Source organism: Anolis sagrei, chromosome 5 (genome assembly GCF_037176765.1).
Source record: "Anolis sagrei isolate rAnoSag1 chromosome 5, rAnoSag1.mat, whole genome shotgun sequence".
Lineage (NCBI taxonomy): Eukaryota > Metazoa > Chordata > Lepidosauria > Squamata > Dactyloidae > Anolis > Anolis sagrei.
In genome coordinates, this window is record NC_090025.1 from 167,350,043 (window position 1) to 167,422,131 (window position 72,089).

The 72,089-nt window shown below is 41.4% G+C and overlaps 2 protein-coding genes and 1 long non-coding RNA gene across 5 annotated transcripts in view; 1 reads left to right on the forward strand and 2 right to left on the reverse strand.

Moving 5' to 3' along the window:
• Positions 1-17,899: 17,899 nt before the first annotated feature.
• TOM1 (target of myb1 membrane trafficking protein) lies at positions 17,900-55,490 on the reverse strand. 3 transcript variants are annotated; one of them, XM_060776950.2, is made up of 16 exons: positions 55,355-55,490; positions 42,441-42,525; positions 38,490-38,568; positions 37,676-37,825; positions 35,709-35,843; positions 34,454-34,600; positions 33,052-33,168; positions 32,723-32,856; positions 32,585-32,618; positions 31,779-31,890; positions 31,018-31,138; positions 25,984-26,059; positions 25,159-25,221; positions 21,062-21,121; positions 19,776-19,815; positions 17,900-19,002 (listed from the first exon to the last, which is right to left on the reverse strand). In XM_060776950.2, exons 1-16 carry the CDS (start codon positions 55,404-55,406, stop codon positions 18,854-18,856), a joined length of 1,554 nt encoding a protein of 517 aa, XP_060632933.2. In that variant the 5' UTR covers positions 55,407-55,490; the 3' UTR covers positions 17,900-18,853. The 3 variants fall into 3 exon arrangements, with proteins under 3 accessions (XP_060632933.2, XP_060632932.2, XP_060632935.2); XM_060776949.2 differs by having other exon boundaries at positions 31,779-31,893; XM_060776952.2 differs by lacking the exon at positions 25,159-25,221 and having other exon boundaries at positions 31,779-31,893; positions 55,355-55,489.
• On the forward strand, positions 46,143-51,297 carry LOC137097099 (uncharacterized). The gene is made up of 3 exons (XR_010909976.1): positions 46,143-46,375; positions 48,400-48,551; positions 51,140-51,297. It is a non-coding gene; the product is annotated as an uncharacterized lncRNA (long non-coding RNA).
• A 3,545-nt stretch (positions 55,491-59,035) lies between the features above and the next one.
• The window catches only part of HMGXB4 (HMG-box containing 4), a 17,368-nt gene continuing 4,314 nt past the window's right edge, over positions 59,036-72,089 (reverse strand). Inside the window, exons 2-8 of the mRNA XM_060776948.2 lie at positions 70,967-71,982; positions 70,385-70,466; positions 68,120-68,184; positions 67,775-67,880; positions 66,873-67,042; positions 64,311-64,433; positions 59,036-62,316 (exon numbers count right to left, since the gene is read on the reverse strand). Coding sequence (XP_060632931.2) covers positions 62,272-62,316; positions 64,311-64,433; positions 66,873-67,042; positions 67,775-67,880; positions 68,120-68,184; positions 70,385-70,466; positions 70,967-71,890 — 1,515 coding nt within the window. The 5' untranslated portion in view covers positions 71,891-71,982 and the 3' untranslated portion in view covers positions 59,036-62,271. The remainder of the gene's footprint in view (positions 62,317-64,310; positions 64,434-66,872; positions 67,043-67,774; positions 67,881-68,119; positions 68,185-70,384; positions 70,467-70,966; positions 71,983-72,089) is intronic.

The window sequence follows — 72,089 nt, forward strand, 5'->3', positions numbered from 1 at the left end:
TTTTAAAAAGTTTGATATTTACGAAATTTCGTTAATATTAACGAATCAATTCGTTAAAATGGCGGACGCGGTTGCACAACGTGAGAGAGAGAGAGGAGGGGTGAGATCTCTATTCTGGTTTGACAATGCTTCTCAATAATAATAATAATAATAATAATAACAACAAACCACTTTCTGCCTTCGTGCTTGTAAGGCACAGTCAAAGCACTACTGAAAGATGGCCATCCATTCTTAATAATAATAATAATAATAATAATAATAATAATAAATATAATAAATATAATAAATATAATAGTTTTAACCTGGAGAAGGAAAGAGGGGGGAAAGAGAGAGAGAGGAGGGGTGAGATCTCTATTCTGGTTTGACAATGCTTCTTCTCAATAATAATAATAATAATAATAAAAATAATAATAACAAACCACTTTCTGCCTTCATGAATGTAAGGGACAGTCAAAGCACTACTGAAAGATGGCCATCCATTCTTAATAATAATAATAATAATAATAATAATAATAATAATAAATATAATTAATTTAATAGTTTTAACCTGGAGAAGGAAAGAGGTTAGGCAGGTCTCTGAGTGCTGCACTGCTGTGTCTCTTTGCCCAATGCACGCAGGCCAGAGTGAGGAACGAGGTGAGGTGACGACAGGAGGAGAGGAGAATTTGATCCACTTAAGCAGAGGCCAGGGACCCGGAAGTGGGGTAAATGCCGACCGCTTGCAACCAGGGAGAGGGGAGGGAAACAACTATAAAACTTGCACCAGACATACGGAAATAATAACAAAACAATTACAAAACAATTACGAAATAGCTTTAAAAATTCGTTTCGTTTTTTAGTTGCTCCTGGATGGTTTGTTATCGCTTCGTTATCAAGAAAAATAACGAATTATTAACGAATTACGAAATTAACGAACGAAACCGCCCAGCCCTAAAAAGCTAGCATAGTGATATTGTTTGCTGTATACTAATCTTGTTCTATATCAAATAATAATTATATTTTTTTACCCGCATCTCCTCACTCTTCGAGGCGGGTTACAACAAAAGTTATTAATAAGGAATAACAAACATGTTAGAAGAGGCCACAGCAGTTTCGCTTTTTGCTTCTTTTGCCTTGTCCTCTTCTGCCTCTCTGAATTGAGGACAAACTACATTTGAACTCAATTTTCAGCAGTTGAAATAAGCTGAGAACAAAAGGGGAAAGGAGGAAAAAACTGGGACATTTTAAAAGCAGCTGAAAAAATGGGCCAGCGGAGATTTATTGGGACAATTCCTTCCAAATTGGAGAGGCTGACTAAATTCTAATATGACACGCCTAATTGAAACGGAATGGAATGTAAGGATTTGGTTCCACAGACATATCCAAATTCTTTTAAAATAGAAATAACCACCTTCCAACTTGCCTACTTCAATAGCCTTAACTCTTCTACACTATAAAATCATTGTAAGGCAATTTCATATCTCTTTGGTTGAGCATCTTATTTGACCTATACTATGAAGATTTCAAGGAATTATAATGAAAATAAAAATCATAAAATTGATCAATAAATGGTTGTAATTCTCTCCACAAGTTCATAAGCTCATTCAAAATGAGTGCTCCTCATTTTTTATGTGTAACAACAACAACAACAACAACAACAACTTTATTTTTATACCCTGCCAACCATCTCCCCAAGGGGACTCGGGGCGGCTTACAAGGAGCAAACCCAAAAATTACAAATAGAAATGTGTTGCATTCTTTTGCAGTTTTCTAACTTAGTTTGAGGGTTTGCAAAGCTCACTGCATTTTTAAAAATGGTTATTTCAAGGGAAACATACCTACATCTGCATAAGAAATGGTTAGAGATAGTCTGTATACACTTTGTACTTTACTATGACAGTCATTAGAGCCACAAAAGGTTAAAGAGATTGGAGTCAGATGGCGTATTCACAGATCATGAGGCTTGTTCCCTGGTTGTGAGCCAGCTCAAACATCTGCAATCTCAGGACAAGGAACAGGAAACCATTTGATTGCAACACAGGCTCACATGTCCCACCGTGACTCAGCAAAAAGTACTCTCAGGGCTGAAACCGTTACTCAGCAGTGTGAAGAGCTAACGAAATGCTACCGTGACACAGCAGAATGCACAAAAAGCACGTTCCTTGTTTGGCTACTGCCAAGATTAGTCAGCACAATCCCAGACAATTTTTCCCCTGCACGCTGTGAGATTTTTGCTTATTTGGAATATGAAACTCAAAGGGGATTACCAAGGTATAATTGACAACAGATACATTTAGCTTTCTGTATTAGAAAGATATCACTGGTGGAAGATTCCAATTTTTAAAATAAATCCAGTCCAATTCTGTGTTGTTTGTCAAAGAATTTGTGCAATCAAACAACAGCAGGAGAAAAGGCATTTTGGAAGTTTTGCCTCAAGGTTGGGCAAAGTGTGGGATCCTTCAGATTATGAAGTTTAGGGAAAGTGTAAGACCCACCAGATATTTGTAGAACTGCAATTCTCAGCAATTCCAGTCAGTATAATCAATGGGGAGAAATGAAGGAAGGATGCATGCTGCAGTCCATCAGCATTTTGTTCATTTTTGTTATAGATGTAATCAAAATAACTGTATGGTGATGATTGTAGTACAGTGAGCCCTTAGTGTCCCCCAGGGTTTGGTTCCAGGACCACCTCCCCAAGGATATCAAAACTATGGATGCTCAAGTGCCATTATACACAATGATATTGAAAGATGGAGTCCTTTATATAAAATGGCAAAATCAAGTTTTAAAAATATTTTTGAGCCCTGGCTAGTTGAATTCATAGATGAAGAATCTGTGGATATGGAGGGATGACTGTATTTGGATTTTATTTATAACTATTTTTTCTTCTATTTCTTCATAGATTTATTCATAAAGGAGGTTGGCCATTATCTTCCTCTGAGGTGGAGGCAGTGTGATTTACCCAAGGCTATCTAGCAGGTTTCCATGATCAAGAGGGGATTTGGAGCCCAGTCTCCTGAAGCGTTAGTCCAATGTTCAAACCAATATACTTATAGCATCTAATATTTCATCAATGAAAACCAGGGCACATGTGACCAAGAAATATCAGACTGTCAAAATTATTAGTCTAGTCGTGTCTGACTCTGGAGGGTGGTGCTCATCTCAATTTCTAAGCCAAAGACCTGACATTGTTTGTAGATGTCTCCTAGATCATGTGGCAAGCATGACTGCATGGAGCACCGTTACCTTACTGCCAAAGCGGTATCTATTGATTTACTCACATTTGCATGTTTTTGAACTGCTAGGTTGGCAGAATCTGGGGTTAACATTGTGAGCTCACCCTGCTCCACAGATTCGAATAGCTGACCTTTCGGTCAGCAAGTTCAGCAGCTCAGAGATTTAGCCTGCTGTGCCACTAGGGGTTCCTGTCAAAATTATTATATTATTAAATATAAGAACAGATAAATTGGTTTCTTTTTGCCTGATCCATTGGGAAGACCAAATTCAATCCATCCTTTCCTCTCCATCCTGTTCAGAACCCACTACAAAGTACTTTTGCACTTTGGGCTCAATTTGCAGCAATTGAAGTATGCTGACTACAAAGGGGGAAATGGGCAAAGGAGAGAGAAACCTGAATATCTTAATAGCAATTGAAAAATCAAACTGAGGATTAACCACGACTGACTCTTCCAAATCCAGATGGGTTGGAAGGAATGCACACCACACTAGCTCCTTTGACACTTCTAATGATAGCAAATTATCCTGCTCAGCCTCAGATCTCTAGGGAGAAGCTTAGCAATTTTCCTTCATGTTCCTGTTCAGTTGTCCTCTTTACTCCCTGTTCTGTGCGGCAGCAAGTATCTTTCAACATTTTGCTCTGCTTAACATTCTTGTCTAGTAACATTCATGCTCCAGACTTTGGTCTGGTAATGCCCTAAAGTCACCTTCAACTTGATGTAGCCCAGATGTCCTGCACTATGATTTCCATCATCCTCTAGCCAGCATGATTAAAATTGGGTTGCAGCCCACATATTCGGAGGGCACCAATTTAGGAATGCCATAAAGCAAACTCATATTGCTAGCAATATTCACATTATCTGTCAGTGATTGTATAACCAAACTCTAATTATTACAGGCTTGCTTTGAGTTTTTCGGGCTGTATGGCCATATTCCAGCAGCATTCTCTCTTAATCCTCAGTTCTTGTGGGTTTTTTCGGGCTATATGGCCATGTTCTAGAGGCATTTCTCCTGACGTTTCGCCTGCATCTATGGCGAGCATCCTCAGAGGTGAGGTCTGCAGCATCCTCAGACCTCACCTCTGAGGATGCTTGCCATAGATGCAGGCGAAACGTCAGGAGAAATGCCTCTAGAACATGGCCATATAGCCTGAAAAAACCCACAAAAACTGAGTGATTCCGGCCATGAAAACCTTCGACAATACATTCTTTCTTAATGTTTTGCCTGCATCTGTAGCTGGCATCTTTTGAGGTTCTGTTGGCAGTGAGACAAAGGGAGTGCATATATACCTGTAGAATGCACAGGGTGGGAGAAAGAACCCTTGCCTGTTTAAAGCAAGTGTGAATGCTGGAGTTAGCAAAATTGAATTTGTATCTGAGTACAGGAGACCAGGAGGGAAGGACTGCGCCTCTTTGGTGAAGGCTTTTAGTGTTTATGGAACCCGCAGTTGGCACAGCAGGTTCAACCACTGAGCTGCTGAACTTGCTGACCAAAAGATTGGCGGTTCGAATCTGGGGAGCAGGATGAGCTTCCGCTGTTAGCCTGAGCTCCTGCCAACGTTGAAAACATGCAAACGTGAGGCTGCCGGAGTGGAAGTGAGGAAGCCGAGTGACGGACTGCCGCCGCTGAACCGCTGAGCCGCGGAGCCGCCGTTGCCGGACCACCGCCGCCGCCGGCCGCCGGGTGGGAGGGGCTGGGCGCCCCCTGGCCCCCCGCAACCGCGGCCGGGGAGAGTCATCGCTCGGCCTCTGCTGGGCTCGGCCTCTGCTGGGCTTCCGCACCGCTCGGCTTCTGCTGGGCCTCTGCTGGGCTGCTACTGGGCTCCTGGGCCGCTGGCCCGCTTTGTCATCAGGCGAACCCGCCTCCACCCTCCATCGTGGTCGAGCTTTACATCGAGCTCCCCAATCGGCAGCCGAGTCCGCCCCGTCTTTCATCTTCGGGCAAGTCCGCCCGCCGGCACAGAAGACCTCGTGCCGCCACCCTCCGCCAGGCTACCGCTGATCACCGAGAGGCCGAGTGCTGTCTGGCCTCACCTATCAGTCTACTAGACCGCCAAACCATCGCCACCACCAGCTGTAATTTGGAGAGGCCGGGTGTGGAGTCACCACCGCTGAGCCGCCGCCGCAGCCGCCGGTCCGCCGGTCCGCCGCCGCCACCACCCACCGCCGGCCGTCGGGTGTAGAGACCGGATGATCCTGGCCTCCGCAACTGCCGCCGGTGGGAAAGTCATCGTTGCTGAGCCCGCTGGGCTGTTGGGCCGCTGCTGGGCCGCTGAGCCGTTCCATCTCTGGGCGAGTCCGATTTCACCGAGCGCCAGCCGAGCTGCGTAGCCATTCCGTTAGATCTTTAAGCAGGCTTCTCCGCTGCTATTTACTGAGCAAAGTGGGACTAACCATCTGTGCTGCCCCACCCCCGAGTGATCAACTCCGGAAGCCTATCCGCTGGTTTACCAACCGTCTAGAGTCTCATTAGAGTCTCATTGGGGTCATAGCAATATTTAGTTATCTACCACCACTATATACGGGTAGTCGTATAATATCAACTAGCACTTTCCGATAGTCATCGTTGGTCATCGGTTATCATTGCAATAAGAATGATTCAGAACACCTAGGCGCCTACCATCTGCTGCTAGATCGCACCAGCACTTTCTCCCCTGCCCTGTCCCTCTGTGCCGCACTTTATATCACTAAGTAGAGCACTTTAGACCTAGCACTTTATTAATGTGCCTTTGAATGTGTATTGCTGCTAAGTAATTTACGATCATTCTCGCCCATTGACGGACTGCTCCTGAAATCCTTGCACTTTAAGAACTAGCTATACCAATACTACCATCCGTATCGCTGCTACCCATGTGGTCCCCTGCCCCCCTTTGGTTACTGTTTATGTTGCTTTGGTGTGGTGGAGGGGGCGGGAGTGGAGGTGCTCCGGAGCCTGGGACTGAGATTGTGGTAGGGAAGGGGGAGGAGGGGGAGGGGGGATGCTGGCAAGAACCAATAAACTTAACAACAAGCACAGGAGAAAGTACTCCTAGGGCTCATAACTGCGGCATGGAGGGGGGGAGGTGTTCCACTAGCCGAGGGGCCCCCATAGAGGTCGTGGTGGGAAGGAGGAGATGCGGGAGAAGGAGACCTCGAATTCGGCCTGATTCGGACCGCTTTTCCAAATTAATTATTCCCAATAGGTCTCCTAAGGTAATTTGGTGTAACCAGGTGAGCGGGCCCTCTGGCTTGAAGGTGGTGTTGTTGAACGCCAGGTCTGTCAACGGGAAAACAACTTGGATTCAGGACTTAATCCTGGAGGAGCGGGCAGATCTGGCGTGCATCACGGAGACCTGGCTGGATGAAGTGGGGGGCGTAAATCTCTCCCAGCTTTGTCCTCCAGGTTTCTCCGTGCAACACCAACCAAGAGCCGGAGGACGGGGAGGCGGGGTCGCAGTGGTCTATAGAGATACCATCCATCTAACCAGGAGCCCCATCCCGCAGACCACAAATTTTGAATGCGTCCACCTGAGGGTGGGTGACCGGGACAGAATAGGGATTCTGCTAGTGTACCGTCCACCTCGCTGCACTACAGTCTCCCTACCTGAGCTAGCGGGGGTGGTCTCGAGCCTGGCGGTGGAGTCCCAACGGCTTCTTGTGCTGGGGGACTTCAACATCCACGCCGAGGCAACCCTCACAGGTGCGGCTCAGGACTTCATGTCCGCCATGGCAACCATGGGGCTGTCCCAACAAATAACTGGCCCCACCCACTGTGCTGGACACACATTGGACTTGGTTTTCTGCCAGGGATGGGAGCAGGGTGGCGGTGTGGAGGAGTTGTCTATCTCTCCGTTGCCATGGACCGACCACTTCCTGATTAGATTTAGGCTCACTGCGCCCCCTAACCTCCGCAAGGGTGGAGGACCCATTAAGATGGTCCGCCCCAGGAGGCTAATGGATCCGAACGGATTCCTGACGGCTCTTGGGGAGTTTCCCGCCACCGCGGTAGGCGATGATGTCGAGGCCTTGGTCGCTCTCTGGAATGGGGAGATGACCAGGGCTATTGACATGATCGCTCCGGAACGTCCCCTCTCAAGTAACCGAGCTAAACCAGCCCCTTGGTTCACCGAGGAGCTGGCAGCGATGAAGCGAAAGAAGAGGGTTCTAGAGAGCGTGTGGCGATCAGACCCAAGCGAGTCAAACCGAACACGGTTTGTGTCCTTTTTGAGAGCATATGCCGCGGCAATAAAAGCCGCAAAGAAAACTTTCTTTGCGGCTACTATTGCATCTGCAAAGAACCGTCCGGCGGAGCTGTTCCGGGTTGTCAGAGGTCTTTTAACTCCCCCCTCTGGTGGGAGCCCTGACAACTCGGCAGCGCGCTGTGAAGCATTTGCTCGGGTCTTTGCAGACAAAGTCGCTTTGATCCGGTCCGGGCTGGACGCCACATTAGATGCAGTCTCTGTGGATGTGACACAAGCACCTGCTTGTCAGATTTTGTTGGATTCTTTTCAGTTTGTGAAACCCGAGGATGTGGACAAGGTACTTGGAGGAATGAGACCCACCACGTCCATCCTAGACCCCTGCCCATCCTGGCTTCTTAAGGAGGCCAGAGGGGGATTGGCTGAGTGGGTAACGGTGGTGGTTAATGCCTCCCTTCGGGAAGGCAAGATTCCAGCGAGCCTAAAACAGGCTGTTATAAAGCCGCTGTTGAAGAAACCATCACTTGACCCCACTAAATTGGACAACTTTCGGCCTGTTTCCAATCTTCCCTTCTTGGGCAAAGTCATGGAAAGCGTGGTGGCCTCACAACTCCAGGTATTCTTGAGAGACACGGATTATCTGGATCCGGCACAGTCTGGTTTCAGACCGGGACATGGTACCGAGACGGTCTTGGTCGCCTTAGTGGATGATCTGCGCCGGGAGCTAGACAGGGGGAGTGTGTCCCTGTTGGTGCTCCTGGACCTCTCAGCGGCCTTCGATACCGTCGACCATGGTATTCTTCTGGGGCGCCTTGCAGAGATGGGTCTTGGGGGCACTGCTCTGCAGTGGCTCCGGTCATTTCTGGAGGGTCGTACTCAGAAGGTGTTACTGGGGGACTCCTGTTCAACGCCGCAGCCGTTGACTTGTGGCGTTCCTCAGGGTTCCATCTTGTCCCCCTTGATGTTTAACATCTACATGAAGCCGCTGGGTGAGATCATCCGGAGTTTCGGGGTGCGGTGTCACCTGTACGCAGATGACGTCCAACTCTGTCACTCCTTCCCACCTGCTACTAAGGAGGCCGTCGAAGTCCTGAACCGGTGCCTGGCCGCTGTAATGGTCTGGATGAGGGCGAACAAACTGAAATTAAATCCAGACAAGACAGAGGTACTCCTGGTCAGTCGCAAGGCTGAACAGGGTATAGGGTTACAGCCTGTGCTGGACGGGGTCGCACTCCCCTTGAAGGCGCAGGTTCGCAGCTTGGGTGTGACCCTGGACTCATCGCTGAGCCTGGAGCCTCAGGTTTCAGCGGTGACCAGGGGAGCATTTGCACAGCTTAGGCTCGTGCGCCAGCTGCGCCCGTATCTTGGGAAGTCTGACTTGGCCACGGTGGTACACGCTTTGGTCACATCCCGCCTCGACTACTGCAACGCTCTCTACGTGGGGCTGCCCTTGAAGACGGTCCGGAAGCTTCAGCTAGTCCAGCGCGCGGCAGCCATGTTGTTAACGGGAGCTGGACGCAGAGAGCATACTACGCCCCTGCTGTCCCAGCTCCACTGGTTGCCGATCTGCTACCGGGCCCAATTTAAGGTGCTGGTGTTATCCTACAAAGCCCTAAACGGTTCCGGCCCAAAATACCTTGCAGACCGCATCTCGGCCTACGAGCCCACGAGGGCCTTGAGATCTTCCGGGGAGGCCCTTCTCTCGGTCCCACCTGCCTCACAGGCATGTCTGGCGGGGACGAGGGAGCGGGCCTTCTCGGTGGTGGCCCCCCGGCTGTGGAACACCCTCCCTGCTGAAGTTAGACAGGCGCCCTCCTTGATGGCCTTCCGTAGGGGCCTGAAAACATGGCTCTTCGAGCAGGCCTTCAATTGAGTTGTATTTGAATGACATTGGATTGAACTAGGACTACGAATTTGGCTATGACCCCAGGACTTGACGAAGCGGATTTTTAGTATAAGTATATGTTATGTTGTATTTGTCTGGTTTTGTATCGTCTTGACGCACTGTACACTGTCTTCTCTGTTGTTGTTCACCGCCCCGAGTCGCCCTCGGGCTGAGAGGGGCGGTCAATAAATGCAAGAAATAAATAAATAAATAAATATATACCTGTAGAATGCACAGGGTGGGAGAAAGAACCCTTGCCTGTTTAAAGCAAGTGTGAATGCTGGAGTTAGCAAAATTGAATTTGTATCTGAGTAGTCATGAAGATTGCAAAGTCAATCAGTGAGGGTATTTGCATAGAAATATCCTGGCCTTTTTTGCTGGAGGCATCTTCTGTTTGGCCCTTGATTGCTTGTTGTCTGGCGTTCTCAGTTCTGAGTGGCGTTCATTATTTACAGTCTTGATTCTGGTGTTTTTTAAACACTGGTAACAAGATTTTGTTCATTTTCATGGTTTCCTCCTTTATTTTTTTTTTGAAAGTATCCATATGCTTGTAGATTTCAGTGGCTTCTTTGTGTAGTCTAACACAATGGTTGTCAGAGTGGTCCAGAATGTTTGTGTTCTCAAATAATATTCTGTGCCCTGGTTGGTGTATCATGTGCTCTGTTGTAGCTGTCTTCACTGGCTTAATTAGTCTGCAGTGTCTTTCGTGTTTATAGATTTGTGTATGGGCACTGCATTTGGTGGTCCCTATGTAGGCTTATCCACAGCTGAACACTATAAGGTAGACTCCTGTAATTGTTAGAGGATCCCTCTTATCCTTTGCTGAATGTGGCATTTGTTAAATTTTCTCAGTGGGCCTGTATATTGTTTGTAGATTGTTTCTTCATCAGCTTCCCTATTCAGTCAGTGGTTCCCTTGATGTATTGTAAGAACACTTTTTCTCTAAGTAGAACTTTGTCTTTAATAATTACATTTAAATTGTTTATTGGAAATACTTTATAAATGATTTCAGAAGCTATCTTGAATGTGAGTCTGGGAGAAATGTACCATACAAATGCAATGCCAGATGACCTTGTACCAGGATGTATGGGGCCAATTCTATATGGTTCATCCAGTTGTGTGATTAATTGTGGGTGGCATCCAGAGAATGTGAAATCACCTTCATGCTGGTCAAAAGCGGTTGTACTGAACTTTCCCTAAATGTTTTCCTTTTCAAAACAACTTTGACCTCAAATAAGATGGAACTGTTTTAACTATGAACAGCAATATGTACAAGTAACAGGAAGGACACTGAAAGTCATCGTAGAGCAAACATTTCTAGCTGTCAGCACTTCAGAGATAACTTTTCCAGTTTAATTCACAGCATTTCTGAAAATCAAGAGATTAATGCCCAGTATTTGGAGCTGGAACAAAATCAGGGATTGTGTTTCAACTCTGAAGTAGTAGAAAGGTTGGTGAGCCAGAAGACTGTAGTAGTTTGAATCTTGGACTATATATCTGGAGACCAGAGTTCAAGTTGTTGCTTAGCCATGGAAATTCATTGGGCTTTGTGTGTGTGTGTGTGTGTGTGTGTGTGTGTGTGTGTTAGGAACGACTGGTGTGAGATAATTGGGTATCTGCAAGGATGTTGCCCAGGGGATGCCTGGATGTTTTACCATCCTGTGGGAGGCTTCTCACATGTCCCAGCTTGAGGAGCTGGAGCTGATAGATAGGAGCTCACCCTCCTCCCCGGATTTGAACTGCCGACTGTTTGGACACCAATCCTGCCAGCATAAGTGTTTAACTCATTGCACCACTGGACCTTCTCTCAGTCTCGGAGGAACGCAAAAACACACCTCCACAAGAAAATATTACGTTAGATTGTAAATTTGCCAAAAATCATAAACAACTGAAAGGTATACAACAACAAGAAACGATTACACCACTTTAGACTGGGAGTGGGCGGGATCTAAAACAACTAGGAATTGATTCTGGGTGCAGCTGTTTTGCTTGCCTGTTGTACATGTATTTATTTACCACACTTATACCCCGCCCTTCTCACCCCGAAGGGGACTCAGGGTGGCCTTGCAAAGGCAACAATTCGATGCCGCATATAAATATACATTGATATACATAAGTACATACAGCTACTGTGGGATCATCTACAGCAGAATCACATTCTTTCCAAGGTTAAACTTCATTGTTTACCACAAATACAATGCTGTAATACAATGCTGTAACCCAACAGTTGGTTTTCATCATTTTCCCAGTGCAAATTTCACAAGGCAATGTCCCAGCTAACTAGAAGACAAAAAATGGGGGACTGGCCTGGACTCCCATAAAAATACGTTGTAAAAAGGAACTCCTTTGTCAGAGGCATTTTAACCTGAGATATACCTGTATTATTAATTTGTAAAAATGTTTTAAATGGTAAAGGCAGTATGTTAAAGCTCCTGATGGCAAGTTTGCACTTACTTATATGTTCACAGTCAACATTGCCAAAGTCAACCATCATTAAAATCATGAGCCATCAGTTTTATATTTAAAATTGCTTAAAGTATGCATTATCTTTCAAAGAAAAAAAGTTTGATATCATACTTCTGCTTTCTGAAACTGAACAATGAAGCAGGGCAGTGCCCTTTTCTCTACTTTCAGAAACACAATAGCTTTTTGGTAACATTAGGGCAGTAGAAAGAGTAAATCTGCCCATTGTATTCAAAACATAACATAAAAAGAATAGGATAAAAATGCTAGAGAGAAGAATGCATGCTTCATGTTAAGGAACAGCTATTCAGAGTTCCCACACCTTCCCCTGATTGGCTGGAAAAGTATGCATTAACTTAAAAAGAGAAGTTAATGGCGAGGATCCAAGCCAGAGTTGCCCGGGGTTCCCTTGACATCATAGCCTACAGGAGGAGATTCCTGTGGCAGAAACAGCAACAGCTGGTGGTTGGTCAGTTCAAAGAACCAATCCATTCCAGAGATGACCCTTGGGAGGGTACAGTCCATGAGGAAATAATGATTTGGATATTCCAATTAATCACTGATTAACTTAAGTGTCTGGTTCCATGTGAGACAAAGGTGCAAGACCCAGTAGACAATCAAGGGCTTGGCTACTGGCATAGAGAATCAATGAATTCATACCTACTAAGCCCCTTCTCCCACAGGAGTGGCAGACTCTCGGCCTCAAGTTAAATGGACAAACATCTTGATCTTATTTTGTTGCTGAAGATGGTTATCTACAATGGGAAGTTGCTGCTAACTGTGAGAGAAATAAGGTTGAACACTGTGAAAGGCATCCACTGCATGGCTATCAGCCTCCTTCCAATAGACTCAAATAAAGCAAAAGCTTCATGAGAGCCACCACTCCTCTTAATGTTCCCCCAGTAACAGCAAGAGTATCCCTCTAGGCAGCTAAACCAGGAAATCCCAATTGGATGCCTCCCCACCCCCCAGGGTCTGCCTCTAGGGGCAAACCAAGAATGGGCAACTTGGAAGCCCCTGAATGGACTCAGAAATGGAATGAGCAGATCAAAAGACAACTTCACAAAACGGCACTAAAAGAAACCCTCACCTTGTGTGACTGTGGAACGGAACTGACAACTCCGCATCTGTATGCTTGTCCCCAGTGTCCTCCTCATGTACAGAAGAATTGTTTGGGGCTACAGACAATGCGGTAGCTGTTGCCTGTTTTTGGTCAAAAGATATTTAGCTGCTTGTGCTCCTTTTATTTTTATCAGTTTTATACTAATTTTGCAATGCTTTTGATATTAAATAAATAGCTAAATCTATCTACATACACATATAAAGATTATCTGACTTGGGAAATAGCTGGAGAGATCCTGGCCATCATCTCCTTTCCCAAGGGTTTATGTAAATTTGGAGCGCGGAGAGATGACTGCCCCCTAGATACATTTTGATATATTTCATTTTATACAGTTGATACCCCTAGGAAGTGACACTACATAAAAGATACAAATGATACAAAAATCATCAAATTCATACATTATTAAAGGGTTAGGTTTGATAGAGTTTGTAGGGTACAGCTGTTGCTAGGGCCATTCCAAAGCCTCTAGTGCCATAGCATTTTGCAATTCCGGGTCTGCGGAAAAGGTTTTAATAAAAAAGAAAAAAAATCATATTGTTTGCTTGAAGTCTCTTGATGTTCTATAAATCTTGGAGGGGGATGCTGTGGCTTGACAACAGTTGCATGATTGGGATACCCATAGGTGCTTCCAAGTGGAGGATCCTAGTGTTAACAGATTGTGCAGTCATTCCACTTTTTCCTTTTGGATAGATTTTTTGTATGTACAAAGAAGCTGTTGGAAAATACAAAAGGATCACACAGAGGAGACAATGATATAACTGAAACAGCCTTGGATTTTGTTGTATTTAAGGAAGCATCCTGCTCTCTTTGCATTATAGAACTCTGCTGACATCTGCTGGTTTACTTTGGCTGTACCTATACTGTAGAATTGAAACAGTTTGACTCCACTTAAATACCCATGTCTCAATGTTACAGAATCATGAAAGTTCCTAGTTTTATTGGGTTGTTGTAGATTTTTTCAGGCTATATGGCCATGTTCTAGAGGCATTCTCTCCTGACGTTTCGCCTGCATCTATGGCCAGCATCCTCAGAGGTAGTGAGGCCTGTTGTAACTAGGAAAATGGGTTTATATATCTGTGGAATGACCAGGGTAGGACAAAGAACTCTTGTCTGCTGGAGCTAGGTATGAATGTTTCAACTGACCACCTTGATTAGCATTTGATGGTCTGGAAGTGCCTGGGGCAATCTTTTGTTGAGAGGTGATTAGATGTCCCTGATTGTTTTCCCTCTGTTTTGCTGTTGTTCTAGTTTTATGTTTTTAGCCTTCTCTACCAAAGAGTGCTGATGCTTTACCAAACTATGACTCCCAGGATTATATAGCATTGCACCATGGCAGTTAAGGTGATGCCATATAGATTCCCCCTTGGTTGTGTATATACTTTCTTTTTAATAGTAAAAGGACAAAGGCCTGCCAAAACAAAAAAGTCATCACTTTGTTTAGAGCATTGTAGAAATGCAGAACAGAACTTGGAACATTACTTTAAAACTCATTTGCTCTTATTAAAATAATGGAAAAGTGAGCATACTGCATGTGTTGATAAGTTGCTTATTATTTTTCCATTACTGCCATTAGTACAAAAGTCAAATACGGAAAGAAAATCCTGCCAAAATGCATCTGAGAAATGCTTCTAGAAACAGACTTCTGGAAGTAACTAGAAACCATAATTTATGGTAAACAATATAGCTTCTTTTTGTCATTCAGATGAGCTTTAATGGATTTGCTATATTTAATTTTTAATTGGTCTAATCTTTCAAAGCTGAACTATCGATCCACTGTAATAGTCATTTCAACAAATGAATGTGGGATACCATCAAGGCTACTTCTACTATAACAGTCTACCCTTGGTATGGGCCTTTTCTCTTCCTACTTTATTTTTATGTTTTATTGTTAGTTTGTTTATCCGATTAATCAATTGCTTCCCTCAATCTCTCACACACATTTTCACTTTCACTTTCTAGCTCATAGTAGCACACAAACCAACAAAACACATACACCCACAGTTAGGATTGCAGCTCCCAGATTCTCCAGTTACTTTAAAGCCCTAAATGGTTCGGGCCCTACCTATCTCCGCGATAGCATCTCTCCTTTAAACTAGCGTGGACTCTACCAGGGAGATCCTCCTCTCACTCCCACACTGTCCCAAGTGCAGTTGATAGGGACGGGGTAGAGGGCCTTCTCAGTGGTGGCCACCCCACATTTGGAGCATCCTCCCCAGGGAGACAAGACAGGCCCCATCACTGTCTTCCTTCCGCAGAGACCTAAAGACTTGATGGTTCTAGCAGGCCTTTGATAATGATTAGCCCCAGGCCCTACCCTGGCCATCAGTTAGGTCCCTGCTCTGCACTTTACCCACTTCCCTGGTCCTCTGCCACCTCCTGGTGCTAGCCCTGGCCCAGACCTTTTATAGTTGCTCTGTAGGCCTTGGAAATGAGTAGCCCCAGGCCCCACTCTGGCCATCGGACCTAGCTTTGCACTTTACCCACTCCCCCGGCCCCATGTTACTTTCCTGCACTAGCCCTGGCCCAGCCCTTTCATAACTATCTAGACCCTCTTTGAAATTCTGGCCATTGGTAGCTTAACTTTGCACTATCGAATAGTTTTGGAACTGGTTTTTAAATGTATACGATTGTGCTAATAGTTTTATGTCTATGTTTGAAATGGTTGCTCTGTATATTCCGTGTTGGTAATTGAATGCTTTGGCTATGTGGAAATCACTCTGAGACCCTTAGAGGAGATAGAGCAGCATACAAATAAAGTTTTATTATTTTATTATAGTATTACTTTGCTTTGTGGATTCTTGGAATGATAGTCCAAAACTAACTTTCCAAAGCTGTAGATAAAGCTACCTTTTGGCAGAAAAATTATGGGAGCAAGGACTTTAACTAATCTAATTATACATAGGCAGGATAGCCAAAATAGTGCAGGATTATGAGAATAGATTGTTGGCACAATCGAAGAGCATACTTACACCTCCTTACTCTTTTTAGATCAATGGTTTTCAATGTGTGGTCCATCCAATCTTACACTCTAGCTCCCAGGATCTCTCACCATACTGCTTGGAGCTGTAGGAAACTGAAACCCAAAACATCTGGAAGGCTGTTTGAAAGGTCAGAACTTTTCCATTGATTTTAGTCAACATCTGAGGCTGTATTTCATTTTAGACCTTGGATTGGGGTTCTTACAGTTGATCATTAAGGTGATTGGCAAATGCAGACCTATGACCACTACAGCAGACAATGGTCTCCTGCTCCAGCCATTTATTGGTAGATTCCAAGATGACAAAAGTGTTCACAGGATGTGATCACAATGTTCTACCTGCTCATGCTTCTTTGGCCACTCGAGGAGGCACCTGTTCCTTGGGGATGCTTTCAGTACATTACTTGCAAGATATCATACATTGCTAGATACTTCTGAGTGCAACTTCCTCAAGCAACAACTACAAAGTTCTCATTATGGAAGTGTTGTAGTTCAGCCAGCTGCTGCTGCTGCTGCTGCTGCTGCTGATGATGATGGGGGGTTTGGGAGTGCAGGGCCTGATGCTTCAGGAGGTGCTCAGACAGAGGGGATATTGGAACGGGATGGTGATTTGGAATTAGATGTTGCTCCTCTGTGTGAAAGTGAAATGATTTTAGAAGCTGACAGGCAGAGAAGGGAGGAGGACGTGAGTTCACCCGATGAAGGGGGGGGGGGGGTTAGACAGAGAATCAAGGCTGCTCCTGCAGGGGAATAAATCCAGGTGCAAGCAGAGCCATGGGTAAGAGAGGCAGAGACAGGCTTCTCAAGGTCAACTGAATGCCTTCATGCATTGCTATCTTTAATTAGGGAAAGGAAGCTGTTTGGTTTCAGATCAAGAAATGTTACAAATGGGAGTGAGAAGCTCCTGCTTTTTTCCTGGTTATGTTTTAGTTTCAGGCCAAGTTTTGCTACCAGTGTTGAGGATTTTACCTATGGATTCAAGTTCTTGTTTTGTTCCTTATTTTTTGGATTAATGTTCAAGCTTTAACCTTTGTATTGGAGATTTATCTTTTGCTTTTTGGGACTTATTTTTTCTTCATATATTTGGATTTTTACTCTTTTGCTGTGTGTTTTATCAATAAACTGTTTATTATTTTGTTTGGCTTCCTGGTGAGTGCTTAGAGCAAGCTGAACTCCTGCTGAGGTGCAACAAGAACAACAAGAGAATAAAGGTAAGGCCTATCGAAGGTTTGTTTCACCTTCTTATAGCAATACAGGAGTTGGTTTGATTGGGTAAAATCTTCCAACAAGCAGACAGACCATCTCTATACATTCCTCTCCTCTCTTCATTCCTGAAGCCTCCTGGCAACATTCTTCCTTAGGGTTAAATTGCTTTTCATTTTTTACATATGCTAATTCAAGAGTAGCAAACATATAGCTAGCAATTAAGAATCCTACATAAATCCAGCTAGCTAAACAAAATAATTAGCTTTCTTAGTTAAGTTTCAAAAATAATTTCCCAAGTGCTGAGTTTTGCATTCCCACTAGGGCAGACAGAAAACAAGGGAGGGAAAAGAAATAAATCTATGTTCCAACATCATGAATTTTGTAATCAAAATAATTATGTAAATTTATCCATTATCTTACCCTGCACAGATGTTCCCAAGTGAGTATCTCCCTATTTCCTTGCCATGCAGCTTGGACTGGTCGGGTCTAATGCAGAGAAGGGGAATATTTTGCCCTCTAGATTTTGATAGACAGAAACCCTTAGCTAACACTACATAATTCAGGTAATTGTCCAAAGGTGAGGGATCACAGGAGTTGCATTCCAACAGTATCTATTGTATGAAAATATATTCCCACTTACCTAACCTAGTATATTGGAAGCTATAACCAATTAAATACAAATGCCGTCTGTTCTGAGCAAGGCAATCAATTTTCCCTCTATGTTTGCACTCACCCAAAAGGAAATCAGCTAAGAAGATATCCTCATCCTCTCATGAGCCTCTCATTTAGAAACCTGACCAGATTGTATTCATTTTATCAAGAGCTCAAATGTCACAGAATACACACACACTCTTTTGAATTCAAAGATGTTTTGGTTGTTGTTTTTAATATGGAATATAAAAGGCAGGTCTTCCAGTTACATGGAATAATTAATCACTTCAACCATTTCTGCACCTGCCAATCTGTAACACAGGAAATCCACAGGTATTCTCTGATAATACACAAAGAATTCAGCCCTCATGGTAAAGGAGAAATGACCAGAAAGACCTCTAAGGGCAAAGACTATGGTGAGAACAAAGAAGTCATGATCAATAAATGCTATGAATTGTTTTCAAAGAGAAGATCTTGTCTTTGGGATGTTCCAGCTCTGAAGAAAAGGAAAAAGCCGGCCTTGGAAAAATTAAGTACTGCCTAACACCCCTTTCTTTGATGCTCCAGAAGACTGGTACCTGAACTGGCTACTTGCATGGCCAACAGGCAGCATTTTCAAAGAAGTGCTTACACAACAGGAAGAGATGTAGGAGTGGCCAGATGGATGTTGCTGCCCCACTTCCAAGGGCACTCTCTTGCCACTGCAAACTATCCAGATTCTGTGGTACAGAGGACACACAGTGTTTAAAATTCAAGTGCAGCCACTTGTGAGACTGGTAAGAAATTACAAATCCCACTCCCAATTTTCAGCATGGTTTTTACAGTCTTTTCATTGGGAAAGGAAAAAATGGAGTAACGGAGAACACATTCAGTTTGCTTAAACCACACAAGAGAAACACCAAATCCATCAACTCATCTGGCAACACATTTGGCAGCTTTGCAACCCCTTCCCAGGACTCATTTCTCTCATGTCCCCCCAATGCAATAATGATTAATCTAACCCCAAAGCAGCCTAGAAAGGGAGGCAGGAAGTAAGGAAGGGTCCCTTCCCCTACCCACTCCCCTCCTGGTTCTCCCGCTCCCACCGAAGAAGGGGGAGTGTAGTGCAGCACACAGGTCCTCTTGTAACCACAGCACACCAGTCCTCAATAGGGCTCATAAAGCAAACATGGCATCTTCTTCCTTATCCTTCTTCCGGTGAGGCCCAGAACTGGTGGAAGGTGGAGGAACCCCAGTGGAGGGACTGGGAACTGTGGGTAGCCGGTCAGCCACTTTTGCTCGCTCTTCCAGGAACTTGTCAAACTCTGGAAAGAGAGAGCATGCAGAGAATTGTAAGAAAAATGAAGGAATCAAATCAGAAGAATCCTGAAGAGTACTCCCTATTTTGTGGCAGCCATATTCATGTTTCACATTAATTTTAGATACTTATGAATTCTATAGTTCAAGCCATCCAGTCCAACTTCTGCCATATAGGAATAAACAATCAAAGGACTTCTGACAGCTGACCTGAACCTCCAGATCAGGAGACTTAACCACACTCCAAGGAAGCAGCATATTCAAGTGTCAAACAGCTTTGACGGTTAAGAAGTTTTTCCTAATGTTTAGGTGAGAATCTCTTTTCTTGTCATTTGAACCCATTGCTCCATGTCTTAGTCTTGGGAGCAGCAGGAAACAGGCTTGAAACAGGATGTTTTCATACATCTACAGACATGGGCATGATAGATAGAGAACATCTTATGTCCACATGAATAATGATAATAATATAATAATAATAATAATCTTTATTTATACCCCACCACCATCTCTCCAAAGGGGACTTGGGGCGGCTTATATGAGGCCAAGCCCGATAATACAATTACAGTAAAATGCATACAAAACGGCAAAAATAACATTGCAATAAAATAAATGAAAAATAAAAATGAAATAAAACAGTGCAAAATACAAAGAAAAAACAAACACAGTGGGCGGGCCAAATGTACGACAGAAAATGATAAAATCTGGGAGAGATAACAATGAAAAGGATATATTTGTAAGGGAGGAGCATGTAGGGCTCCTCCCTTACTTGAGAGTAACTTACCTTCACTGGTGACACCCTTTGGATCCACTGCCTCATCTCCCTAAGTGGAGAGAACAAAAAAACAGTATGAGAATCATGGAATTTCAAATAAATTGTGTAGACAGAGAAATTCATTCTGATCAAGGCAGGGATCTGCAATAAGTTCACTTGTTTTAGCTTCATCACCCATATAAATAGAAATAAGGTAGAATTTCAAAGATGTAACGGGTTGGGATATGGCTAGGTGATCAGTTTAATTGGACCATGGGTGTTAATATATAGCCGATTTTCTCATAGGAAGATAACTGATCCATATAGCTCAATATGACGTACAGAGAGCAGGTACAGAGGGCAATAGTCCTGCTTGAAGTAGGCTGCACTACACTGTTTAAGGTAATAAAACTGGTCAGAAAATTACAACGGGAAGTGATTTATAGGTTTATGGCAGGTTTAGGATGAGTTGGATTTGGTGGGTAGGGGGCTTTTCAAAAAGGTACTGGAGTCAGCCATCCCAATTTAATGATGGAGCTTTGGAGGTGCTGATCCAGGAGCTTTAAGAAGGATGGTAAAACCTAGGTGGCTGCAACCTGTCCTTGGACTCATATTTCTGGGGACTGAACCAGGACATTTCACATGTAAACACTTGTGCTCTACTGTTGAGCTATGGTTCCTCCCCTGCCCCCCCCCCCCCCAACATATCTATGTACAGCCAGTCCCCCAATTACAAACATCTGACTTACAAATGACTCATAGCTAAGAACGAGAATGAGACAAGAAGTGAGATAAATCTACTTTTTGGAAGAGATATTCACTCCTGAAAGATTTTCCATGGGGAAAAAGTGTCTTAACTGAAGTGTTATCCCCAATTCTTGTTTCCACAACAAGCCAAATTTTTCAAAATCTAATTATCACAGGAACGAAAAGTGAGGTGAAATCTTCTCAATGGGCACAGACAGCAAAACAAACACCACGGGGGGGGGGGGGGGGGGGTAACAATTCCTTATGCTATCCAAAGCATATATATGTATCTCTCTCTCTCTTCCTGTTTATATATGTATGTATGTATGTATGTATGTATGTGTTTACGTATATGCATGTGTGTGTGTATATCTGGATGGATTCACATCTTAAAATACATGTGTGTGTGTGGATATATATGCTGGATGGAGTTACACCTAAAAAAATACCTGTTCTGACTTACCCACAAGAACAAACCTACAGAACATATCTTGTTTGTAACTTGGAGAATGCCTCTACATAGTAAATTCTTAACTGATATAAAGATGTGATCCAACTCCATTACTTACCACATCAGTGGAGAGCCACTGCTCAATATCCTCCATATGTGTAGCTTGGGGGACAGGAATCTGACAAAGGAGGAAAAAGGAACAAGGCAGAGAATAACAAGGAGAATCATGGACCAAAAGTACTCTTTTCTCTTTATCATCCATGGAACTGAAAGCCAGTTCAAAAGACATGTTTTTCAATCAAGAAAACTTTCAGAACCCACCCCTAATATAGCTTCCTGCTAAAGCATAATTTGGCAATGCTATTTTGGGGAAACTATTCCCACAACTCTAAAGCCAGCATATTCAGTGGTGAAGATGGCTAAGGTATTCTTGAAATTTTCATTAAAAGTAACTTTGATAAGGCATGGCAACACCAATTAAAAATAATTAATCATGCTTATTTCTATGTCTCTGGCTTGGTCTTGCTTTCCAGAGGGCTGATTTTAAATGTTTCCCACATTCCTTTAAATTTTTATGATGTCACAAGGGCAAGATATTTAGAATTGTTATCACTCAAATGCAATCAAGTGCAATTTTTTGGGTATAGCTTGTGCATCCATTGGTTTTTTTAGATTTAAATATCACAATGTGGAAAGAAGGGAAAGGATCATATAGGTCATAAGCACAGTTAAATTTTGCGCAAGGAAAAGTGCATTTTTGCAGAACATTTTTGAAAATTGCAACAAACTGCCTGCAACATGGTGTACTAAATTTCAGATAGTCAATAGTCAATTCAGATAGTCAATAATGAGATGTCCAAAGAGAGGGAGAGTGTGTACTTAAAGTTTCTGAACACTTCAGGACACAACGTCATATTCTGCAAATTTTCTTCTCTATAGAGAGGAGGCAAATGTCGTAACTGTTTACAAAGCAGAATTTACACATACTGAACCACATTCCAATGACAAAGAAAAAGTGCCTTTGTGTGTTTGCCTTGACTTCCTGACGTTAATGTTGTTTAATATTTTCTCTTCGGTAGGCACACAATTATTAGTCGAACAGGACTGCCCTGGTGCTGACATGTCAGACCTTTCAAGGCTTTTTCACCCATTTGCTCTCGCTCTTCATGTTATTTTACATGTAACTTTTACTCTGAGTGAAATTCACAAAAGGTGTAAAGGCCCAGGATTATTCTGACCTCTCCCTTTCACACTGAAATGTGTGAAATGAAAAGAAACTGCTATGTTTCCATCTTCATTTGGCAAAATATCCTATAGTCTGTGACAAACCAAGGGCTGTTAGACTGAAAGATTTGTTCTGCATAGTCTAACTTATTTAAATGGAAGCAACCACAGAAGGTTCTCCCATACTTTGGCATAATCCTAGGCACCCGAATAGCCCACCTATCTTCAGCCAGCCTCTGTCCAGATGCTCAGACAGACTTACGAAAGAGAGACTATATTTAAAACAAACAGAAGCAAATGGCCATCACATTTTTGCTATATAAATAATAAATAAAAACTTTATTTTAGGAGGGAGCAAGCTTGTTTTCTGTTTCCCTTGAGACCAGGATGCAGAACAATGGCTTCAAACTACAGGAAAAGAGATTCCACCTGAACATTAGGAAGGACTTCCTGATTATGAGAGCTGTTCAGCAGTGGAACTCTCTGATCCAGAGTGTGGTGGAGGCTCTTTCTCTGGAGGCTTTTAAGCAGAGGATGGCCATCTGTCGGAGGTGCTTTGAATGTGATTTTCCAGCTTCTTGGCAGGGGATTGGACTGGATGGCCCATGAGGTCTCTTCCAACTCTATGATTCTATGATTTATATTCTGCCTTATCTTCCTGATGCTTGTGTTATTTGAGGTAACTGACTGCTGCTGTTGGTTTGTGACTAGATGGACCTGGATTAGATCCAGGAAAACAATCTGTGTACATTGGCATAGGAAATTAAGCTATACAGGCACACACTGATGTTTTAGGCAACAACTAAGACCTACGAAATTATATTTTGGACTGAAATTGATGGGATGATGCACTATAATGCCAAAAACATGAAAAAGGGGTAGGCATAAGGTGATAAAACTCTCACCATTCTAAAACTGGTCCCTGTGCCAAATCAAGTATTTGAGTTTGAAAAAGTGAATATTGTCTCCATACCAAGAATGTTCAAATGTGAGATCTTTTCCTTTCACAACACAACTGAATAGTACAGAAGTAATCTCTCCCAAACCCCTGGTATAAAGCAAAAGCAGCTGGCACAAATCCAGATTTCTGAATGCAATAGAAAACATCAACAATAAAGTAAACAAAGAAGGACCATCAATTGCTCCCACAAGTGACCTTAAAAAGAAGTTCCTGGTATTTAGTGCAGTTAAATTTGTGGATCCTTTGCTGCCAAAGTGATGAAAAGGAAGAGAGCAACCCAAAGCGATAGTTTTCTTCTTGCCCAAGAAAAGATTGTTTAAAGCTAATATCCAGAGCTATTCCTAAACCAATCTCTTTCCTCTGTCAAGGTAAAGCTCTTCTCACTCTTTCCTCATCAGACTTATTACTGTAAACTGGAGAGGGACTTATGGAGAAGAGGCATAATTTAGGATTATGCCAAAATCTCCGTTATCCTCAGAGCTTTCTTGAACAGAAGAGAGAGATGCTTATTTATACAAGAAAGCTGGAACAATGCATGGGGACACATTTGACAAGGCATCTCAATTGGTATATTTGTGTAGGTGTCGTACAATTTGGACTGAGAACTTTGGAATGACAGGCGGCCTAATGCTATTGATGTTGCTAGGATACATTCAATCCATGCTGGCATTTACAAAGAGTTGTGGGGACAGTCTTCAAAGAGGGAAGACAATTAGGAGATGATGTTTAGAAAACCACAATAAAGAAAAATATGTAATATTTAAGAAATCCTTTATTGGGACACAAAAAGAGGTAGCCACTTACTGACACTCCTTTACTCCACTGGCAATCCTCCTTGTTTCGAAAACAGCTATACAGTCTAATGTATATCAGTGTTACTTCTGCAGTCTCTAGATAGTGTGCAATGCTAGTGTTATATAAAGTAGCAAGGATATGCTCTATTCAGAGACTACAATTTTTGTCATATTAAGGTAAGCAAGGATGATCATACTTTACTCCCACTTTTTTTCCCTTCATGTCAGGGGCAACTTGAGAAACTGCAAGTCGCTTCTGGTGTGAGAGAATTGGTCATTTGCAAGGACCTTGCCCTGGGGATGCCTGGATGTGTTACCATCCTTTGGGAAGCTTCTCTCATGTTCCCGCATGAGAAGCTGGAGTTCACAGACAGGGCTCACCCTGCTCCCCAGATTTGAACCGCCGACCTTTTGGTCAGCAGTACTGCTGGCACAAGGGTTTAATCCATTGCACCACTGGGGGCTCCTGCTAATGTTGCTGGACAGGATCTACTACGACACATGTCAAACTCAAGACCCGTGGACTGAATCCAGCCAGTCATGTCATTTTATGTGACCTTCCAGATGCTGGGCTACAGCTCCTGTAATAAATCATTGGACATCGTGACTAGAACTGATGGGAGTTGTGTTGTAGTAATATCTGAAAGGCTGCAGTTTCTTCTGTTTACTCAAGATAGTGGGGTGTATTGTGTGTGACTTAAAAATTGCCTTTAACCTCAGAGCAACTAGTGCTGTTGCGTTGCGATTCCCATTGTTCCCAGTCTGCATAGGGGATAACCAAACATGATGAAAGCTGCCATTCAGTAACACCTGCGTACCCGAACTGGGTAGAAACTAAAAAGTATTGACTACAATGTCAAAAAATTGTAATTGCCCTCTGTATTCATGGATTCAATGGCCCATTGAAGACAACCATAAGTCTGATGTGGCCCTTGATGAAATGAGTAGGACACTCCTGTCCTATGACATTCCTGTGGCAATCTTGACTATGGATATTCACCAACATCTAGAGGGCCGATAACTCTACAACCCTACAATAAGTTGATAAGGATGAAAGTCTGTATTTTCTTGATTGCTTTCACTGTTACTAACATTTCCCACATCCAGGTATCTTACTGGAATGTTTTCCCTGGTTTCCAGTCTAGTCGGTGTTTGTCCCCATACACTGTTCCATCAGCTCCACACCCTTGCGTAGCAGCCTCTAATCTTGACTTTCCAGCAGAGACACATTCTCACCATTCCTTGGCGCATCATCCAGTTTGAAATGGGGGCTTCATCGGTGGATGCACCTGGCTCCAGCTAGTTAAGAAAAAACTTGCTTTGAAAAGTGGGAAAGTGTGGGGCAGGGCGGGAGGGCAGGCAAGCAACCTCCCTGTTTATGCACCTAAAAAGGAGACCAGACTTCTACAAATGCAATCTGATGACTGTGGCATCATAAAGACAGACCAGCTTCAAGCTGATGATAGATCTATCAATGAAACATAATAATCTATAGTCTCTGGATGGATCCACCCTGTGTTATTACTAACCTATATTTTCATACTTGCTGAGAATAGTTTAGAAGGTTCTTGTCTTTCTCCTTATATATACTTAAGAATGAACTGTCTGAAACAGGCATAATTTTTCATTTTTATTGCCTTTGCCTGAATTATATATTTGGTGCTGTTGTTGACTGCTTTAGGAACAATCATGTGAAAAGGGTGCATATGCCATTAATATCCCAAGTACAAACAGGTGCATCCAAGTCATTCATCTCTTTTCACCATGGGGAGGTAGATAGACATGTTGTCACTATGTGGGTGAAACACTGGGGATAAATGAAAGCCTCAGTTTAGATATGAAGTACATGTTGAAATACAGGAAGGCAATGTATCAATATCTAAAGCAACTGATGAATGGACTAAACAATGTTTGATATCAGCCTTTTCCAGTTGTTCCCTGGAGGTAATGCAATTCTAATTCAAGTGGAGGGTAAAAGGATGATGAAGGCTGATTTATATGAAATTTGGGTAGTTTGTTATAATTAGCTCTTGTGGAAAATCTTTACAGATTACTACTCACCGCTCCTGTATTCTGCTGCCTGGCATCCAAGGCTCCAGCTAGTCCTTTTGTGGCTAGAGGGTCTTCATACTTTACTCTGAAAGAGAAAACATATCTAAGCAGAGAGTCTGTTGAAGATTGCAGGAACCTGCATCCCCTCTGAAGTCATAAACATAAATATTGTCATTTTTATGGGAATATGTTAATCAATATTTGAATAAATGGATAATAATACCAAACTGAGAATGGGAAAATGTGATTTTCTGGAAGCATTGCACAATTGTTTAACTTTATTTTGTAAGCAGCACTAGAAACTTCTCTTAAAATGAAAGCTGTGATTCTCACACATATTACAGCTATGCTGCAGCAGAACTATATGATACAGATAGGTTTGCATTTACCTTTGTTCTATTCTATGCAAGCACATAATGCTAATTCACATTTCTATAATAATAATAATAATAATAATAATAATAATAATAATAATAATATGTTTTTGTCTAATAATAATAATAATAATAATATGTTTATAACCCGCCCTATTTCCCCAAGGGGACTCAGGGAGGTTCTTTGTCTCAGGAGACGCTTATTACGGAATATGAGTTGCAGTTGTTCTTGGGCACAGATAACACAGCCCTGCAATGATAAACCTTTTCCAATATTGTAGTTGTTCTTTTGAGTGCTGAATATCAGAAAACAAAATAAAGCTATGTATTATGTCACACACAGTTCTTTCAAAAATCTCATTACCAATTCAAATGCTAATTTTAGTCAGTCATATCTTGCAACATAGAAACATCAATACAATATAAGAAATAATTGTTTGTGGTGGAGCACATCAGAGGACACTTTGGGATTTAGAAAGCCAAATTCCTATAAAACCAGAAGTTTTGTTTAAAAAAAATTAAGACCCTCAATGCCGTAGCCCTGTGAACTATTCCTGATCAACCAGGGCATGCACAAATGCAGAAATACTATGGCATTCAAATATATTCTCAGAGAAACAATTTCATGTGCGTAGAGACCCAATGGCTCCATGCCTCAGTTTAGACTGTATACCGCCACACCCTCTGTCCTCAACCTCTCATTGATGCAGATAATGTCTTACACAGATAAGCCAAACTTCCATGGGGTGACGATGTGCCAGCAGTGAGATGCCCCAGGCCATGTTTCTGCCCCTCCCATGGTCATTGAGAATTGTTCCCTTTCAGAGCCAAGGGATTAGGCCACCTCTGTTCAAATTTTTCAAAGAAGTGCTCGTCAGTGAAGGGTCCGCTGTGCACGATGGCGTCAATGACGAAGAAGAGTGCTACCACCATGCCGCTGATGAGGCAGAATGGCAGGAACGGTTTAAGCTGTTGCCAGAAATTCCACGCACAGATGTTCATGAGGTTCTGGGGAAGACAGAAGTCCAGGTCCTGTAGTTGCCCACAAAGGGGAGGGAATCTCTATCAAGCAGCAAAGCCACAGGAAAAAAAGGTCAGCCAATGTGTGAGAGAGCAATAGAACAGATAGTCCCAAGCTGGCAAAAACACTGAAGTGCTAGGCAGCTACTCCAGTGAGAGAACGAAGAATAAATAGAAGGTGCTTCTTTAGTGGAAAGATCACTCTCCTCCCACCTCGGTCAGAGGAGGATCAAGTTGTGCTGAAGAAGAACGCTGTCCGGATCCTCTGTAGTTCTCCAGGGTGGGAGAGAATGACCAAAATGTAAGTCCGGAGGTTGAGTTTCAGCACAACATCAGCAGCTTCTGACTATTTCTCCATATACGTCTACTCTATTCCATATCCAGTTTTACAGCAAAGACAGCCTCCTTCTTGAAGCCTGGTATGTGTCACAGCATCCGGACTCCTTTCAGATAGTGAATCAGTTAGCTCTTTGAGAAAACAGTCTCCGAGTCCAGCATTATAAAGCCTTCAGCAGTGATGAGAAGGGTGCCAAAGCCATCTAGAAGCATGCTGGCACCTAGCCTAGTCTGCTAAGTGTTTGTGTGAGTGTGTATGAGTTTTGTGTTCAAGCGTAACTACACATGGCCAAGAACAAACATCTGTTTCTAGCATCAAAAGTCGGATCACAGAGCCGAGAGGAAACAGAAATTTAGCCACATAGAAGGCCAAGACAAAATATTTGCAGCCTGACAGAACTTAGCATTTCTTTTCCAAATTTCCCTTAGTAATTTTTTAAACAGACATTTTGCAAGCTAGGTGAATATTTTTTAATTATCCTTATATTTCAGCTTTAAAATCATGATGTCCTGGTAGAATAATAGTAATAATAATAAAATTTCATTGTTACTTGCCTCCCCTAATGGTTTGAGGCAGGGTGCAACACAGTCAAAACATATCAACATAAAATAAATACAACAAAATACATATATCAAAACACAGGGAACAAAGATAAGAATACAGGGCAATACAAATAGAATGAGCTGGAATGGCTTCTCCTTTGACCTGCTCTGCTTGAAGAAGGAATGTATGTGGGTTTTTTTTTTTGGGGGGGGGGGGGTATGATTTTACTGCATGTAAAAATCCTGTGCTTAAAGGTGGGATACAAATATTATTGTAATAATAATAATAATAATAATAATAATAATAATAATAATAGCTGTCATTACAGTGGAACACATCTGGTGGCAGCAAATTGCAATAGGAAGGGAGTGGGAATAGTTTTGGCTTTCCAAACTTTTGGCCCAACCTTATACCAAGGCCCACAGCTTGGGCTTTTAACCTGTCTAGCAACTCTTACAACATCTAAAGTTACTGTAACTCATATAGCAGGCGTAAACAAGGCATATGACTCAAGGAGTAAACAACTCTGGGTACTGCAAGGCAAAGCAAGTTCCCTCTTGAGGTAAAAAAAATCATTCCCAGTCAAAAAATAAAGGACTATATCCAAAGACACATGCAAACTACTTGTATTTATCAGATTTGTTTTAAAAAGGAAACAGCACGCTTCAAAAACTTTGAAAATTCCATTCAAGCATGGTATGGTGAAACACTACGATAGGTTATGTTTTACATTTTCCAAAGTATTAAACTCAGACAGAAGCAGGCTTGGGCAGAAATGCCACAATAATTGAAAACCACAAGTAAACATTCTCTAGATATGGCATGAATGATGCACCCCTATTTTCAAATTACTAATATGAACATATGTGTAGCTGAGCATTATTTTTCATGGGGCTATGTTTACACTTCTGAGCATTCTCTGGGGCACTGACACACAACTCTGCACTCCATTTGGGTCATGCTATTAAAAATAAATTACCCACCCCATGGCTGCTACAATTCCTGGAGGCCATTAAAGAATGAGAATGAGAACAAACCAAGGAAAACGTGTAGAAAATGAGAAAGTATATGTTAATGTGTCTGAGTGAGCACGTGTGTGTTTGGACCAAACAATAAAAACATCATAACTTCTAAAAAAAACTCAGGGTATTTTGTGGTTTGGGAACAGGCTGTCTGCTCCTGAAGTCTAAAATTCCATCACCAAAGATGACCCCAAATGATGACATCAAAAGTGCCCTGGACAGCTGCTGCACTTCAATCGATTGTATAAAGGCAAATAAGAGGCCAACGGAAGAGCAATGATTCACATGTGGACTTTTCCCTACCCAGATAAACTGGAAACACGCAGACTAAATCAAAGCAATCTGGAAAAATATGTTTCTAATAGAAGTACACTGGGAATGGAAAACACTGATCTCTAGGAAACATGTTCAGGGTAGCTGGGTTGGCCTTGAAGCAAAATACAACAAAATCAAAAGTCCACAATACAATACCTTTACTAGGCCAACTAAAAAAGCACAAAATACATCATACAAACTTTTAAACATCCACTGGCTTCTTCATCAGGCAAATGAGTCCCCTTGGGGAGATAGGGCGGAATACAAATCAAGTTTATTATTAATGAGTTCAAATCATGCAGAAGAAAAACAATGATGATGTTAGAACTACAGGCCTACATTTTGTCTTAAGATATTACTTCTATAGTTAGTTAAAAAGGTAGAGGGACATCAATGAAGGCTGAGGGAATCTCATTTTTTTTGGCCATGTAAGGCCTGGGAAACAAAGAGCTCTAAATATAATCAAATTTCAATCCTATTAGCAACAGAAATGTAGGTTCCATTGAAATCCAAGCTGACTTTGTCCTGTGGATGTGACTGGCCCCTTTCTCATGCAAAAAACATTTGACTATCAAGAAGTCTCTGTACTGTTACATCTAGAAAAAACTTTTAGTTGCTGTAAAGGTAAAGCTTGCTAATTTTTGTCCAAATGAAAGCGTTCTACCTTTCTTGGAAGAAGAAACCACATAGAGTTAAATCAAAGAACCTGGACTGACACCCACTTGTTTAGGAGTTTCTGCTTCACTGGCAGCATGATAGACAGCCCTGACTTACTTGAACCAATCCCAATCTCTCAGAAACTGTCTCCATCCTATAAATACACCTGATGTCAATGTTTAGTTTTTCATTTTTCTTTGCTTATGATAAACTAGATACTGTATTAGGGATTAGCAATTTGCCTAAATAACATGAAACGACATAAAGGGCAGAGAATCTTGTTACATGTATGTGTTACTATTATTGTTATTGTGTACAACCCTAAAATAAACCTATCACATGGTTTGTTCAGAGGGCACATGCCTTTGCCTTCCTTTGAGGCTGAGAGAATGTGTTTTTTCCAAGGTGACTAAGTGGGTTTCTATGGATGAGCAGGGATTCAAATCTTGATCTCCACAGTCATAGTCCAACATTCAACCTGCTACATCACAAACCACCTTTTTTCCCTAAGAAAAGCCTATGGAAGTCGATAAGTAACATGAAGGCACATACACAAATGTGCTACTATGTAAGTTAAATATATAGCTTGCATTTAAAAGAATCAGTCTTACTGATGTGAATCTATAGCGATACAAACCAAAGTCTGTACTACAAAAAAGCTGAATATTTTATGGTAGTCTGCAATATTTTTCGTATTTTTCCTCTTACAATTGCCAATTTATCCTGCAACATAAATCATTTTATGCAAATAATTAAATAAGGTGCTGTCACTCACTCTTTGCGCTGCTCAGCTAAGGAGCTGCCACGGGTTAGTGCAAACATGTCAAACTCTTCCTCTAATTTGCCAGCATTGTTAAGTGTCTGCAGGCCAGCACTGACACTACCTGAACCCAGATCTGCAAGACATAAAGAGACAGAAACAAGGTGATACCTAACACATTAAAATAAACTATATCAAAAAGAGTGCATGAAATACAATGGTTGCAACAAACAAAACAGGACATTTTGGATTAGAACATATTGCTTGTTTACAGACATAGTACACATACCGAAGAATATTTAAATTAATGTTCTGTCATTCTCAGCAGTTTATTTAAAGGAGTTCAAAAGTAAAATTCTTTCTTGACATACACAAGAAATAAGTGCCAAATTTCTCTTCCAGCCCATATACATTAAGATAAGATGCCATGATACAGCAAGAGACTGTTCTGAAAGTTTGCTAACCAGATTTACCTCATCTTAGGTGAGCATACTGATATGAACAGCTATGCCAAAACACATACACATAGATAGACACAGACAGCAACACGATTTACATTGCAATCAATAGGTAATGATATTCAACAATTAACATGTATATTTTAGTTTTACAGGATTTATACTATTACTTTATGTTTCAGAATTTCACACTTCTTAAAGCAAGGGAATGGAAGAATGAAAGATAGAGACTGGAGTCACAGAGGCTGGTGACCAGATAATTATGGGGTTAGAGAGACAAAGAAATGCACATCACAGGGCTACTGTCAGGTTACTCACTCATTCCTGCAAGCTGAGATGAGAGTGTGTTGGTGGCTTCTGGCTCTTTTTCTGCTGGTGTAGCACTAGGTCCCATGTCAATTAAATTGCTGGCATTTTCTGCAGTGTTTTCCTGCTTTAAAGAGAACATTTACTTGCTGTTGTCAATGATTGTGGCATTTCTGCCCAAGCATGCTTCAGTCTGATAGTTTAATACTTTGGAAACTGTAAAGTATTACCTATTACTCAAATGCCTAGAAAATATGCAGTATAGCAGTAAAGGCCACTACATGCCAGACACTGCAACTACACTTGGCTATTTAGGCAAGTACCATTAATTTTATTAACATTTTATTAACATTTTAATTCACCATCTAAAAGCATAATAGGAAGAGAAGGAGCAGCTTTGCTTGCAGCAACATTAAAATCAGTAGGACTTGCAAACTTAAAACAAAGCCCAACTATATCAGGGATAGGCAAATTGTGGCCCTGGAGTATTGATCTTTCTCCAAAGTGACTATGATTACAAGGGAGTGTGGACTGCATTTCTATTACATCTGGAGATCTCCAGGCCTCCCATCTTGTAATAAAAAATGATTTTTTGCAAACCTTTTTTTAAAAAACCCTTTAACCCCAAGATGTGGGTGCATAAAGGTAGCTTACAGATTGCATCTTCCTCTTCCCTCATGTAATGGAATTACCGCTGTCAAGCTCAATCTCAGATATATGGATTTGTCACACTCATAATCCAAAAGTGTTTCTTGCAGCATTTGACCATATTCTGCTAATGAATAACAACCACCAAACTGTGTTAATCCTCAACTTACTTTAGCAGACTGTCCGGTATGGAGTCGTTCGAACCTATGAGAAAGAGAGAGATGAACTTCAGAGGAATGTGGTGAGCTGCTCTGCTTGGGAGAGAGAGAGGGAAAAAGTAGGGGAAGGGGGATGGGATTTAGGAATACCGTTCATGACGTATGAAAATGTTGTTGAGATTGTCATTGACAATGAGCAGCTCCTCTGTTAGCTGTTCATTGAGGATGCGGGGAATCAGTTCCAACACACGCTGCTGCATCGCTTTACACGTCCGGTTCAGTTCCTGCCCATGGCAAGAGAATGTACATTGTGAGACCCAGACTACAGAAACTGTTAAGAAATGACAACTAATAAGCAGCTGGAACTAAAAATCCAGTCCCATGGGAAACTAAGTCCAACTCTGTTGTTTCTGGGCTGAACCAAATTATGCTCCTGTTCATGGGACAAACAGAAGTCTTTCCTTCCAGCCACTTCTTACCTGGAGCAGCTCAAAATCAGAGGTTTCAGCTTTTCCTGGCACGAGCTCAGTTAGCATTTCAGACATCACTTTCACATTTCCATTCACTACTTCTAGCTCACTGCGTAGTTTCCCAATCTGAAAAAATACAGGCAGGTGGGCTTCCAAGTACCAAAGAAAGGTATCTAATGTCAGTTCATTTACCCAGTATAATCTACTTTTTTCCAGGATTTCAGACAGGCCTCTGTCCCCATTTTACTATGTATTATTCTTTAACTTGTGGTGTGGGGATCTTAATCACTAAAATCTTACAGAAAGTAAAGCACATGCTTGCTAATGTATTTCTCGTTACAGTCTTTTGGCTGATTGGGGCCTCCTGGGATTCCCCTTCCTCATCTTATGGACTTCCAAATTAGCAGTATGATTTGAAATATGCCTTGCCTCCTGATCCTAAGGCTCAAGTGCCTTGTTAAGTTCCTCCATTTTGGAAGATCTGCTGCAATTGGAGTCAAATCATATGCAATACATAAAATGCATTGAAAAAGGTTTAGTCTACATGGTTGAATGGGCAACTGGAAATTTGGCCAAAAGAGTTTTGTCACTAAGTAAAAGTTTAAATCCAGTTTTTTCTGATCTGGTTCAAACATGGAGGTCCAGAAGACTGGGGACAGTGGGGGAAACTACCATGGGGAAGGCCAGCTTTGTTCCCTTGCCATAGTTGGTTTTGGACTGCTATCACACAAAGTTTTCCCACTGTCCCTGGCTTCCTCCCGTGCTGTCTCCTTCTTAATGCACTGCTGGCATGCTGCTGGCATGGAGCCCCACCAAAAGTAGCCCTGCACTCTCAGACGAGGAAAAAAAACCCTGTCTGATGAGGTGGCATGTCACAGAAAACTATATAGCATAGGGGCTATAAGAGTGTGCCAGGAGGTCATCGCTTCAAATGTGTGTGACTTTATCTAAATGGCCTTAGACAAGACATTGTTTCAATTTGAGCCCCACTCAAGAGGTAATAAAACTGATATTAAGAGTGCTCAATGACTATTCTAGCATTATTTTGCCTCTCCACTGCAGATTAAGCAAGCATTAATGTACTGACTGGTCTTTGCACTGACAGTGTTCAGAAAGAACACTGATTTCAGAGGTAGAAGAAAACGGGGAACTTCTCACTCTGAGAATTTAATCAAGTTCTATATCAGCCAGATTTTCACAGCCTGTGTGGCCATTTCATGTCTCAACAGATTGAGGCAAACAGGATCTCTGTTTTGTGTATCTGTAGAAGCAAATGTAAAACTCATCACCTGGTGTTGTTCATCTGCATGGCAATCCCAATTAAAAGTGAGGAACAGAGTGGCTCACTGATTATAGAAAAATTCAGACAAAATACCTTCCAACATCACCACTAGGGCGAAGTTCCTCTTACCTGATCTGGTGTAGGTGTGATGGGGGCATCAGGGGCAACGCCTGGTGTTCCTGGAAGGGACACAGGATGCAGGATGGACTCTATTACTTGAGGAGAATCTGCTGCTGGTGAATTCATGTCTGAGGAGGATTCTGGGGTATAGACAGTCTAAGAGAGGAATTCACAGAAAGAGTAAAAAAAAAGACAAAGGATATCTGTACTTCTTCCAAATTAAAATTTCATCCAGAAGTGTTCTATCTAAACTCTCTCTTATCAAAAGTTGCCCTTATTTTTCATTTTTGATTGATCACAAAAGTTGTAGTGCTTTTCAGGTATTCTAAAAAGACCCTCAATGCTTTTAAAAGGATCTTTTAATCCATATTGATTTGCTACCTCAAGCACTTTTCCTTCCCCATGTCGATGCCAATCAACTTCTCTGTAAAGAGCTTCTCTATTTATCATAAGTAATATCCGTTTGAATTAAAAAAAGGAAACTAATCCATAACATTGGCCTAAATCCAATGTAACATTAGCAAAGGAAAATGATCTGCAGAGTTCTGCTGTTTTTTCCAGTTGTACAGTAACAATTTGCTTGTTCTTGTGATCCTCCGGCACACTACTGCATGCACAACTACCACTGCAACTGGGTGTGTAACAAGCGATATCACTAGTTCTTCTAAGGTAAACTACATTGGGTTATCCCTTTTGCATATACTCACAAACTAGGTGTCAATGAGCATGTCATTGGTGCTAGCAGAATTATTATTAATAATAATAACAACAACAACAACGACAATGTATTCATATCCCACCCTAAGGAGCCTCTGGTGATGCAGCGGGTTAAACCCTTGTGTTGGAAGGGCTGAAGACTGACAAGTTGGAGGTTTGAATCCGGGGAGAGTGCGGATGAGCTCCCTCTGTCAGCTCCAGCTCCCCATGCGGGGACATGAGAGAAGCCTCCCACAAGGATGGTAAAACATCAAAACAACCAGGTGTCCCCTCAGCAACGTCCTCGCAGATGGCCAATTCTCTCACATCAGAAGCAACTTGGAGTTTCTCAAGTTGCTCCTGACACACACACACACAAATATTCCACTCTATCTCCCTAAGGGGACTCAGGGCAGTTCTGGGAACAATGGCATTTTTATAGATTACATTAATATACTAGAATCTCAGTTAATTTTTTTCTAGGCACATACTCTTATCTCTAGCATTTCACCTTTTCTGTTACACCTATTGAATAAAGAACCTTATAGTGAAAAAGATTTACCCTCACCCTCTGTGGTGTATGGATGGGGGACAGCATATCCAGATCAGTCATGGGAAACTCAAGACCTTTTCTTCTCAGGTCCTCATAAACAGCTACAACCCCTGTCAGGTCTGGTGTACTACGGAAGGCATCTGCCCAAGACTGGAAGACAGGAGGAAGAAAAATGCAACTTCCCATTATTGTAATAATGCATATTTGTTAGTTTTAGTTTGCATGAAATAAGAGAAAGCATATGTGAAATCAGATGAAAATCTGCTTTACTTTAAAGATGCATGTCTATCCCTTGTATTTAACTATGCTAAAAGAAACACAAATAGCTAAGAGGGTAGCTAAATAAGATTTTTACAAGATGAAAGGAGGTCTTTAGGTCCTTGCCTAATTTTATGTCCTGCTCCATTGTTAGCAACACCTAAATGAACTATATACAATAGCAAACACAGCAGAAGGCATGGTTCAAAAGGACAGATTGTGTAAGCTGAGCTCATTTGCATAGCATACAACAGTTGAAGAAATTAGCTTTCCTTGGGAGAAAGTCTGACTTGCACAGAGTTGAGGTTATTATTATTTTTTAACTGAAAATAACTTGGGCGTGCCACAAAGTCCAAAGGGACAAGATAGTATCGTATTTTGAGTCTTGGACTAGGCCTCCAAGAGAACAGCATTTGAATCTTGCTTCACTCACAGAAACCTATTGTGTGACTTTAGGTAAATTACACTCCGTCAGCCTTAGAGCAAGGCAAGGGCAAATCTTATCAAGAATACCCTAAGACTGAGCCACCAGCTGCAGCCATCTTGAATATCAGTGGCATGGCCCAAATATAAGCAAACAGTCTGCTTTCTCTATCCTCATAATTATTTATTTATTTATTTATTTATTTCTCGCACTTCTATCCCACCCTTCTCAACTCCCGAGGGGGGACTCAGGGCAGCTTACAAAAAGGCACAATTCGATGCCGGCACAACAACAAGGTAAAAGAATAAAACATATAAACAGTAATTAAACAATTAGGCAGTTAAGACAATTAAAACAATCCATTATATATCACAATCCTTAAAAACAATCTAGTGCTCAACGTTTATCATCTCATAGTCCGTAAATTCAAATTCCACATTGTCCAATCCAACAATTCTGGTCGTCACTTGTGCATTATCTATCTGCCAGATTGCCCAAACGCCTGGTCCCACATCCATGTTTTTAATTTCCTTCTAAAGGAAAGGAGGGATGTCACTGATCTAATTTCCCTGGGGAGTGAATTCCATAGGTGAGGGACCACCACTGAGAAGGCCCTGCTCCTCGTCCCCACCAACCTCACCGCAGTGGAATCTATGCTAGCAGCCCTCTAAGAACAGACACATTTGTCAAAATCTTAATACACAAAATGATACCTACAGTACTTGATTTCAATCCAGTTTCTTTTTTCCCTTCTGTTTCATTAACTACTTGCCAAACAAGAGATTTCCCACAGTTGTGTTACCTTAACAACAACAACAACAATCTTTATTTATACCCCGCCATCATCTCCCCAAAGGGACTCCAGGCAACTCACAAAAGCCCTCAATAGTACAAACCTATAAAATACAATAAGTACATAAGAAATGGCGCTCCGCGCAGTCATGCCGGCCACATGACCTTGGAGGTGTTTATGGACAATGCCGGCTCTTCGGCTTAGAAATGGCGCTACACCGCAGAGTCGGACACGACTGGACATAATGTCAGGGGAAAACCTTTACCTTTACTACATAAGCAAATCACACAATAACAATAAAATCCACATAAACAAATTACATACAACATCATATTAAACCCCCTACCAACTTAAATGATTCAATAAAACGTGGCATTGGCTGCAGATATAAAAATAAACTGTAATTAACAGTCCCGTAAAGTGCTTAGGGTGAAACAAATCACAAGGTCCTCAAATATGGCAGATAAAGTTCTAAACATGGTCGAAAGCCTTCACTCCTGTACTCACCTGTATAAGAGTCAGCACCTTGTCATGCACAATGGTGGGAGGATTGTTCTTGGGGAGAATAATTCGCACGAGCACACCTTCTACAAAATCCTGGGTAGCGACCAGAACATGGAAGCGGTGGCCACAGTTTTTGACACATGTTTCAAGAACCTGAAGAATAGACAAGATATCGGTGCTTGAGGTTTCCTCTACCCACTTCCTTCCTGTTTCTTTAACACAAGATAAAACTGCAGTTTAGCAACCAACACTTACCATCAAACTCTACTGCTACATTGGCAAAAGGTCCAGAAGGCAATCATAGAGATACGGGCCTACTGAAGCTGTCCAATGAAACTGCTATGCAATTAATTTAATATTAATTTTAATTCTGCAGATTTGATTATTCATGGTTTTGATTTAGAAATTTCTGGCCCTCTGGGCTGATTCTATAGTAAATATTCAGTAGAAGGTGATTAAAAAATTGCCCTTAAGAACCTGGAGATTCCTAGAAAAGTGTTATCTTGTGTAAAGAAAAAAAATATTTATGGTTTTTCTACTTTTGTGGGAATTCTGATGCTCTAAGCACCACAAAAATGGAAAGTCTCCTGTATTTTCTGCTCAACTAAACATTCACAGCATACCTGACATTTACTGCTGTTCCACTATTGAATCTAAGACTTAACATTCCAGTTTAGTGATCTCACAATTTTTCCAGAGATATCCTTGAAGCAGACAGTTTCTAGAATAATCCTGATAGCCTCCTAACAGCCAACAGATATTAAGAAATAAAGGATTAGGTGAAGCTTTGTTTTAAGATAACGGGCATCATACTCACTGTTAACGCCAGCATCACCTCATGGAAGTTCTTGTTCCCTGCAATCCTTTTCTTTATGGCTCGGAAGGCATCTTTTGGCCTAAAACGAAGATAAGCGAGATCAAAGGAGGAATCACAACCCAACACAGACATGATTTACAGCTGCTGTATTCCAAGAAGTAATACTCAATTAGCTTTATTCCTCAGATATTTGGGAGTCATAGAACTGCCCAGCAAGCCATGTGAGTTCAGCTAATTCTTCCTCGCTATATCACTAACAGCAATTTCCTCCTCACTGTCTTAATATGCTTAAATTTATCTTATTAGTATACTGCCCTTTCCCTGTCATTGCATTCAAGGTGGCTTACAATTAGGGACAAAAGACTAGGCAGTACAGTTGTATTATCTGCATGGAGGCCACAAGAAGGCGCTAAAGAGAGAAGGATAGTCCATTTTACAGGGGTGGAGTTGAAAAAAGAAAATAATTTTTCCTGTTTTGCTCTTAATTCGCCCTCCCCACTTCTCATTTCATAAATGAGGATTGTTTCCACAACAGGGACATGGGTGGAGGGAATAACAGGAAAACCGGAGAAAATTGTTTTCCTCTTTCAACCCACCTGCCACCCCCGTAAAATGCACTATCCTTCTCTCTCTAGTGCCCCCTTGTGGCCTCCACCCAGATAATGGAACAGTTCCAAATAGGCAGTAAGATCAGGAAGCACAATGAGCAAGAAAGCCCAAACAGAAACACAGATATGCTGAACATATGCAAAAACAAACAAACAAACAAAATGCAAAACAAAATATACTTTTATGAATGTATCTTAATTATGCCCCAGCCAAATATTGTGGTACTACATAGCTGGGGTGAGAGGAAAGGTTTATATGCAAAGTATGCCAAAAGAGTCTAAGACATTCTGTTCTTGTTTTTTTTTTTTTTTTTTTTTTTACACTTTATGCACTTTCTGGAAGTCCAAAGCATGTGTGTGAGGGGGAAAATGAAGGCTGCAGGTTGAATATCTCTTATCCAGAATTCGGAAATATTCCAAAACTCGAATTTGTGCAAATAGTGGCTGAGATAATGGCACCTTAATGGTTCGATGTACACTACTTTTCTTTCAAATACAACATTATAAAAATTGTGTATAAGATTGTCTTCAGGTTGTGTATAAGGTGTACAGAACTTATTATTGTTCCCATCTCCATGCTGAAGCCCCCAAAGCTCCCCCCCCCCCCGAAATTCTCATAGTGGTCTGCGAAAAGGCCTTACTGGTACATTATTTAAACTGTTATGTTTATTCATATCATGATCTGATCACCATGCTCAATATATCCCACATGCATGGGGGTATTGGGGTAACGATACAAAAGGTTTGCTAAGGTAGACCCTCTTTCACTCAGACTCAGCCCCCCCCCCCCAAATCAAAATCCTGGCTACGGGCCTGTCTCCATGATATCTCATTATGTATGCATATGAAAATACAGAAATTACCCAAACCAGAAAAATTCCAAATAATGTTCTGTGCTTAAATTTAGGTCCCATCTCCATGTTATCTCATTATGTTTGTATATGAAAATATAGATATTCCCCAATCCCAAATAATCCCAAATAATCTTCTGATATCAAGTATTTTGTATAAGGGATACACAACCCTCATATTTCAGAGAAGAGACTGAGAATCAAAGCCAGGATATGGGAGATGGTTGAATGGGAGACGGTTGAAGCCTTACCATGAGGCCATACATTTTACATGTGCCTGGTGACTGTTGGAAAATGTATCACGACTACTGCTATTGCTTGACAGGTCCATTGGGAACCGATTGGTGTGTGCAAGAAACAAAGATAACATTTTTCTAGAGATGCATTCACCTGGCTCTGAATACAAGTACTAGTCATAACAAAATCTGATTCTTCTAAAATGCAAAATGCTTGACAATATTTGTTTTAATAACTATAGAGTTGTGCAGCACCTTAAAGACTACAACATCTATTATTATGGCCCATACTTTTTGTAAACCAGATGACTTAATCCGATTCACTTCTTTTACCGTGGCAATCAGTTTTAGGCTGGCAAATACAAAGTTCAGTAAGTCTCTAAGGACACAGGCATGTTAGTCATCATCTACCATAGCAAGTAATTATGAGAACTGATGGAATGTCTGAAGCCATGAAAGTGATACTGAGGGGTGTTTGTGGGTGGAGGAGGATGTGATGCTTTACTCTATTGGGGACATGCTTAGAAGAGATGTATGACCTAGGAAGACAGAAATGAGACACAATAATCAGAAATTGAAGAAAAATCCTGTGGAATTTGCAAGAATGAAAAGTAGTACATAGCTTCCCTTAATTGCAGCAACACAAAACCACTGCTTTGCATTCCACCACTCCAATTACATGCTGTTCTCGTCCTTACTGAGGTCACCAGCAGACCCACAAACAGTTATTTATAGGATCCAGGATGGGTTGGCATTCATCAGATATCCAATTGTCTCTACACTACTTTGCTCAGCATGTGTTATCTCAGCACAAGACTGGTGGGGAAACAGTACAAGGTAAGAATGAAATTGACAAAGTGGTACTTTTCTCCCCATTACATTCTCTGATTTTATTATACTATAAATGCACCTGAGAGCAAAGACCTAGTTGTAAATAAACAAAATCAGAATCAAGGGCCAGCTGAAATTCTTGAGATCTTCAGCCAGCAACTGGAAGAATAATAAACTCCCAGAAAGAAGAAAAAATGGGAGATACAAAGAGGAAAAATTGGGGTTACTAAACAAAGGAGTACATCACAGCAAGCTGTCTTTTGAAATAAAAGAATACAGGCAGTTCTAAAATTATGAACATCCAACTTATGTACAGCACATAGTTACGAATGAGCCTCTCTCCTCCCTTCTTGCCATAAAATCTTAGTGCTGAGCCAAAGCGTATCTGTATCTGTCTCTCCCCAATCCTTTCCTCTGATCTGTGCCTGGATATTTCCTCCCCATTTCCTTTCCTTTGTGTCTGACACCTCTTTAATTGTTATGGCTCAATACTATGCAATCCTGGAATTTGTAGTTTGGCGAGGGAGCAACAGAGAAGATAAAACAACAGCCCCCAGGATTCCATAGCATCGCATCCGGGTAATTAAAGCGGTGTCAAACTGCATTCATTCTATAATACAGATGCGGTGGGATAAAGGGGAGAGGTTCCATGAAGGAAGGGTTATCAATTTCTCTAGTTTTCCTTTCCATCGCTGGAAGCTTTGGTGTCCTAACAATCAACGCATACATCTTTGAACCTTCGTTGGTTTTTGTAAAGTAATTCAATGTCTTATGTTCAGTTTTTATGTTAGTTATAATTTTTGATAGATTATGTTTTTATCTAAGTTATGGATGCCATGCTTAGCTGTCTTTTTATGTGGGGTTATTGTTGTTACTGAGGAACTGAATGTTTGCCTTTTTGTTTGTTGGAGTCCACCCCGAGTCCCCTCGGGAAGATAGGGTGGGATATGAATGAAGTTTGTTTATTATTGTTTTTAAGGCCAGCAGTGCACACTGGGCCTGTTCCAACTTACATACAAACTCAACTTAGGAATGAACCTACAGAGCCTATCTTGTATGTAAGTTAGGAACTGCCTGTAAAATATTTCTTAAATTTAAAAATAGCAGGGAAAATCAGATTGATTTTATTCCCTTGTCACACTAAGAATTATTGCTAATGGTGCATTTGGCAGCTGACAATATAAAAGCAGATTTCCAGTAGCACATTGTAGCAATATTCTCTTCTGGAAGTGTCAAGGGACCCAGGGGTGAGCTCTGAAGCATAACAACCACCTCCCTACGCATGGAGAACTCTTCCTGAACAGGGTGTGGCTGTGAGCATTTTGGAAGTCTCATGCACCGCAGGGTAGGCTGGAGCAAGTGAAACAATGAGCACACCCTAAGAAATGAGCAATGTCACTCAGCATTTTAACAGCACTTCCTCACCCTTCTTCCGTTTCATTAATTATGTCACAGATCTCCATGTTGAGAGCCCAGTCTTCATTCTGCAGGGCGCCATTGGTAGCTTTCTCTGGAGGGGAAAAGGAAAAAAAGAGCAACCATAATAACCAAGATGGTCCTTAGCTTTGCTTTTGAAGCAACACATTATCTGGTTTGAACTGGGATCTATGGCAGTATGGACTGAGATATTCCAGTTCAAAGCAGTTATTATGGGTTATATGGCTGTGTGGAAGCCCCCCAGTTCAAAGCAGATATTGTGGGATTTTTTGCCTTGATATTCTGGGTTATATGGCTGCGTGGAAGGGCCCTGAAACTGGAAGCAAAGCAGCAATTCCAAATATACACTTTGTGCCTGAGAATATTACATTTCATTCAAACAGTGGATTTATTTATTTACAGCATGTCTATCCTGCCTTTCTCAGCCCAAAGGCGACTCAAGGCGGCTCACAAATTGGCAGCAATTTGATGCCACAACAGTCATAAATACCATTAAAACATATAATTACCAATATCTTCCAGTAAAACACATTTTCCATTAGCATCTTCTAAGCCAGGGGTCCCCAAACCTTTTAAACAGAGGGCCAGGTCACAGTCCCTCAAACTGTTGGAGGGCCAGATTATAATTTGAAAAAAAAGAAAGAATTAATTCCTATGCACACTTCACATATCTTATTTGTAGTGCAAAAAACATTTTAAAACAATATAATAATTAAAATGAAGAACAAATATAACAAATTTAAACTTATTAGTATTTCAATGGGGAGTGTGGGCCTGCTTTTGGCTGATGAGATAGGATTGTTGTTGTTGTTGTTGTTGTTGTGTGCTTTCAAGTCATTCCAGACTTAGGCTGACCCTGAGCGAGGGCCGGGTAAATGACCTTGGAGGGCCGTATCCGGCCCCCGGGCCTTAGTTTGAGGACCCCTGTTCTAAGCCATTTCATGTTCACTCATTCGTAGTATCATGTTTATCCATTACGTTGCATTCTCAAAAGCTTGTTCGAAGAGCCAGGTCTTTATTTAAAGACAGTCACTTCATTGTCAGAGAAACTCATAACCAGGTAAGTTGTGCCTCAGTGACCTGTCCAGCTGTATACACTCTAAAAGCTGATGAACTTTAGGTTAGAGGACAAGGTCCCCTCCATCCAGCAGCCAGATGGTTGCGGGAATTGTGTGGCTCTCCAGAAGTTGTTGCTCTACTGAGACTGATCCAGCATACAGTAATAAATGGTGAGGTTTGGAGGGAACTTTAGTTTAACATCATCTGGAGTGCTCACAATTCCCTTCTTAGGCCAATAACTTCTAATTAGCTGTAGCAAATCTGTGTTGTGACAAGTGCTACAGTTGACCAGATAACCCAATTATAGCTCTTTCTTTATGCCACCGCCCACACACTCATCCCTGGGCCCTGGGCAGTGTAAGGAATTTTCTTGCAGCATAGCATCAGTGAGAGAAGGAAGGAAGGAAGACACTAACTGGGTTAGATAGAGAATTGTATTAAAAAGGCACTCCAGGTAAGTGCCAGATTGCTATCATGCTGGCACCTAGAAGAATCTCCATGTTCAGAGATCAGATTATAAAGACAAAAACTGGGGAATGAGAATCTCCATTAACCTGTTTGTTAGTTATTAGGAACATTTGGAAAGGATCAGATAAGTTTGTCTTTTCATTCTTATCCTTTGGCTCCTAGCTGCTGGGTGTTTAAACTGCAACAGAAGTTCCACATCAGATGTATGTAATGAGGAGAGGAAGAAGGGAATCCAGTGTAGTTTGTTTTTATAATATTATATGGATCTTACTGACTACTGCCTCACCTAAAATTTATTTACTGCATTTATATCCCGTCCTTCTCACCCCAAAGGAGACTCAGGGCGGCTCACAAAACAGACACAATTTGATGTCATATATACATACACAAGACAATACAATATACATACACATTAAAACCAATAATTAAAACATATAAATCTTAAAACAGTTAATTAAAATCATGCAATCCAAAGGCATATTTCAGGAGTCATTCTGGTCGTCAATTGTATTGTTCCATAAACACTTATTGCACTGAGAATTATTGTCCATGGCTTGGTCCCATAGCCATGTCTTCACTTTTTTTCCGGAGAGAGGAGGCTGACCTAATTTCACTGGAGAGGGAGTTCCATAGCTGAGGGGCCACCACTGAGAAGGCCTTGTCTCTCTTCTCCACCAGTTGCATCTGCAAAGGGGGTGGGACTGAGAACAGGGCCTCCCCGTACAATCTTAACCGTCATAGAGGAAGATGTGTTTGGACAGGTAAGCTGGGCTGGAACCGTTCTCAGCTATTGTAATTCAGCAAAATTTTGTTTAGTTATTTCTATCATGTGCGGTAGAACAGGGACCAAAATCTCCAGTCCCAGCAAAAATTGATACCCATTTATAAAACAGGGCTGAGACTATTAGGCTTTCAACTTTATTAGCCATGATGGGTGAAGCTGATGGAAACTGAAATCCTGGACTTCTGGAGGTTCAAATGCTACCCACTTTTATTATAGAAAGTTTTTTTCAGAGGAAGGAATGGGAAGAAAGACATCCTATATAGCAGGAGTGGTAACTGCGCAGTTGTCCAGATGCGCCTGAATGATAACTCCCTGCAGTTTTAGCCAAAGATGAGGAATGCTGGGAGTTGAAGTTCAATAAAATCCAGAGGGAAACAGATGGTCAGTTCTGCTAAGCAGAACAGGGATCAGAATTGAGTGAGTGGATTGAGGTCCTCCTTTCCTAGTGTCCCACTTATGGAGCATTGCCTGTATTTGTTATGATGTTACTTAGGACAGAGTGAAAAGCAAGCTGTTATTACCCGTTCCCAATGCATCCACCCTATAATCAGCTCAGCCTCAAACACTGGTGGCAAGTGGGGTAAATAAGTCGTGGCATGAGGCATTCCAGTGTATGAAGGGAAAATGGATACCATGACAGCAGTGGAAGCAGTAAAACAACTAACTGTCCCGTGGAGTTATAAAAGTGAACAAGATTTTATTGAGAACCTGCACTCTGAAACTTTCCCCATCATAGTGCTCTAAGTGCCAGGAAAAGCTTTCTCAGTTGAATTTTGGCAGGCTTAGAAAAGGGATTGGGTGGAGGACCTGCCATTGCTTAATTTTATTATTGAAAACAATTATACCTCACCCTTTTCCGGAGAAGCTAAGGAAAAAAACAGTAAGGCTAAAACTATAACTTTTAACTATCACCATAAAAGAATGAAGAATGAAAATATTTTTTAAAAGATGCAAAAAGCAACATAATGCAGTTGCTTGAGGAAAGGGACAAGGTGGCATTTCATGAGCTGATGCTAGTTGAACTAGCAATTTAATGTTAGGGTTCTCTACCAAACCTGAGGGCAGTAAGCTAATTCTGGGGATGATAATCAGGGGGCTGAGCAAAATGGCTAGAGAATACCAGCAGAATGCCTAGATGGCTGCCAGTGCTGCCTCCAGGATTTGCTGTTTGAAGAGGTTGTTTCAGTTGATTTACTGGAAGGACCAGCCTCGTTTCCTTATCATATACTTTCTGTCTGGATTTTTATGGCAACTACTCTAACCTCTGTTCCAATAAAAAGAGATATCTCATCAAGGTCCCAAAACATTTACTTTACAGAAAGGAATGCAAATAAACCCCATGTACATACTTCTCTCTCCCTGGGAAAGAGGCTGGTTATAAAGGGGGAAAATGATACCGCCTCACATTTTTACAATGTAATAGAAAAAGTCTGTTCATCTGTTGACATGGAAATCCACTTTCACTTGGGCCAACACCTTTGGGAGATTCCTGTATTTTTGATGTACACAGGATTTAACCAGAAGTCAAAAGAGGAGGTAACAAGATGAAAGGAGAGCAACTGGGGAAGAAGTCTAAGGACAGGGTGACAACCACCTGACAATGTAAAAGAAGGTATGGTATGTTGTGTTATAGAAGCAGAAAAACAAAATCCAAATTGCTCAAACAATGAAGTGTGCATATTTGTATGCTATAGAATGATTGTTGATAATATATTTCAAACATGGAGACGACCTTAACAAAAAAACCCCATATTTATTGGACGACAAATGATACTCCACTACTATGTGCTAGCTTGCTAGGTCAACATGAGATGCACATAGTTTGCATCTCAAACAAAAGACAGGTTTTACAATGGGGGGTTGGGTCAAGACCCAACCACCCATTCATTTGCACTTCATTGAACTTAATTTATGAACTCATTATGCGACCACCGACGATTCCAGCCACAGTGTCTTGTTTCTATAGTTGGGCTAATAAAAATGTCATTTGCCTTATAGTTTGTTGTAAGAGTTACTGAGGTAATGAACAGCTTACTGATTTCAAATGGGTTGTACTAATGCTAACTATCATTTGGTTCTAGGAGGAATGGGATGTGATAGAGCAAGGGAAGCTGTCTTTGAAAACAGATGGCCTAGTCTACTGGTGTTGGTCGTTCTTCTACATAGGAAAGATGCATGTAGATGCCAGGATGAAACCTGTGCTAAGTGGCAGGACAGGAAAAGGGAATGTCAACCTGTGGGTCAAATCCTACTTATTAAGAGATATGGGGGAGTTCCTAATCATCCATAGGCTCCTCCTTTTCTTCTAAGTTCTACCCTAAGAGAATAATAAAGCAATCCCTACTATTTCTGAACACTGGCAGGGGAGCATAAAGATACATATCTCAGTTGCCCCTACCTTCTATGTCGTGAAAAGGTCATGGATGCCCTCTACATAAGATCAATGACATAGTTCCATTGCTTTTTCACCATGCTAACTGGGGATAACAGAAGTAGTACACAAACACATATGGAGATGCCAAATCTGAGAATGCTGATGAATGCAAACTTTTTTGGTTTTGTTTTGTAAGGTAAAGGTAAAGGTTTTCCCCTGAGATTAAGTCCAGTCGTATCCGACTCTTGGGGTTGGTGCTCACCTCCATTTCTAAGCCGAAGAGCTCGTGTTGTTTGTAGACACCTCCATGGTCATGTGGGCAGCATGACTGCATGGAGCGCTGTTACCTTCCTGCCGGAGTGGTACCTATTGATCTACTCACACTTGCATGTTTTCAAACTGCTAGGCAGAAGTTAGGGCTAACAGTGGGAGCTTGCACCACTCCCTTGATTCGAACCTGTGACCTTTCGGTTAGCAAGTTTAGCAGCTCAGAGCTTTCACCCACTGCGTCACCGACTATATACTGACTATATATTAGAAATCAAGATAATGTCAAGTCTTTTTGATCTTTGCAAAACTCACCATATTAGTTAGTACTCTATGTACTCATGTATAAATCTAAAAAATTTACTCAACTCAAAAACTTGAGTTGACTTATTCATCGGTCAAAGTGAGTATTGTATTTTAGCTCTCTTTTTAAAAAGTAACTGCCCCCTTCTCCATGCCAATGTCAAGAGCTTAGTTCATGCTGAGAAAACTTAAAAGAAGCACCTACCCCTTCTACTCTTTCTTCCATGGCACAGTTTCTGACTTTTTTCAATGTCCGGTCACAGACAACGTTGTGATGGCCAAGGACAGCATTGGCGTTTCCCTTCTCCATGAAATGACCCTCAACTTATCCATTGGTCGTATCAAATGGATAAGTAATTCCTGGCTCCAAAATCTGTCTTTGACTTATATATTAGGTTGACTTATATACAGTAATTCAATTTATGGCATAACTGTACTGTCTGTCCAATTGAAAGAATCACATATCATTTGCAAGATTACTGGAATTCAGTTATGAGCATTTAGTAGGTAAAGTCCAGTCGTGTCCAACTCTGGGGGTTAGTGTTCATCTCCATTTCTAAGCCAAAGAGCCGGCATTGTCCATAGACACCTCCAAAGTCATGTGGCCGGCATGATTGAATGGAGCACCATTACCTTCCCGTCAGAACATTACTTATTAATCTACTTATATTTGTATGTTTTTGAACTGCTAGGTTGGCAGAAGCTGGAGCTAACAACGGGAAGTCACCCCGCTTCCCAGATTCGAACCATCGACCTTTCGGTCAGCAAGTTCTGCAGCTCAGCGGTTTAATCCACTGTGCCACCAGGTGCTCCTATGGTCATTTGGAAAGGAAGAATTGCACATGTAGGTGAAGCAATCTGTCACCTGACAATCTAGCTTCAGGGTTTTCACGGTAGAGCTTCCCTAAACATATTAATGAAAGAGATGCTGACATGCAAGCAGAGATAAAGGAAGTTGGTGGTTTCAAGTCTCTCATTCTTCCATCAGAAATAGCATTAACAGGCTAAAAAAGTAAGGAGGCAGAAGGAGCACATGGGACAACTGGGAATGAATCTCAAAACAAATAATTGCTATAAGAATACTTGCCACAATCCTACTGATTGACTACAAAATGTCACCCTGATAAATGAAACATAATATTGGGACAGGAGAAACAGTAACAGAAAGGGAGACTACCTGCTTCCCTAGAAGAGTTAATCACTCTTGGAATAAGAACCAGCAGTCAGATTGTAACTAATTCTGCAGTATTACTTGTATCGCTTTGACTGTGTGTTTTAAAGAGCACATTTCATGGCTGCTACTTCTTAGAGCTAGAATTTTAATCTTTGCCAGCCTCTCAAACAAGGCTCCTTATTTTCATAAATCCATGGAATGGCGTTTGTAATGTTTTGTAAGTTCCTTCTTCAAACGCAATCCTGGATTTGACTCTTTGGGTGATTTTTCCCCAGGAGTACAAAGGCTATTTATTGGTCACATGAAAGATCTAGACGCTGGCCTCCACTTCAGAAGCTGTAATTAGAACCATCCACACCTCCTGAAATCTAATCCAGTTCAATGTGGCGTCTGCACAGAAAGGATGACTCAGACAATAGGCACTGCAGCCCAAATTTCACTTGGTAACAGACAGATTATCAAAAGGAGCACTAGTGAATACATGTGAATAACAAACTGAACAATTTCAAGCTGACAGCACGTGAGCATCTCCAGCAAACTTCAAACTTGTTTCTGATCAGGATTAATCTGCCTCCAGGGTGTGTCACGTAACTCTGAAGTGTTAGGTTTTACAGGCTGGTCAGGTTTATTTTGGATGTCAAAGGCTGCTGGTATGCTCTGAAACTAAAGTGCTTGCTTGTTGACATTACAGAGAAAGGTGACAGGAAGATGTAATTAACTCAGAATTGGAATATTAAGCACTAATATTATAATTTGCAAAAATTAGTGGTTCTCTGTGAAATGGTGATTGGTATTCTTTACAATGCCATAAACAATGTACGTTAGTCACTTATACACCGGGGGTTATGCTCCAACAGTGGAGCTTGAAATGATTTGCAGCTAATCAGCAGGCATTTCTGATTTTCCAATGATTTAATTTTTTAAAAACCTAAGTTTATTCAAAAGGACCCCCCGGTGGCACAAGGGGTTAAACCCATGTGCCGGAAGGACTGAAGACTGACAAGTCAGAGGTTCGAATCTGGAGAGAGTGAGGATGAGCTCCATCTGTCAGCTCCATGTCCCGATGTGGGGACATGAGAGAAGCCTCCCACAATGTTGGGAATGTATGAGTGGTTAGACTCAAAAATAATCCTCTCTTGGGGTGATTCCACTAAAAATATAGGAGAGTGCTAGAAGCACAACCAGCAAAAACGTACATGTGGTGAGCTGGGATAGGTCCAATCAAAATGGCAGTAAAGAGGAACTTTAACCATACCTCAAAGAGCTCATATTTCTACAACTTCAAATGGAGAGGAGATAGTAGCAAACAGGAAGAGATGAGTAGAGACAGAAAGGCCCTTCTAGGAAGGCATGCATAGGAATAAAGGAATCCCTCTTTCTAATCCTGTTTTCTTAGACGAACTACTCATTGGGGAATGAAGACTTGTGGAGTCCAGGAAGACACCCAACACACAAGGATAGTAAAACACCAAAAATAAAAACCATGTGTCCCCTGGGCAACGTCCTTGCAGACAGCCAATTCTCTCACACCAGAAGCAGCTTGCAGTTTCTTAAGTTGCTCGTGACACAAAAATAAATAAATAAATAAATAAATAAATAAAAGAAAATCTGGGCTGGAGAGAAGGACTAGGAATAGATTTGTGTATGAATAATCTGTGAAATCAAGTCTGGCTCTGAATATACATTCTTGGGCAGAGCATGTACTCAAAGGCATCCTTGTTTTTAATTCTTCATGAAGAAAAGCATGACAGCGTCAAAAGTTCAAATTATATACTTGTTGGTACCTTGAGGTTTTATATATCATGTCAATCTTGCTCTATTGTAATTTACTCTACGGGGTTAGCTATTTCCTACCAACATTCCCAGTGCATAAAATCAGTGAAATAATAGTACATGAATGAAATAATCAGGATGTGAGCAGGCGAAGAAGAGGACTATAATCCCATTCTACTCTCAGTCTACTTTCAAGTTATGAATAATTCATTAATCAGTCACTCCACCAAGGTCATTCACAATTTTTGGACCTTGAAGACCACACGTGATGCTAGCTCATGGATTACTGAGGAGCAAAAAGCTCCCCTTCAATCTTCATGCAGATCTCATTGAGGATTTCTAAGGGAGGGAACATGGGAATCTTAAGGCCTTAATGGGGTGTATATGCCTTTCTTTTAAAGTTATGAAAGATGCTTCCAGAAGACATCTCCTTGTGCTACCAATCAAAATGAATATGCAATCATTCTCTCTTTCCTCTTTAACAGATTCTTCTCTGCCAAGGAAACAAAATACAGAGTAAGAAGTGAGGAGGGAAAAAGGCAACAGGATGTTATTAACTGAAGGTGTGAATGTCTGAACCTTATGTGTAATTCTGTGAACATGGACTATTTCTTTAATAAAAGTCTCCAAACAAGTCCACTAAGTCTAGCACGGAATCGCGAACTCACATATTTGATGGCCAAGTAATAGATGTAGTGTTCTCTCAACAAAATTTAATCTTGTGATCCCAACTGTTAATCTTGAGTCCCCAATAGGTTATTAGATCCATGAATGTTGACTGATAGAGTCCACTGCTTTCTGCTACGTGGAAGCCAGCAGAGCTCTTATTTACCAATTTATGGGGGGCATTCAGAACTAGCCAAAACTAAAGCATAGTAAGCCTGATTTGATTTGGGGGGTAGGTATTCTTTTGCTGTGTTATCCAGAAATTCTTCCGATTTTACATTGATTATATGTTAAAAAGTCAGAAAGGAAAGTTTCCTGTGAATCTATGAAATGGGCCAGGAGAATGATGCAATGGGGAAGGAATTTTTTACAGAAAAAGCACATATCAAGTATACTTTTATCTATAGTATCACAAAGACAAGTCAGCAAAGAATGGCTCTGATTTTTTTTTCAAAACAGAAGTGATTTGAGAAACTGTAAGTTGCTTCTACTGTGAGAGAATTGGCTGTCTGCGAGGACATTGCCCATGGGACGTCCGGATGTTTAAAGTTTTACCATCCTGTGGGAGGTTTCTTTCATGTCCCTATACAGGAAGCTAGAACTAGACAGGAGCTCACCCCACTCCCTGGATTTGAACCACCAACCTGTTGGTCAGTAGTCCTGCTGGCACAAGAGTGTAACCCATTGTGCCACCAGCGCTGATGCAAACACCAAGGTTGTTCTCTAAAGCCATACCACCTGTAGCACATTTCCTATGTGTATCAGTAGATTCTCCCAGGAATGAACTAACTTCACAGGGTATGCATTAGCGCCTGCTATCCATGGGAATCTCTCAGGGCCTTTAGTGGCAGTGATTCTCTGTTGGAGGTAACTGCTGCATCAAAAGCAACTGAGTGTTGTAGCATCTCTAAAAGTACTACTGGGGAAAGTGAAACAATTAAGGCATATGTCTCTTCACTCCCCTGCTCCAGCTCTCAAATTTGTTTCAGGCAAAAATGTGCACCCAAAAAATCAACTGCAATGTCTTCAGCAGAACTGTCCCCATCATCATTAACTCTAGCCTCAGGAAATACCAACTGAAAGACATGTGGGGTTGCAATTCTCAATCAAAAGTTGAGTAAAAGTGTCCTACTTTGGATGCTGCCCCCTCCCCCCGATGGCGCAGGGGGTTAAATTGGTGGTTCAAATCTGGGGAGCAGGGTGAGCTCTCGCTGTTAACCCCAGCTTCTGCCAACACAGCAGTTTGAAAACATTCAAATATAATTAGATCAATAGTTACCACTCCAGCAGGAAGGTAACAGCGTTCCACGCAGTAATGCCAGCCACATGATCTAGGAGGTGTCTATGGACAACGCCAGCTCTTTGGCTTAGAAATGGAGATGAGCATCACCCCCCAGAGTCTGACATGACTAGACTTAATGTCAAGGGGAAACCTTTACCTTTACCTTGGTGGCTCAAAGTGCACCACCGAACAAGGCAAGAAGCTCTGCCTGTTTAACTAGGGCCCCTTCCGCACAGATGAATAAAATCCCACATTATCTCTTTAACAGATTCTTCTCTGCCAAGGAAACAAAATGTTATTAATTGAAGGTGTGAATGTCTGCCTTGATATTCTGGGTCCTAGGAGGCAAAAAAAAATTGTTGCGACACATGCTACTTCAGCTGCGTCTAAGCTACTGCCTAGTTTGGGTTGAAAACGCAAATATAGGGAAGAAGCTCTCAATTGTAGGGCCTTAGGACACTAGGATTTGGGTTAATTCATGGCTGCCTTCTACACCAAAACCATAACGCCATACAGTATCCAGAGTTTTCCTTATCCACGCTCCAAAAAAAAAAAACAAAAAAAAAACTCCCCTCCTCCAGAGGTCTTTATAGTCCTCCCTATATCTACACTGTAGAATTAATACAATCTGAGACCACTTTGACTGCCGGGATCAATGCTATGGAACCCTGGAAGTAATAGTTTGGTGAGGCACCAGCACCATTTGGAAGAAAAAGTGAAAGATCTCGTAAAACTACAACTCAAAAAATTCCATAGTGTTGAGACATGGCCGTTAAAATGATGTCAAATTATATTAATTACAGATGCACCCGAGGTAATAATGACAGCTCTATACAAGGTACAGTAAAAGCTTCAAAAAGCAAATTAGCACAGACCTTTAGCCTTCTCAGTAAATGGATATAATGAATATAGGCTGTGTATTGCCGAAGGCTTTCATGGCCGGAATCACTGGGTTTCTGTGGGTTTCTCGGGCTGTATGGCCATGTTCCAGAAGCATTCTCTCCTGATGTTTCACCTGCATCTATGGCAGGCATCCGCACAGGTTGTGAAGGAGAATGCTGGTGCTCATGACAGCATCCAATACCTAGAGGTTGAATTCAAAAAGGTCACAACCTCTGAGGATGTTTGCCACAGATGTAGGCGAAATGTCAGGAGAGAATGCTTCTGGAACATGACCATACAGCCTGGAAAGTTCACAGCAACCCAATATAGGCTGTCCTAATGCATACATAATTTGGATATACAGAATGATAGAATCATCGGATAGAATGATAGAATCGGATAGAATAGGCGAAACATCAGGAGAGAATGCTTCTGGAACATGACCATACAGCCTGGAAAGCTCACAGCAACCCAACATAGGCTGTCCTAATGCATACATAATTTGGATACAAAGAATCATAGAGTTGGGAGAGACCTCATGGGCCATCCAGTCCAACCCACTGCCAAGAAGTAGGAAAATTGCATTGAAAGCACCCCCGACAGATGGCCATCCAGCCTCTGTTTAAAAGTTTCCAAAGAAGGAGCCTCCACCACACTCCAGGGCAGAGAGTTCCACTGCTGAATGGATCTCACAGTCAGGAAGTTCATACATATGACTAAAGAGATTTTTTTCCCTTTCTGCTGGAAAACTGCAGACTCCCTTAACCAGTGTTTCTCAACCTGGGGGTCGGGACCCCTGAGTGGGTCATGAAGGGGTGTCAGAGGGGTCACCAAAGACTATTTTCTGATGGTCATGGGGATTCCATATAGGAAGTTTGAGCCAATTTTATCGTTGGTGGAGTTCAGAATGTTCTTTGATTGTAATGAACTATAAATCCCAGCAACTACAACTCCCAAAAGTCAAGGTCTATTTTCCCCAGGTTCCACCAGTGTTCACATTTGTGCATTTTGAGTATTTGTGCCAAGTTTGGTCCAGATCCATTATTGTTTGAGTCCACAGTGCTCTCTGGATGTAGGTGAACTACAACTCCCAAACTCAAGGTCAATACCCACCAAACCCTTCCAGTGTTTTCCGTTGGTCATGGCAGTTCTGTGTGGCAAATTAGGTTCAAATCCATCGCTGGTGGAGTTCAGAATGCTCTTTGATTACAGGTGAACTATAAATCTCAGCAACTACAACTCCCAAATTACAAAATTAATCCTCCCCCGACCCCACTAGCATTTACATGTGGGTGCATAGGGTATTTGTGCCCAGTTTGCTCCAGTGAATGACAATACATCCTGCATATCTGATATTTACATTATGATTTAGAACAATAGTAAAATGACTGTTACGAAGTAGCAACAAAAACAATGTTATGGTTGGGGGTCACCACAACAGGAGGGACTGTATTCAGGGGTCACGGCATTAGGAAGGTTGAGAACCACTGCTCTAAACAAAGTCTGCAGGAGCCCCTTGAGAACAAGTTGGCCATGCCACTCCCACTCCCTCTTAAAAGGGCGCGGCCCCTTTAAATCAGCAAACTTTCCCCTCGGCTCCTCTCAGTCTGCCAGGATTGGCTTAGAAGGGCTACCCACAGATAGCCGCCGCTTCGGAAGCTCCCTATTGATTAGCAGCGAGGTGTCCATCAAAAGGGACTCCGAATTCCCATTGGCTCTCGCGGGCTTAAGACCGCCTTCTCGGAATCATAGCCCCGCCCACTTCCAATTCTCCCTGGTTGAGGGGTGATATCGCAACTGAGAACACAGGCGAGTGGGCTAAAACAAAAGGGGGGGGGGGTTGGGGTCTGGCCAATGTTGGGGAGCTTACCGATGCGCTGCCCGACCGGACTGCTGAAAGGGTTGCCCAATAAGAAGTCCATCGCGCCGCCGACGCTGCTGCCACAGCTTCGGCTGAGAGGTCAGCTGACGCGGGGGCGAGAGGGCGTCACGTGGACTCCTCGGGACCGAGTGGGGGGCGTGGCTTCGGCTCTTAACCCCGCCCCTCCTACATAGTGGCCCCGCCCGTGGCGTCAGCGCTCGCCACGCCCCCTTCCAAGCTGGGCTTAAAGGGCCAGGCTGATGTTCCCGGGGGAAACGGGAATGGCATGTTCCTCGGAAGTTGCTTCACCGTTAGGATGATCGAGGCCCACCCCAGAAGGTGTTTTATGACGGCAGCAATGGATGACCACTCTGGCGTCATCAAGGCTAGTGCTAGCTGCTGGGAAAAGGCTGATTCAGAAGGCACGGGTCTCTCCCAAGAAAGGTTTGCTTGGGATAGAATCAGAGTTGGAAGAGACCTCGTGGGCCCCTGATGTTGGACTTCTTCAGGCTAAACATGTCCAGCTCATTAAGCCGCTCCTCATGGGGCTTGTGCTCTGTCCCAACGGATCTCCCTCTACGCCCCACCTGGGAGTCTAAGATCTTCTGGGGAGGCCCTGCTCTCGACCCCGCCTCTATCACAAGTTAGGCTGGTGGGGACGAGGAGCAGGGCCTTCTCGATAGTGGCCCCCCCACCTGTGGAAATCACTCCCCGGGGAGATTAGATTAGCGACTTCCCTTTTCTCATTCAGAAAAAAATTGAAGACCTGGATGTGGGACCAGGCTTTTGGACATTCTGGCAGCTAAAGGAAAGACCTTGATGATGGGCAGGTATTGACGTAACGGAATGGATTTATGGAACTCTGAACATGAGATTGTTTACTATTGTGTTATGTATTGATGTTTTTAATCTGTTAACTGTTTAATTGCTTTTATGTATTATGTATTTTTGACATAGGCATGGAATTGTGCCTTCTTTTGTAAGCCGCCCTGAGTCCCCCCTTGGGGGTGAGAAGGGCGGGGTATAAGTAGCTAAAAAAAAATTAAATAAATAAATAGACCAGTGGTTCTCAACCTGGGGTCCCCAGATGTTTTTGGCCTTCAACTCCCAGAAATCCTAACAGCTGGTAAACTGGCTGGGATTTCTGGGAGTTGTAAGCCAAAAACATCTGGGGACCCACAGGTTGAGAACCACTGCTCTAGACCCTTTTAGTCATCCTCCTCTGGACAAGAAGCAGGAAAATCGCATTCAAAGCACAGCCACCCAGCCTCACTACTTCTGAGGATGCTTGCCATAGATGCAGGCGAAACGTCAGGAGAGAATGCCTCTAGAACATGGCCATATAGCCCGAAAAAACCTACAACAACCCAGTGATTCCGGCCATGAAAGCCTCCAACAATATATCCAGCCTCTCTTTAAAAGCCTCCAAAGAAGGCGCCTCCACCACACTCTGGGGCAGAGAGTTCCACTGCTGAACAGCTCTCACAGTTAGGAAGTTCTTCCTCATGTTCAGGTGGAATTTCCTTTCCTGTTGTTTGAAGCCATTGTTCTGCATCCTAGTCTCCAGGGCAGCAGAAAACAAGCTTGCTCCCTCCTCCCTATGACTTCCCCTCACATATTTTATTTATATATGGCCCTCATCATGTCTCCTGGAGACCCCGGTGGCGCAATGGGATAAATCCTTGTGCCGGCAAAACTGTAAGACAGGTTGGAGGTTCGAATCCGGGGGGAGCACGGATAAGCTCCCTATGTCAGCTCCAGCTCCCCATGTGGGGACATGAGAGAAGCTTCCTACAAGGATAGTAAAACATCAAAACATCTGGGGCAACATCCTTGCAGATGGCCTTCCGGTTGGCAGTGATCTATTGCTGCTGGCAATTCAGCAGCTGTGTTACAGCCAGGCTCCAGTCTTTCTGGTTTTTGGACCAGCTGACATTTCAGAACACACTTCAAAGGCAGCTTCACAGATAGTGTGCTGCACAGCCTCATCATATTGAGAAGCATAAGCATGGGTGACCGTCCCTTTAAGGGAGGGAATCGCTCCCTTGGTAGTTCTGCCTCCCCATCAGACTCACAAGTGAAAACTTAAAGAGCTGTCAATACATTCATCTTGCATTAATCACAAGGTCAATATGACTTCTTTTTTAAATCAGGAGATACAATAGCATCCAAAAACCAAGAGATCCTTTGACCTGCCCCTTACATTAAAGAATACTGACACCAGTTTAAAACCAGTTCTTTCCATGGGAGCCAATGGTTCTGCCTCAAACCCCAGAGGAGACAAGAGACAGTGCTCCAGGTTAAAACCATTCCTTTCCATGGGATCCTATGGTTCTGCACCAAACCTCATATGATACAACAGACTGCTGACAGTTGGGCAATGAAACAGGATGGGAAACTTTTGATGATTCCCATCCTACCTGTTTTTCAGTTGTAAAGATGGGAGTAAAGTGCTACATGATTACTGGCCCGTGTTCAGAGTTCCCTCCTTTCAGGACATTTCTGCCTCTTTTCAGCCTGGAACATGTGAGGAGATCCATGCCTCTCCATGCTTGAAAAGAGGCTGAAGTGTCCTATCGGGGGAAATTTCTCAACGTGATGAGCTTGATTGCCAGAGTTCCCTCCTTTCAGGACACTTCTGCCTCTATTCAATCAGGAGGACTATGCATGACAGCCAGAAGTAGTTCTATGCTTGAAAAGAGGCTGAAGTGCCCTAGTAAAGGTTTCCCCTAACATTAAGTCTAGTTGTGTCTGACTCGGGGGGTGGTGGTGGTGGTGGTGTTCATCTCCATTTTTACGTCGAAGAGCCAGTGTTGTCTGTAGACACCTCCTAGGTCATGTGGCCAGCATGACTGCATGGAGCGCCATTACCTTCCCACAGAAGCGTTAATTATTGATATACTCATATTTGCATGTATTTAAACTGCTAGGTAAGTATTGAAAAAATGAAAAAAAAATGAAAAAAGAGAAAAAAACCTGCTAGGTTAGCAGAAGCTGGGCCTAACAGCAAGAGCTCACTTGCTCCCCAGAATTTGAACCAACAACCTTTCGGTCAGCCTAGTGGGCCCTACGACTGGGAAATTTCTCAATGTGTCAGTGCCTCTCTATGCTTGAAAAGAGGTGGAAGTGTCCTAACTGGGAAATTTCTCAATGTGATAAGGTGGACAGTTATCCAAACTGGATTATTTTGAAAAAAGCCCAATATGTTTCAGCCTCCCCCATCCCCATATATATTCCAGCTGAAACATGTTGGGACGGATGAATAGCTGGAAGATAGACACACATATAAGAAAATGACATCACTGTCAACTGAGGATTTCTCTCAGACAGTGCCACCACTGTGGTCAAATGTGGGAGTCTTTACACTTTCTCCACCAAATATGAAGTCTTCCAGTGTTTGTTGCTAACAGTGTGATCCCTCCCTCTGCCAACACATAAGGACTTCTGCCTGTCCCCAACTGTGAGATCAGTCTACATGCCCTCAGAGATCCTGAGGATTAATGCTACTTTTATCCCCTATGAGACACCATTCTTCCACCTTCAGTGCTGCTGCCACAAACAATTTATCTGAAACCCAGCCCTCAAGGTTTATTTCAAAGGCCAAAACTTTATTGACAGACCTTTAACATAAAACAGTAGATTATTTGGATAAAATAATCCACCTTCCACAAATCAACATTGAAACCCCTCTCCTTAAAATGAATCAGATCCTTACTAATCACTCAACACATCCACCTTAGTCTCTCAAAGTCCTCTTGGACACATTTCTCTATATACTATTCTCAAACACCAGGCACAAGCTAAGCTCTTCACACTACTCCAACAGGAAAAATACCCCTTCCCAAACCTTCCACAAATCAACATTCACTTCAGCATTCCCAGTCTTCTCCCTCAATGGTGACATACCTCATACTCACACAATAAATCAAACAACCACCTTATATACAGACCCATGTCACCACTGGAGGTTATCTAATTCAGGATCTTGAAATACTGCATTTTGCAGCATCACTCAACTGAGAAATAGCACACATGTTTGTTTTGTCATACTTTGCCAGATATGGACCCAAGTCTCCAGGAAAAAACAAGGATTCTGACTATGATGTTTTTTGAATCTTGATGTGGCCCACTTTTTGCTGTCTCTGCTGTGAGTGGCTACTGATTAAAACCCTGAAGTCTTATGTGAGAATTACACACAAATCCAATTACAATTAATGAGTTTACACAGCAACCGTTCCTGGAGCTCACACCACTTAGCTATAATCTAAAGACAGTAATGAAATGAATGAAACAGATGGTTATGGACTAATAAAAGTACATTCCTACTGAGGAACATAAACAGAAACTATGTAGGTGGACAAAAAAGGACAGGGATGTTGTCATAATGAATGGCAGAGTAACCGGTCTCTGTTCAAATGTTGTAGCTTAATTTTTTTTCACAGAATGGAAACCTGAAACAATTCATGATGCAAGTTTGTTTGTGTTTTTTTTTAAAAAAAGTTTATATACATTAGCAAAACATTTATACAACATGATTTGGACTATGTGGTTAAGAAATAACCAGTATATTTTAAAAAAAGTCCAAAGCTTTCTGGTAACAGATGACAGATTATATAAATGTATACACATTTTAAATAAAAGTACATGAATACATTTCTTTGTCTTTAAAAAACCCTTCAAGTCTGCCATGATACAGATGACAAAACTGAAGTAGATCTCCTATTATCATTTAATCAGAGATAGATCTTGGAATTTAAGCCAAATATCAGCTCAAGCCACACCATGCAAACTGAAGACTGAAGGACGTCTCTCTCTCTCTCAGTACTTATTTATTTAGCATGTTTGGGGGAAGGAGGAAAAAAGCCAGAGCCCTAGCTATATACCTGCATTTGGATGACACACTAAAACTGAACGTGGAGCTATGTGGTTTGTTTATCTATTCATTCTTCAAGCAGGAACATTTGAACAGTATGCACCTAGATTAGTGCTCATGTCCAACAAATCAGGGTTTCCATAGGTCTCTGACTTTTCATGTTGCATCAACCTATGCATTATATCCCCACAAGAAATAAACGATTGCATCTGGTGATGGTTCTTCCCCAATTGACAGAAGGTTCTATAATGGAAGCTTCTGTTAGCAGAAAGATGAATGGGAAGCATTTGCTCATTATCCCTCCCTCCTACAAATTGCACACTTCCTATTGTATCTTGAAGGGTCTCCAGACCTCTGGAAAAAATTGTGGAGAACAATGTATGGGAAGCCCTTAGCTGTATCCATCCATCAGCAGAGAGACTCTACTGGATGCAACGAAATTTTTCAGAAAATTATGCTGATCAAAAAAATCACTCACATTTTTCTTGACTTCTCAAACACTACATGAGACCCTATTTTGACAAATAATATCCAATTTCCTTTATAAATGCCAAGGTATTAGGGTCTCATCCATGGATTCATTTACAGAATGGCACCTATTATGGCAAGTCTGTTCTCCGTGAGTATAACTAGGGGAAGTCAATTTAAACAAATTTTATATATGTAAATCTTACTTTGACTCTATTTGATTTAAAATTATTGAAGGTAAGAAACACATAAAATCTCAAGTATCTGAAAAACATTGCCTAAAATTTAGCACTGGGGGAAGAATTATCCTGCTTTCTGCCACACTGGCCTCTAAAATGCAAAGGGAAATGTAATACAGAGTATAAATTTTCCATTCATTCCCTGGCCCTTGCAGTCATTGAACATCTCATTACTACTATTTTGTCTTATTCGGAAACGAAGCCTTGACACAATAGATCAAATTCAATGGTTATAGGGCATCCAGACTATGACAGCTAGCTTCTCTGCACTGTTCGTGGAAGGAATCTGTCTTAATTACAGCTATATACAGAAATGTACAATATAAAATCCATCTATTACAGATGTCTGAAAATGTAAATAAGCAAGGTAATAATGCTGTACTTAAGCATATGAAGTGCTTTCCCCAAGAGAAACAGGCACTGTGAGAACTAAACCCAGTATCAGTTTGTCCAATTCATGCCACCCTCTCAAAATAGAGTCCTTAAAGGACACCTTAATCACTGTTTCTATAACATAGTTCCAGCACCATGAGAACAGGATTGTATTGTTTGCTGCTGGCGACAAGTGATTTCAAATCAGGGCTTCAATTACAGGGTAGCCTGTAATTATGAATTTTATAGCGACAGTCTTAAGTAATGGTTTTAATAGCCTATGGGGGTGGGGGAGCTGGTCTGGTAAAAATGCAGCAGGACTAGTGAATTTCAAAATGTTCCTCTTCCTTTTCTCCCTTAATTTCATTTGTTAACTTATAATGACATTAAAGCAGGTTGTATTCCAAATTTCACAGTCCATAGAGTAGTACCAGTCTATGCAAAAGCTGTTTCTCTATTAACATTAATCACACCTGCCTCTGTGTATGAATGGGAGATTTAATCCTATGACTGTGAGATTTAATAAAGAAGATTCCTGAAGTCAACACAGGCATGACAGTGGAGTGGAAAATGAACAGCATCCTTTCCCAGCATCACTTTTAACAACACACAACTTCACTGTTAAATCCCCAAATAACTGACTTCTCCCAGAGGAGTAATACTTCAGTTATATTTTACAAAATGAATGGTGCCGTGTCTATGACATTTGCTCTTCCCTAGTCTTGATTTTTTCAGGTAATATCAATTCCATTGTTTTATTTTTCCTCCACATTAAGGATGATGCATCAAACTTATTCCCAACTCTATTTCTCAGAAATTAAGTTCAAAAATATTTCACAAAATCAAGTTCCAGTTCAATTTTATGGTCCAAGTTTTCTGTTTCTTAAAATGTTTCATGTTGACTCCTTGAAGAATAAGAGTTTTATACATAGCAGTCACATGGTATCTGGTCAACTCCCATGGTCTTTTGCCTGTCAGAGTCCAGGCATTATGTAGGCAATATTATCCAAAGTACTTGACTGGAAAGAGAGGGAAAACATAATCAATCTGGAAATGTTACAAAACAAATATGCCTTCTAAATGGAAGAAGAAGCACACAAGGAAAGACTCAACATCAACATCTGATGGCAAAACAATGACAGGTTTTTCACAAATTGCTTACTACTGCTGAGAGGTACAAACACCTTTCAGTCCTCTTTCAGAAGCACAGGGCTGACTTTCATTTAGTCAAGGTCAGTGATTCTCAACCTGTGGGTCCGCAGGTGTTTTGGCCTACAACTCCTAGAAATCCCAGCCAGTTTACCAGCTGTTAGGATTTCTGGGAGTTGAAGGGCAAAATATCTGGGGACCCACAGGTTGAGAACCACTGGTCTAGGTTTTCATAGCTGTTATTAAGCTAATAGAAATAGGTTCTAAGTTAGCACATTTTGACTCGAAAGTCAGCTTGACAACATTTAGTTTCCCCTGGCAATCCATCCCAAATTTATGATCACTAATAACACATCCTTTCCTTTCAATGGAGTCCTACAAATGTCTACTTTTCGTGTAGTTGTGTTGGATGCTTCAGTGCATCATTTCCCCCACTATAAGGTACAGAGGAAGGTAAAGCTCCTTGCCAGTTGTGAGTTTTCTGCTTTTTAGTAAACAGTCAAGATATTCTAATGCTACCCCGATTTGTTTCTGTCTTTTTGTTATGGTGCTGTGTGTTGCCTCAAAGCAGGCTTGAAAAGGCAGGGCATAAATATTTTAAATAAAATCAGAGACATAGCAATATATGCAAGAAGTCTTTATGCGGCACAGCCACCTGCTGGTAAAAAAGTAAATGGCAGGTTGCATGAGGCAGATTATCTTACTGTAAATGTCTTAAAGAGACCAAGTCTTGGACAAATGAAGGGGGTTTTCTATACAATAGGGATATTCTTAACCTAATGTGGCATAGTGCAAAGTAAGACTGAGAAGCCTAAATTCAAATCTTCACTGAGCTACAAATACACGTAACACTTTAGAAGACTCACTGTATCTCAGTTTAGCCTATCTCCTATTGTTAGGCATGGCTATAAAAACGAATTAAGAACCATGGACATTGCATTTAGCTCTTGAAGGTAAGGTTGGAATATAAACACAAGAGTATTTTAAAATATGTATTATGCTTTCACAATATTTTCCATAGCCCTCTTTCAGAACAGAACCACAGTATATCTCCTATATAGAAATAAATACAGTCTTGCTTTAGACAGACCATTATGTTACAATTTAGTGATCTTTTAAGAAATACCAAAGAACTCCTATTTGATGTGGGATTCTAATGTAGGAAGACAACATGAAGCAACAAATCCAGCTGAGTTAGTGAATCATAAAACAAGGGACTGCTTAAGAAAGGCCACTTTGCTAGTGTTTATGCATGAATTTTCCTGTATTGGAGTTTTGGACTGGGAGAATTCCTTGCACCGAAAGAATTATGCTTAAAAATCTAGAAAAATTCTCAATATTTGCATTTAGTGGGAAAATTATATAGTCCATTTTGAAGCATATTATCTAGGAAGAGCAACTTCTACATATTCCATCGTACAGTCGCTTTACCAATGAATGTAATATCTAGGGAGAGGGCAATGGGGGACAGCATGTTTCATCCATGACTCATATATAATTTACAGTGCTTTATATTCAACCACAAAGCACAGAAAGGCAAATACAGATGACATCCAAAGTCTGTTCTGCATATGAAATCAAAATGAATGCATCGATAGAGAAGCAGACCGACTCAATGGAAAAGCCTGGCATCTATATGGTTCACTTCTACCTCAATGTTTCACTGGATTTCCTTTCTACAAGCGTACTGCATCAGTTATAACCAAAGAGGGAACTGCTGTGTGGTACAGCATTGAAAGCCTGCTGTGAAGTATCACATAACATGTTACAAACCATGCCTAGCATTGGAAAAGTGGCAATAGTGGAAGCTGTAGACTACAGTGACAGAATTTTACATTCAATAATAATAGTAAGAGATACCTACCAAAACATGTTTGGGGCAACCATTAAGTTCTGGTAGCTGTGCTGTTAGGCAAGCTAAAGGGCCTAGAGCACAGAGAATTGAATCCAGGAGCACAGATAAGCTGCCTGAAACAGCCACCATCCCCTAAGAAAAGAAAGAGCACAAAACATGAGTTAAAGCCTTAATGCAGATCAATTATCCTTTGTTTTAAACAGAGTACATGTTCTCTCATAAGATTCTTTAGATCTGCTTAGTAAACACCTCTTCAAAAGGTGTTTGGGAGAAACTTCATATAAAAAGAGGGACTAAAATATGCTTCCCCCCCTCACTCTGCCAAAAATACAATTGCCACTACAAATCTGAGTCTTATGTAGAAAGCACAATAAAATGTGAGTGGCACAGATTGGGAAACTAATTTTTGTAAGAATCCATCATACTATCCCTCTTTAGCTGTTAACTATGCTTATATACTTCACATGCTGAAAGCTTATCCTTTTGAAATAGAGGTCCTTCCACAGTTACTTCTCTTAAGAAAATGTGCATCATGTTCTGTTCAAACTGTATGTGCCATTACCACTTATTTTAGGAATAGGTCCCACACAGCTCTCTAGATATGCTTGGATTACAACCCTGATTGACTCCAATCAGAATCCAATGATGAAAAGTTATGGCCATCCACAGGAAAAGAAAAAATAATTTCCCATTCCTGTCATTTACCTTTAGGACAGTGGTTCTCAACCTGGGGTCCCCAGATGTTTTTGGCCTTCAACTTTCCATAAATCCTAACAGCTGGTAAACTGGAGTTTCTGGGAGTTGTAGGCCAAAAATATCACTCACTAGTAATTTTAAAAATATATATTATGTAATATTTTGAAAACATCAAACTACACTTTAGATAAGTTTATTCTGGATGACAGAAGAATACAGTTAATCATTTAGAATATATTTGTTAAAGTGGCCAACACAACAGAAGTTATGTTTTGTTCGCCACCCTTGTAAGTATTTATATACAGAAGTATGGCTGCACGTGTACATGTATTACATGAAACTATTATCTTGTACTGAACTATTAAGTAACACTCCTCCCCTATATACTCTGTATCTTTCTGGAATCCAGAACAAATTTTCAATAAGCGTTGTTTAATTTTAAATCACTTTCAACAGAAAGGAAGAAACCCATGAATATAAACAAAATCTAGCTCCCAGTAGAAAAAAACCCTCAAAATCATAACAGTAAATACACTCAAAAACAGGGGAAATCCCGACAAGAAACAATCAGGGCCAGCTATTCACCTCCCAACAAAGGATTCCTCCAAGTAGTAAGAAGCCAGACCTTGAAACTGCTAGGCCATTAAATGCTAATCAAAGTGGCCAAAATTCACACCTGCCTCAAACAGACAAGAATTCTTTCTCCCACCCTAGACATTCCACAGATATATAAACCCCATTTTCCTAGTTTCCAACAGACCTCACAACCTCTGAGGGTGCCTGCCATAGATGCAGGCGAAACGTCAGGAGAGAATGCTTCTGGAACATGGCCATACAGCCCGGAAAACTCACATCAACTCAGTGATCCCAGCTATGAAAGCCTTCGACAATACATTAAATGATTACATGTTCCAGTCTTGCCAGATTACCAATTTCAAGACCTCATTTCAGAACTTCAAAATTCTCAGGTAGTGTTCTCAACATTTGGATGCAGAAAAGTAGAATCACAACACCTAGCAAATAAAATATTTCCTACTCTGTTGCAGGGAATCATTCCCTCTCATATTTACGCAACTATGACAAGCCATGTAAGAACACGAGAGAAGCCCGGGTAGATCAGATCAAAGGTCTATCCAGTTCAGCAATTTACTGCCACAACAGCCAACCAGATGGCAATGGAAAGCATAATCCTACCCATGTTTTCCAGCAACTGGTAAACAGAGATACTATCTCAGAAATCTAAGGTTCCACATAATGAGCAACTATTAATAATGGCTAAATATGCACCTCCAGTTTTAGAGAGAGCATTCCCTTTCATGATTTCTATGCCAAAAGATAGTTATCTTTAAGAAATTAAAAACAAAAATTAAAATGGAAAAAATAATAATTCAAATGTCTGAAGACATACACCATGGATGTTTGCTATTCAGACACCAAAACAAGCAAATGAGTGTAAAATCAATTTGGGCGAATTACTCTTTCATGCCACTTTACCAAAAGTGACTGTACTCTTAATGGAGGCATCATTTCTAGGCAAACCATTTGATTAGTTGCCAAAAAACCCATTTAAGCATTTTTAATCGAGTTACATTAGCAGTAATGGAGGGATTGTCTTTTTGTTCAATAAAGACAGTAAGCTCAGAAAAATGCCATAAAAGATGCAGCTTGTTTGCACAATACTGTACAATAATACTTTCCATGTTACGTACTTATAATAGCAGATGCTAGAGAGGTAAAAATATTTTCAATAATGGACATGCAAGTGGAGCACTTTTAATTCAACCCATTCCCACTTATCATCTGATTTTTTGCACAATAAAGCAGCTACATCATGTGTAAATGACTACATTCAAGAGGAAGGGCTTTCGCACCCACCTCAGTCTCCTGTAATCGGTGTCCAATAAGACTCAGGGATTCTCCTAGTAATTGCAGATGCGCAGCTACATCAATGGGTTCAATATCAGGAACTTTAACTGGTGAGGAAGACAACATTAGGGTACTAGATGGGGACTTCTTATGAGGTGAGAGTCCACCTGTAAGAGAAGCTGATAACAGAGAGTAGTTTTTTGTTTACATTAAGAAGCACTTTACATTTGTTTACGACTCAAAAATCTGAATATCTACAATTTTCAAATGTATCAGTGACAAAAATTCTCCCCCAGCTCAAATTGTATGTCTGTGTTTTTGTCACTCTTTTAACATAATTTCTTTGAGTCCCCTTTGGGAGAGATAAAGTGAGGTATAAATAAATATAGTAATAATAATAATGCTTCATTCATACCCAACACTTTCTTTATCTGTGCATATTTCACATTCATAATGTTCTATATTAAAGGCACAATGCACATGGCAGGTTATTTATTACTTAAGGACACATCAGTGAGGCAATGAGTTACAAAAATTTGTCAGCACTCTTGAAAATTCTATCTTTGAACTTTTCCTTGAAAGCCAATGTCATAAGGTTCTGGTTTTGGCTGTGAGAAACAAACCTACTGTACTTTCAATAACGGACTTGATAGTTTTAGCTTGGAGCACTTAATATTTGGGGAATAGTTTCAGTACTTAGAATTTGAACAATTAAGTTTTTGAGAAGGAAAATCTTTGTCAGTTTCAATGGGCTTTTAATAAGTGTAATGCTACAAATTTAAAATTAAGAAGTTGCAGTGTTGATCTGACATTACAATAAGATACAAAAATGATCTTGCCGAGGCTGGTAAAAATTCTGAACATTGATGTATGAAGAGAAAACATACAAATTACTTGCGTATGGAGATTACCTTTCGGTTTGGGGGCACCCTCAGATGAGGTTGCTTTCCTCTTCACTGTTGTAGCCTCTGCTTTATTCTGCTTATGTTGCAAATACTGGGCTTTCTGTTTCCAAACCTGCAAACAGACAAACAAAAATAAAGGGGGGAAAATCTCATTGTTAGCAGTCCAACTATTCTGATGGGGCAACTACATAGCAAAGTATCAGCCAAATACTTTTGTTATGGTTGGATGCCAATGTTTCAGAATCACTAGCAAGGGGTAATTCTGTACAAATAAAAAATGAACAGTGAAGAAATGGCAGAAATATGATAAAATCACAGGACCAAACCAAGTTATTTACCCCAGATATTTACCAGCTTATCTTTCTCTGGAAGCTGTTTCCAAACTTCTGCCAACTTTTTGCTCAGATCACCAAAATCTAGCAGAAAAGTAAAGAGTTCAGAGTAATAAAAGGGAAACAGCAAAAACAGATTTTCAGGCTTAGATGAGGAATCTGATGACTATTTAGTTGATAGCCTGAAAGATTATAGGACTTTTCACTGACATAGCAGTAAAAACAACTCAATGCTTGTAAAAGTTACGAATAATGACAAAGCAAAAACATCCAGTGATGCACAGATGGAGCTTCTTTCAGTCTATTTCAAATAATATCGACAAAATTGGGACCTTACACTGCTTACTGAAGATTTTTCATGAAATTGTATTAATGACAACAGAGTTATCAAAATACTTAAGATACTTTTCCAACAGAGGGAAACCCCAATGACTTAAGTTATCTGATTAAAAACTCCAATACTCCAATACTAACAGCCTTATTTAAATAAATGAAGCCATAGGTAAAGTGGTACAGAGAGAAGTATTCAATTATTTAGGTTCCAGAAATGTACGAGCTCCTGAACTGGGTTTAGAAGCAACAGGGCAGCTAGTACAGTTCCCTCTGAATCAGTGTTATGTGATCCCATTTGAGGAGCCCTGTAAACATCTTGGCACTAGGTAAAGCTTCCAGGTTGTCTTAAAGGATAGTCCCTTGTACAAAGAATTAGTGTAATATAATGGAACAATGAACCATAGGGGCCATATCACCCTTATCTGGGAACAGCTGTCACTATCAAATCACCAAAGGTGACACAAAATATTAATGCTGTTATGTTTGTTACCACTAAAAATGTTAACAGTGTCTGGCTTACTATTCCAGAACATTGTTTTTAACTAATATCTAATAGCACTAAACCAAAACCAGGTCATCCTTTCCCCCCAACCTTCAGACAGCAGTCCTATAAAATGGCATAGCTACGGAGTGGGGAATAAGGTGATTATTTCTTTTCATCCTCCTGTCCCAAGTATTCTGCCAACCAAATTACTATGATTGCAGGAATCCCAAACTTGGTTGAACATTTAAAAATACAGTTTTAAGCATCGGAAGAAGAAAAAGCAGCAGGCAAAGTTGTTAAGGGGATGATAACACAACTAATAGAAAAGTTCTAGCTGTTAACACTTTTCATTATTTCACTTTGTAATGCTAAATTTTTGAAAAAGAAAAATTTCACGGGGGGGGGGGGAGGGGCAGAATTGTTGTTTGTGAAGCAATGCCCTCACTTCCTCTCCCCACTCCATGGTAGTTATATTCCCTAGGCCTATGCACACTTACATGGGAGTGTATCCTACCAAAGTGAAGAGGGTCTATTTCTGAACATGAACATGTAGTAACTGTTGAATCTATCTTCACTCACTTCATACAAATTTCCTTTATAAAAACCTTGCCTAAATGCATCCTACTTTTACATTCATGTTTTCTGAACAGACCACTTATTTTACAGTTTCTCCCAAGCGTATCATCTGAAGAGACATTTATTGCCCAGATCAGATCAGTGCTCCAGAATCCCACCTGGAACACATAGGGTTACACTATGCATAACTACACCTCTTTCTTTGTGAAGTGTTCCGAGTACTGCAATTACTGCTGTGTTTTATTGGGGGGGTTACATTAGAAGAATACTCAAAAACGGCAGTTACGATAAAATGTAAGAAACTATACATAGGGTCTCTGGATAAATAGAATATGTCACTCCTGAAATAAATAGTTTCTCGCTTTCTGCTTGAAAGGAGAGCTGGAAAACCCATTATCCCTCACCAATGATTCAGTTCAATGACAGGCTCTGTTCAATAATATCTGGATGGTCACAGTTGCACACCTCACCTTCAAAGCTTTTTAGTGGTGGTGCCCCATTTGGGGCTTCTCTGGCCTTTTATTTTCTCAAACTGTTTAGGTAAAAGTCTGTTCCTGGTTACAAGCTTGCTGTTTACTGTTTGGTCTTAATGTTTTTATTACATCGTTATCATTTTCAATTGTGTGTGTGTGTGGTTTTTTTTTTGGGGGGGGGGGGGGGGTTGTACAATGTTCCCAGATTCTTCAAATTTAACTGCGAGCAAGCGAACATTCTTTCTGTCTTGTGGTCAGGGATATTAAGGAATAGCTGTTGCTCAGCACTTCAATTAATCAGTGGGTTTGAGAGAGCCTTTTACACCTAGGGGAATATCCCAAGAGTTCAGATGAAGAAAAATGAAAAATACAAGAAATACAAATAAACAAATCGACCCCTTATATCCTGCTATTTTACCTATTCCTGGATGCTCAGCCACAATGTTCACACGATATTCCTTACAGAACACTTGGTAGGCAGACATGTTTTTCTTCTTTGGCTAAAAGAAAATGGGAGGGGGAGGGAATATTTTATAGTGTATATCTGTATCAACACATTTCTGGTGCCAGTAGAAATTTCTAAAGAAAAGGTTTATGTGTGTCTCTTTCACAAGTAAGCAGGTTTCTTTCAAATGTCTGCCATCTGATATGCATTAGCTAAATACTTACAAAAACACTGGCATAAAATAGAAGGATAATGTTGTGACAAATTTGTTTTGACACTGATTTCTGGGGGAAAAACTGAGTACTTCTCAAAGACATGCAATACTTTTTTTGTCTGCCAGTAGGAAGAAAATTATTTAGGGGTGTATGTGTGTGCATGTGGGTTTTTTCATAACTAATAATAAAAAAACAGCACCTGCATCAACTTTTGCATGCATAAAACATCTGTTATAAAATCTGAATTCTGATTGTGTATCTGTGGCTGCTCAGTTCAGGTCTAATTTCACTCTCATACCAATAATTGCTTTCACCCACTCACTCTGCAATGGCATTTTACCTTTTCCTTTTCCAGTTTTTCAGCCCTCTCTTTTTCTTCCTTCCTCTTCTTCTTCTCACTCTGACCATCAGTATGGAAAACAGGTGGTGGCGGCAGCGGCGGCGGCGGCGGTGGTGGGAGGGGAGGAGAAGGAAGAGCAGGAATGGCAAATGGTGTGGTTGTTGGTGAGACTGGCAATGGGGCCGTGACTTCTGCTACCACCAATGAAGACGAAAGTCCTGAACTCCTTTTAGATTTGGAGTGTTTCCTATCCTTGTGCTTCTCCTTGTCTTTTTTCTTTTTACTCTTCTTGGATTTCTTTTTCTTCTTTATCTCCCGATATGAATCATCAATTATGAGCTCTCCAGCTTCCAGCTCTCCTCCAGAAGATGAACCTGATTCCAATTGTGGCTCCAGGCCTGGCAGCTCAAACTCAGTGCTTTGTCCTTCTGAGAAAAGGGATGTGTCTGGGCTAAAGCTCTCGGGAGCTGGAGGTAGATGTGCTTCTGATGATGACTTGTGCTTCTTTCGAGATGATTTCAGGAAGCCATGAGAGTCATGACTTGAGTGAAGTGAACTGTGTTCATCCCGACTAGATTTTTTAGATGATTTTTTTATTGTTGGAGTATGGGGAAAGGACTCCTCTATCATGCCTCCTCCCTTTTCTTTAGGTGAAAGAATAAGCTTCATCTTTAAGCCATCAGGCTCACGCAAGGTCAACATTTCAGTATTCACAAAGGGGGGCTTCATTTTCTTGGACTTGTGAGAAGTGCTATCATCCAAAGACAGGTCACTGCTGCTCCCACTCAGCTTCTTCTTATGGTGCTCCTTCTTGCTCTCTGAATGGCCAGAAGTACTAAATGAAGAATGAGATTTCTCCGATGGCCTTTTAGAGGACTTGGAGCCAGTGGCAAGCGGAGAGGTGATGGTCTTATGGTGATCCATGGCAGTGTCAGTAGAGGGTGGACTCAATATTGATTTTCTCCTCTTTTTAGAAGTTGACTCCAAAGGCAAGGATTGCTCAAAAAAGGAAAGACCTGAAAGGACCCAGAAGGAAGGATCAAACAAGGCTGGATGCCTACCTAACATCAAACATATTTCCTCCTACACAGCTTAAAATATCTCATGAAACTGATAGGCTTCC

What these genes read in the sequence shown, in the direction of transcription:
- TOM1 (XM_060776949.2), bottom strand. Translation starts at nt 55,406, where the DNA reads ATGGACTTCTTATTGGGCAACCCTTTCAGCAGTCCGGTCGGGCAGCGC. An exon ending in TTAGCTGAGCAGCGCAAAGA is followed by an intron (nt 26,060 to 31,017) that starts GTGAGTGACAGC and finishes TTTCTCTTTCAG; the next exon opens with AGTAAAGTATGAAGACCCTC. An exon ending in GGCAGCAGAATACAGGAGCG is followed by an intron (nt 25,222 to 25,983) that starts GTGAGTAGTAAT and finishes TTTCTTAACTAG; the next exon opens with CTGGAGCCAGGTGCATCCAC.